Here is a 72,089-nt window from a genome sequence, read left to right as displayed (position 1 = left end):
CCATATAGAGTGGTTCTCCGAGTATGAGAATTACGATGGTGGTGATATCTTCTTAGGGGATGATAGGAAGGCTAGAATCATTGGTCACGGAAAAAGTAAAGTTGAAGTTGCAAGGTGGAAGGGTTAGAACACTTCCGGGCGTTCTGCATATTCCTGCATTGGCCAAAAATCTGATTTCTGTAAGCAAGTTGGATGATGCAGTTGTAAAAACAGTGTTTGTGAAGGATACCTTCAAGATGGCTCGCGGAGCACTGGTATTGATGCGGGGAGTCAGATTGGAACTCTGTACAAGTTGCAAGCTAGTACGGTTGTTGGTGGGTTCAATAGTTCTGTGGTTCCTGAAAGTGGAGCAGAAAATCTAGTGGTCTCTGGAGAGAAGACCATATCATGGCATCAAAGGCTTAGACATATTGGAGAGAAGGACCTTCGAAAACTTCATCATAAAGGTATGGTAGAAGGTATGAGTAAAAGCTCTCTGGATTTTGATTTCTGTGAAAATTGTGTATATGGGAAGCAAAATCGGGTGAGTTTCCCCTCTAGTGGTAAGAGGGCGAAACATATATTAGAGCTTGTGCATAGTGATGTGTTTGGACCTGTGAAGGTTCCATCACTGGTTAAGCCTATGTACTATGTATCATTTATAGATGACTTCTCAAGGAATACATGCATATATTTTCTTAAGAAGAAATCTGAAGTCTTTGAGAGGTTTAAAGAATTCAAGGGTTTGGTGGAAAACCATATAAAGAAGAAGATAAAGGTGTTGAGGATAGATAATGGTGGAGAGTTTTGCAGTAAGGAATTTGAAGAATTCTGTAAGAAGTGTGGTATAGCACGATAGAAGACTACTCCATATACACCTTAGCAAAATGGAGTTGCATAAAGAATGAACAATACGTTGATGGAAAGGGCAAGAAGCATGCTCAGTGGTGCCGGGTTAGGACAACAATTCTGGGTAGAGGTGGTGGAGATAGCATGTTACCTGGTCAATAGATCACCTTCATCAGCGTTGGAGGATAAAAATCCACAAGAGGTATGGACTGGTAAGAAACCCTCTCTTTCACATCTGAGGGTATTTGGATGTGATGCATATGTACATGTTCCAAAGGAGAAACGAACCAAGTTGGATAGTAAATCTAAAAAGTGCATCTTTATTGGGTATAAGGATGGTTTAAAGGGTTATAAGCTTTGGAAACCAGTAACAAGGAACATTGTGTACAGCCGAGATGTGGTGTTCAGAGAGGTGAAAGATATTATTAAACATGAATTCCAACCAAATGAACCTAAGAAGATAGAGTTTGAGCTAAAGGAGGAAGAATTAGACTCTACAGCAGAGGAGGAATCAGAAGATGAAGAGCCATAAACTCCGGGTGTGAGAATATCAGTTTGAGAAAGAAGACAACCAGAAAGGTATAGTCCATCTACTTTCTGTTCAAATTTTTATTTATCTATTACTGATGAGGATCCCAGAACTGTGAAGGAAGCAGTAGATTCAGACGATGGAAAACTCTGGAAAGAGGCCATGGTTGATGAAATGGAATCTTTATACAAAAATGAGGCTTGGGATCTGGTGGAGTTGCCGACTGGAAGGAAACCCATTGGCAATAAATGGGTGTTCAAGAAGAAGATAAATGTAGAAGGAAAAGTGGAGAAATACAAAGCTTGGTTGGTAGAAAAAGGTTATTCCCAGGTGCTGGGAATTGATTTTGGTGATATTTTTTCTCCTGTTGCCAAGGTAGCTTCTATTAGATTACTTTTATCTGATGCTACTGCTTTTGATTTTGAGGTAGAATAGATGGATGTGAAGACAACATTTCTTCATGGGGATCTAGAAGAGGAGATCTACATGAAGCAACCTAAAGGCTTTGCGGTGAAGGGTAAGAAAAAATTGGTATGCAAGTTAAAGAAGTCTCTGTATGGGTTAAAACAGTCACCAAGGATGTGGTATCAAAAATTTGATACATTTATATGGGGGCTTGGCTTCACCAGAACCAAAGTAGATCACTGTTTGTATTTTAAATTAATTGGTGACCGTGTTATTTATTTGGTCTTGTATGTGGATGATATGTTGCTGGTTGGGAATGACAAAGAAATTAGCCAAGATTTGAAGACCCAATTGTCCTCTAAATTCGACATGAAAGATATTGGTGTTGCAAACTATATTTTGGGCATGGAAATTAAAAGAGATCAGGCAAAGAGGAAGCTCTGGTTAAACCAGAGGAAGTATGTCGAGACAATACTGCAGAGATTTAATATGCAGGATAGTAAACCAGTGAAGGTTCCTATTCATGTAGGTGTAAAGTTATCTATTGAACAGTGTCCCAAGACACAAGAAGAGGAAGAGGACATGTCCCGTGTTCCATATGCAAATGCAGTCAATAGCCTAATGTATGCAATGGTATGTACTAGACCAGACATTGCACATGCAGTGGGAGTATTGAGCAGGTTTATGTCAAAACCAGGAAAGGAGCATTGGATAGCAATGAAGCGGGTTTTCAGGTATTTGTGTGGCACTAGCGATTATGGTTTGTGCTACCAAGGAAGACTAGGATTGGACAGAGTGTTGGATATTCGTGGCTTTGTTGATGCAGACTAAGCTGGAGATCTGGATCAGAGAATATCTAAACGTGGGTATGTGTTTAACCTATTTAGAGGTGCAGTCAGTTGGATGAGTAAGAAACAATCTGTAGTGGCACTATCAACTATAGAGGCAGAATGCATGGCAGCCACTCATGCAAGCAAGGAAGCAGTTTGGTTGCAAAGATTGTGTTCAAGTATGGGGTTAGTACAGGGAGCTATAAGGGTAGACTGTGACAGCGAAAGTGCAATTTTCTTGGCAAAGAACCTTGCATATCATTCAAAGACAAAGCACATTGATGTTCAGTATCACTTTGTGAGGGATATGATAGAAGACAAAAAGGTGTTGCTGGTAAAGGTGGACACTTTGAAGAATACTACAGATGCATTGACAAAATCTATAAGCTCTGATAAGTTCTCTTGGTGTAGAGAAACAATGGGTGTTGCAGGGCTAGATAAATGACTAAGCTCTCTTGTGGCCCCTTGTGGAAAGAAAACAACAAGTGGGAGAATGTTGGATTGTGTTATATTCTTTCCAAGACTAGCCCATGTAGTTAACCGGGGGGTTAGAGGGGGGGTGGAGCCCCCCGTTTGTTGTGCTGATTGTGTAGTGGGGGGGTCACAGGGGGTTTGAGGGGTGCGGGTAACCCCACTCTATGGGGTCTGGGGCAGCACCCCAGAAAATTTTGGTTTTGGACCCTATGTTAGGTTGGGCAGACCCACCTATGGTTTTGTGCATGATTTTCACACATGTTTTTTGGACTTGATGGTTTTCGGTCCATGGTATTGGATGCTTTGGCATGTATAAATATGTATTATAACATTGAAAGGAACGTAATGAAAAATCGAGCTGGTAGTCCCAGTTTTGGGATCTAGGGGAAAATTTTTGTGTATATGTGTTTTATGTGTTATGCTCTCGCATTTTTTATTTTATGTGTTTTAGAATTCGTATGCAGGTAATTTCTGTACGGGGTTAAAATCTACAGTGTAATGTAAAGGAGGTTGTCCCCTTGAAGAGGCTGATTTTGAAGTCATTGATCTATATTTTCTTCTATTTTGTGAGTTGGTTACAAAATAGTTTCCAATTTTGAAACATAAGGTATGAGGGGATCATTAATTGATTTTCTAAGAATCATTTGAGCCCTTACTTCCTCTTTCATATACTTAGCTAAAACTTGAGATTCTTCTTTTGGAGGTTTAATGATTGAACCCTTAACATGTTCAACAACTTCGTTTTCTATGAGGATCAAATATCTCATATTCTTCCATGCAAGTAAGTTTGATGACCCAACCAACTTGTTTCTTTCCTTGCAAGAATAAGTCATTTTGATAGAATATTCAGACACAAATATAGAGGTACTTACTTTTCAAGTGAAGATGCTTCTTTGATGATGGTATCTTCAACTTCATGCCTTCGATGATTTTGATGATAGAAGATGTCTTCTTGATGAAGATGTATACCTTCAAAAGCGATGAGAAAAATACTAGGGGGGGTGAATTGGTATTTTTAAGACTTTAGCTTTCAAGTTTCATATACTATATTCTATACACTACTTCTTAAAGCAACCTGCATATGTACACGACTTCAGAGAAAGAAAAAGACTGTTATGTAAATTGGAAACTGTTACATAACAGTTATGTAACCAACAATTTCCAATTGTAATGAAGATTTTTCTTTATAGATAGGAAAGAAAAAAAACATAGAAGCAACGGTGGTTTTCTCCCACACTGGGTTTCCACCTAAAATCTTGGTGTTCTATGTGTGATGCTCATTTGTTGTGATTTATTTATATTCTTTAGTGCATATTAAAAATAATTTAAGTATTGGTTGAAGGTAATCATCTGATAGAACACATGAAAAATCAGTAAATTGGATATAAGTTGTTTTCTTTCTCTAAAGTTGTGTACAAACATAGGTTTCTTTAATAATTAGCATACCGAATTTAGTATATGAAATTTGAAAGATAAAGTTTTAAAAATATTGAGTTACCTCCCCCCGGCCCCCAAAGTATTTTTCTCATCAATTTTGAAGGAAGACATCTTCTAGCATCAACATCATCGAATGCATCAATTTGAATATATCATCATCAAAGAATAAGCTTCACTTGAAAATTAAGTGTACTTACTTGTCAAGTGAAGATGCTTCTTGATGATGATATATTCAACTTGATGCCTTCGATGATGTTGATGCTACAAGATGTATTTTTGATGAAGATGTATTCCTTCAAAAGTGATGAGAAAAATACTGAGGGGCGGGGGGCGGGTGAATCAATATTCTTAAAAATTTAGCTTTCAAATTTCATATAATCAACTCTATACGCTACTTCTTAAATAAAGATGCATATGTATGTGACTTGAGAGAAAGAAAACAATGTATATCTAGTTTATTGATTTTTCATGTGTTTTATCAGATGATTACCTTCAACCAATACTTAAATTATTTTCAATGTGCAATAAATAATATAAATAAATCACAACAAATGATCATCACACATATAACATCAAGATTTTAGGTGGAAACCCAGTGTGGGAGAAAACAATGTTGTTGTTGTCTCTTGCTTGTTTCTTATTTTAAATAAAAACATTCATTAGAGTTTTGTATTGATGCTGGCTCTTATCAGTATGTAGGCCCTCAACTGCAAGAGGCTAGAACCTCCACTCGTTCTCCAGTTCCTATTGGAAAGGAGCTACAACACCCTGAATTTGTTTACCAACTACTACTAGAAGGAAGCTTGTACCCCCTTTCTGAAGGCTGCAACCCTCAGCTCCTTGTGGACCTATTTTCATAATGTTTCAAACTGGATTCACCTATCAAACAATCATCACACATCCTGTAGGCCACCTTTCATCATATTTTCAAACTAGACCCATATCAACAATAAACCCAAACTGACTTAACACTGAAATATTGAATCTGAGTCACTGATCAACTAAGTTACTAAACCATCTAACCACTGAATATAGAACCCAACCATACCAAATAAATATTAGAAAATATATACTATTGTCCTGAACAAAACCCATGTATATACGCACTTCCTCTGTATGACACCTATGTATATATCTTAAATCATAGAAAGTTGAATCATGAAGTGTTGTAATCCTGAACTAATTATTGAATGAAGTATTAAAATATTCACAGATTACTAAACCAATCATAGATCACCAAATTATAGCATCTTTACTAACCAATATTCCAATCATGAACAACAAACTCAATCAACACTGTCAAACAGAGATAAGCATGATCAAGACTTTATTAACAAACAACAACAAATAAACCAGACATCATCAACTATAAACATCAAGCATTAGTTCAAACCTTAGTTTGTATATGCTACTTCCATAAAGCATATCCATGTATTTACGCACTTACCATTCATAACACCCACGTAGATCTTCACATACTGAAAAATATTTCATAGAATATATACATGACCCTACAGAGACAGATCTACATATGTACGTAGTGATTCCCAAACATACGTGCGTATATATCTGAAAATTTTCACTACAAACATAATTTCACTTTCCATAAACTTTACTGTCACTACAACAGACTTTTGAATAATTCATTTAGAGCACAACATCATTATAATTATTGATTCATCATTATTAGCTACTTTGAAAATTAAAATAAGTAAATCAATCAAGCATATATGTCAACATACTTCATATATTTCAAATATGAGCCCTCTCCTTGCTTCCTAGTGCACACCTGTTTTAGATCGGATCACCAATAAAAAAATCACAACTTGCACCACACCCAAGACCTTGATCTCCATCTCCTTATATAGATTTTTCCTTAGCCAATACCTTAGGTAAATACCTTCGTAATTTCATTAGTATTCTTTCATGGGATCAAGTAACCATTGTCACTCCAATTACTATGGGCCAATACCATGGTGAATACCCTTGGTAACTAGTTTACCATGGTTCGGATTATGTACACGACTTTCACGTATAGGATCAACATATGTATGTGACCCTTCTTCATAGGATTTGTGTATACTTTCTCAAACATTAATTTTATTATTCATCTATCTCTGAATTGACATTTCTCCATCCATATCAACTACACCAATTTGCATTAGTTCCATAATCATCATGATAATGTTGAAATATTTATTAAGTAGGTTTCCATCAAGCGAAACACATTAGCCATAATGCAAACAATCTCCCCCTTTGGACTTGATGACAACCACTTTGGTGTTTGGACACCACATGCAAATATGACTGCAATCACCAAGTCTTCTTTCAAACATAAAACACTTCTCTCCAAGAATTCTTTTTCAAAAGCAAGGTTCTCTCTCCCTTTGACATCAAGAGAAAAGGGTCGAACCAGGCTTAATGAAGTATTTTCCTTGTAGTGTTGATTGTTGTAGGTCTGATATGTTGAATGAAATATTTATATAAACCATGCTCCCCCTAAGAATATGATGAACCTTTTGAAGATATTTAATAGAGTACAAGACTTTATGACTCAACAAAATAAGACCTTTTCTATCACCCATGAATTATGAGTTACAACAAAAACCCAACATATTGGGTTGACATATTGACCCAAAACCCAACATATTGGGTTGACATATTGACCCAAAATTTTACATCAGTACCTTAACATAATGGGATTACATAGAAGACATGAATTAATCCCAATAGCCCATTCATGGTTGAATTTTACAATGATTTTAAACATGGGTCTTTTCATGACCTTTACATCAAGAGACATATATGACATACATAATAAAAAACAAGAACCTCAACAAGGAGGTGGAAAGATCATGATAAACATCAGCAATCACCATGCACCATATAGGAAATTGCAACATAATCATCTGATGGTAGGAACATAGACAACAACATGAAAATCATCATCATTAAGAATTTATGTAGGATAAGACAGTGTAGCATCATTCTAGAATATCACCAACCAGTGACCATATATGAAATACTTCCAAGCATCACTAGTAATCAGTAACAGAGTGACAACAACATATGTATATTTAGTAATAGTAACAACCATACATTACAAATGATAAGAATCACCATGCAAAAAGAAATACTCAAAAGTCATATTGTCAACAAAGAACCATAGTAGGTGCTTCCCTTAAACCAAAAGATTGCAGCAAACCAATGTCAAACCCATAATATAAAAAATGAAATGATGAAAGCATATATGAAGCTCCTCTTGAGTCTGTACCACTCCTTTTCAATCACGGAGAGGTATATGCGATTGTCTAACTCAAAACCTACATACATACGTGATTTTCCTTCACATCATATACGTACAGAAGGTAAGTTGTAGTAATTTACAGTCACAACTCCCCTTGAACATGATATATCTGTTAGAGAAATTAGTAGAGAGATGAAGCAGGAGCCATTCCTAATTTCTTTCTAAGATATTCAAAGGAATCACGTGGAAGTGGCTTTGTAAAATTATCTACAACTTTTTCATTTGATGGAGCATACTCCAATTTGACCTTTTATTCAAGCACCTACTCTCTCAAAAAATGATATTTGATTGGAATGTGCTTGGTTTTTGAGTGCATGACAGGGTTCTTAGAGATACTTATGGCACTAGTATTGTCACAGAGAATAGGTATAGGTTGAGGATAAGTGACTTGAATATCTTGCAATGTTTGGATCATCCATAGAAGTTGAGTACAACAAGATGTAGCAACAACATAATATACCTCGACAATAGATAAAGTGATAGATCTTTGTTTCTTACTGAACCATGAGACTAAGCGGGGTCCCAAATAAAATGCTCCTCCACTAGTAATTTTTCGATCATCAACATTTCCTCCCCAATCTACATTTGTGTAAGCATGAAGGGAAAATTTTGTGTTTTTGGGGTACCATAAACCAAAATCTTGAGTTCCTTGCATATACTTGAATATTCTCTTAAATGTTAAGAAATGAGTTTCCTTAGGCTTTTCCTGAAATTGTCCAACAATGCTAACTTCATGCATAATGTATGGTCCTTTACCTGTAAGATAGAGTAAGCTACCAATCATAGATATGTATTCTGGTTGATTTACTGAAGGAGAATAATCATTTTGACTATGAGTGCATCATGTTACCATTAGTGCACATACAGACTTGTAGTCTTCCGTTCCATATTTCTTCAAAATATGTTTGAGGTACTTGTTTTGAGAGAGAAAGATACCATTCTTAGTTTGTTGAAATTGAAGGCCAAGAAAGTATGTTAGTTCACCAAGTAGAGACATTTCAAATTATTTTTGCATAACTGAAGAAAATCCTTGACTCATATATTCTACATTGCTTCCAAATATGATATCACCTAAATAAACAACAATTATCAAAAAAAATTATGTATCAAATTTGATATATATATTGCTATCAGCAGAGCCCTTTTTGAAACCTTCTTGTTGCAGATACCTATCAAGATGATAATACCATGCATGAGGAGCTTGTTTTAACCCATACAATTCCTTTTTAAGTTTGAAAACAAGTTTTTTATCATTTTCAAGAATGAATCCTTCAGGTAGATCAATATAAAATTCTTTTTCTAGACCTCCATTTAAAAATGCATATTTAGAATCCATTTGTTATAATTTAAAGTTATGAAATATTGAAAATGAAAGAAACATTCTTATGGCTTCAAGTCGAGCTACTGGTGAAAATGTTTCTTCAAAGTCTACCCTTTCATGTTGTGCATAGCCTTTGCGTACAAATATTTATTTGTTTCAGATTACTTCTCCATTTTCATTCAGTTTGTTCTTGAATACCCATTTTGTCCCATTTACATTTTTATCATGAGGCCTTGGTACTATTTCCTATGTATGTTTCTTTTCGATTTGATCAAGTTCTTCATTAATTGCCTTAATCCAACATTCATATTTTCTTGCTTGATTCACATTTCGAGGTTCAATTGTGGACAGTAAAGCCAAGTGATTAGAAGCTCCAACAAGAGTTATTCTACCTTTTATTCCTACTTCCTTTTCACCTAGAATTTGAGATTCAAGATGATTTTTCTGAACATACCTTGATGGTGTCTTTTCTACTATATATGTATTTTCATTTCCTTCTATTGTTTGTTATCTATTTCCTTCTCCTACAAACCTTTGGCTTGTAGTAGGTAGAGGTTATTCATCTGCTGGTGCTTCTCTTTTGGTACCTATGGATTCTTCATCAATCCCAAAATCAATGCATTCAACAATCTTTTGAAGCCTTTTATTATAACATTTATATCCCTTTCTTCTAGAAGAATATCCAAGGAGGATTCCTTCATTAGCTCTAGATTCAAACTTTCCAAGCTTATCATCATTTTTCTTTATGTAACATTTTCTTCCAAAATTTTTAAAGTGTTTAATAGTTGCAGGCTTACCAAACCAAAGTTCATGTGGAGTTTTATCATTGTTCACTCGAATATGATATTTGTTAAGTATCGCTTCAATTGTATGTGTTTCTTCTTCCCAGAAGGTGTGAGGTGTTCCTAACTCATCAAGCATGGACCGTGCCATTTGTTGGACAGTCTTAGTCATTATTTCTGGCAATCCATTTTGTTGAGGAGTTTTAGCTATGGAAAATTGTCTTTTAATGCCATGCTATTCATAAAAATTGAATAACTCGTTTGATATAAACTATCCTCCTCTATCAAATCTAAGACATTTGATTTTTATATCTAACCCATTTTCTACCAAAGCCTTGAATTCTTTAAATTTATCAAATGCCTCATATTTATATCTTAGTAAGCATATCTAAGACATTCTAGTAAAATCATCAATGGATAATATGAAGTATTGTTCACCACGAGGAGACTTCTTTCTCGTATGACCACACAAATTAGTACCAATAAGTTCAAGTGGCTTACTTGGAGTACCTTCTTTAGCTATAAACTAAACTCTAATTTTCATACCAAATTGACATGATTTGTAGATGTTATTTCTAGGTGGAGAGATGTTGGGAAAGTCATGAACTTCTCCAATTCTGCTTGATTTTTATAATTGAGAAAACCTAAGGTGCCCCAACCTTTTTGGTCAAAGCCAAATTTCTTCATATTTACTTAAATAATAATGTTCTTGGCTGCCTTCTAAGACATAGACATTGCTTGGAGTTCTTGTTCCCTTTATTATGATCTTACATGTATCCAGATTTCTTACCACACAATTTTTTGATTTGAAAATAACTTCATTCCCTTGGTCACACATTTGACTAACACTTAATAAGTTATGTCTTAACCCATCAACAAATAATACATTTCCATCCTTGACCCTTTTCTTCAACAACATAGTTCCTTTTCCCTTGATAATAGTATAAGAGTTATTACCAAAAGTTACATTCTTTTCTTTCTTTATTTCATTAAAAGAAATAAACTTATATTTTTCACCTATCATGTGCTTTGAACATTTTTTGTCAATATACCATATATTCTCTTGATCCCCTTCATACAAATCTAGAACACAATTTTCAACATCTATAATTTTCGTTTTCCATAACTTGGGTGGTATTTTCTTCTGTTCATCTTGGTAAGATGGTCCCATTCTTCCTCTGCATTCAATTTCTTTATGACCAAAGTTATTGAAAAGAGAAAATTCAATTGCATTCTGAAAGAGGTGAGAAAAAATTACAAGAATATTTATTTTCCCCTATCTCATTCTTTTGTTTTCTTTCTTCTCTAATCATAATACTTTTATAAGCAACACAATTAATAGCTTTCTGGCCAAAACTGTGACAAGTGAAGCATTGACCATTGAAGTAGGAATACGTGGGAGTATAATAGCTTCTTGAGTAGCTTTCCCTTTGATTAAAATAAGGTTGTTTTGCATGAGAATCACTTTATCCTTCATTCTTTTGCTGAGAACTATAATTCTCATGTCTGCTTTCTTTTACTACATTGACATAGCTTCTAGTACCCGTTTCAGAAGTTTTTGATGTTCCACCATTTGAACTATATCCAAGACCTACCTTGATTAGAGGAGAGCATTGTACTTTGATGATTTCTTCTAAAGTCTCGGATCCTTTAGCAAATCTAAAATTTAGAGCCTTTGATTTCTCAAGTTCCTTTGTTAGATCCACTATTTCAAGTTCTAAATTTTCATAGTTCCTTTCCTTTTCTAGAACTTCTTTATTCAAATCTTCTTCAACTAATTTAACTTCTTCTAAATAGATTTTTAGCTGATTTATTTCTTCTACAAGAGTATTTTCCTTATACATACATATTTCCTTTTCTTCTAGAGCATCCATAAAAACATCATCAAATTCATCCACACATTTTTCTTCAAATGCCATAAGCAACTAATAATCTTGATCAGATTCAACATCCTCATTATTGGAAGAATACTCACTATCTTCATGAGTATAAAATATTTTATTTCTATCAAAACTTATTTTAACATTTCCTTTTGGAACATTCTTCCCTTTCTCATGATTTTCTTTATAAAGACATTTAGTATCATAATGACCTACTCTTCCATAGGAAACACATTTGAAAGTAACCGTACCTCTAAAACTACCAACTCCTACCTAAAGTTTCTTCACAAAATTTTCTTCTTCTTTGTATGAAACATAACCTGTTTGCTTAGGATCTTCCTTTTCCTTTCCTTTGTATGTAAATTTGAATGCAACTTCTCTAATATTTGATGGACCCCCTTTTTTCATTTCAAAGGATTTTAAAATCCCATGGAGTTGTTCAATAGTGAGATTCTTCAAATCCTGCATCTCTTCAATAGTAAAGACTTTGGGCTCGAATTTTGAGGTCAAAGATCTTAAATATTTCTCAACAATAGTAGAATCCTTTATTTTGTCACCAAGATTTTTCATTAATTTAACTTTCTCAGCTACCCTAAGAAAAAATCTTGCAATACTTTCATCATCATGCATTCTCAGAGTTTCATATTGAAATCTAAATGTTTGAAGTTTAGCATTTTTTACCTTAGTGTCACCTTCATAGATTTGAACAATCTTGTCCCATATAGCCTTTGTAGTATTCAGCTGCATGACCTTCACAAATTCTGATTCAATCAAGCTTCCTAAAATAACATTGACTACCTTTGCATTTGTCTCATATGGTTTCTTCCCTGCATCATCTGTGGGAATGGAGGCTAGGTATTGATACCCACCTTCTACAATATCCCATACATCAACTCCAAGTTCCTGCAATTATTCTCTCATTCCGAATTTCCAAAATACGAATTTAGTTCCATTAAACAAAGATGGCTTAATATAAAATTCTCCTTCTTGACTACTCATCTTGATAGATCTCCCTTTAAGCCATCAAGCTTCTCTTGAGGGACCTACTATGATACTAATAGTTAAGAAAAACACTGAGAGGAGGGGGGTGAATCAATATTTTTAAAACCTTAACTTTCAAATTTCATATACTAAATTATGTACGCTATTTTTCTTGAAGCAACATGCGTATGTATGCGACTTCAAAGAAATAAAATAGTGTATATCGAGTTCACTGATTTTTCATGTGTTCTATCAGATGATTACCTTCAACCAATACTTAAATTATTTTCAGTATGCACTAAATAATATAAATAAATCACAGCAAATGAGCATCACACATAGAACACCAAGATTTTAGGTGGAAACCCAATGTGGTAGAAAACCACAGTTGTTGTTGTCTTTGTCTTCTTTCTTATTTATAAAGAAAAATATTCAATACAATTTTGTACTGATGCAGGCTCTTATCAGTACGTAGGAACCCACTTGCAGGAGGCTACAACCTCCACTTGTTATCCAACTCCTACTGGAAGGGAGCTACAACCCCCCCAAAAAAATTTATCAGCTACTACTGGAAGGAAGCTCCTACCCCCTTTTTGAGCCCTCAGCTCCAAGTGGACCTACTTTTAGAATGTTTCAAACTAGATCCACCTATCAAACAATCATCACACAACCTATAGGCCACCTTTCATCATATTTTCAAACTAGACCCATTTCAACAATAAACCCAAACTAACTTAACACACTGAAATACTGAATCTGAGTCACTGATCAACTGATTTATAGAAGCATGTAACCACTAAATATAGAACTCAACCACACTAAATAAATATTATAAAATATATTCTATTGTCCTGAATAGAACCCGCGTATATACACGCTTCCTTTGAATCACACCTGTGTACAAATCTTAAATCATAGAAAGTTGAATCATGAAGTTTTGTAATACTAAACCAATTACTGAATCAAGTACTGAACTATTCACAGATCATTGAACCAATCATAGATCACCAAACTGTAGCATCATTACTAACCAATATTTCAATCATGAACAACAAACTCAATCAACATTATCAAATGAAGGTCGACATGATCAAGACTTCATCAAGAGACAACATCAAATAAACCAAACATCATCAACTGTAAACATCAAGCATCAGTTCAAACCTTAGTTTGTATACACTACTTCCACAAGGCATGTTTGCATATGTACTCACTTACCATATACAACACACATGTACATATCTTCACATACTGAAAAATATTTTGTAGAATATATACACGACTCTATAGAGACAAATCTGTGTATGTACGTGGTTATTCCCAAACATACCTGCATATAGATCTAAATTTTTTTGCTGCAAACACAATTTCACTTTCTGCAACCTTTATTGTCAATACTACAGACTTTTGAATAATTCATTTAGATCACAACATCATTATAATTATTGATTCATCATTATTATCTACTTTGACATTTGCAATAAGTAAATCAATCAAGCATATATGTCAACATACTTCAGATCTTTTAGATTTGAGCCTTCTCCTTGCTTCCTGGTGCACACCTATTTTAGATCAGATCACTCATAAACAATTCACAACTTGCACACCCAACATCTTGATCTCCATCTCCTTATATAGATTTTTCCTTAGCCAATACGTTAGGTAAATACCTTGGTAATGTCATTAGTATTATTTGATGGGATCAAATAACCATTGTCGCTCTAGTTACTATGGGCAAATATCATGGTAAAGAAACCTGGTAACCAATTTACCATGGTTCAGATTATGTGCGTGATTTTCACGTATAGGACCAACGTATGTACGTGATCCTTCTTCATAGGATTCATGTATACTTTCTCAAACATTACTTTTATTATTCATTTGTCTCTGAACTGAAATTTCTCTATCCATACCAATTGTACCAATCTACATTAGTTCAATAATCATCATGATAATGTTGACATCTTTATTAAGTAGGTTTCCATCAAGGACAACACATCAACCATAATTCCAACAAAAAGTGATCCTTGACTCAAAAAAGAGGGATATCACCTTTGATTCCTTGATGATGATGGTAGTGCTTCTTCCTACTTCCCTCAAATATATAGACATAAAGATGCTTCAATTTGTAGTTCTTCTTTGAGTGGAGGTAGAATCCTTGAGATATTTTCTTTGTGATGATGTTGTGAGATTATCAAGAATGCCTCAAGTGTAGAACCATTCTTTGGATGAGCTAGGGTTTTTAGGCCTTATTCTCTTTGAGATGTGATGATTCTTGAGATGAATAATCCTTCTTTAGGCTCCTTTGTTCAGTCCTTATGTATCACTTCTTGATGATTAGATGTTCTCTTTAATGCCTTGACCTTTCTTGATATTTTTTTTAATGGTCCTTCTTTAAGTTTCCTTTACTTGATGTATTAACCTTAGCTCTGATATCATGTTCATAAATCTAGGGGCAGCAAGATAGGTGATTTATCTTACTTTGATAAATGTTTTAGATTTATTTTTACTTAACTTAATTAGCTTCTTCTTTCATTTGATTATATTTAGTGTTCTTTTCATCAAAAAACTACCAAACCATAAAGAACAATAAGATAAGAGGACATAAGATGTAGGCGATCAGCCATGGCCAAAACCTCTCCACTTGAGAGAAAACCCACAAGAATTCTTCTCTTCTTGTAGAACTTCAATTGATGAATTACAAGACCTATGATCCTTGACCGAGATCCTCCAAGACCAAGCTAAAATATTTCCTTCTTGATGATCTTTCCTTCTAGCAATTCCTGAACAACGTCTGCAGTGTTTTCCTCCAACAAATTCTTATACAACTTCGACCCCAGGAAAATATTCTACAAATTCAACCCCCAGTAGAATATTATACAACTTTGACCTCTAGTAGATTCTTTTGAAGCAACCATAACCTTAACGCGTGTGGAGATTATGATAGTTTCTTCCTCCTTTCCTCTTTTCTTGAGTTGATTCTCTCGTCTAGAGAACTTAGCTTGCAAGGTGTGCTTCTTGATGTCTTAACTCGACTTTTGCAACTCAACCTTTACTGCTACGATGGGTTCCCTAATTCCTTCACATGTGTGGAGACTAATAGCCCAAAAAATATTACAAATATATATCTCTTTTTTTATCTTCTTCTTGTCCTTCCTTTTCTTACACTTCTTCCTTTTTGAACAAACTTGTGTGTGTGAGTGAGTGCCTTAATTGACGTTGAACTCTCCCTTATATATAGGTCTTTCACTAGGTCGAATTGCTCCTTTTAGGCTGACTTGTCCATTTGTGTAGGCCGACTTGATTTTTGCACCATGACAAGGTCTTGGAGGGTCTTTTGACTCAAATAAATTTTCTTTAGAATATGTGACATGCCCCAATGGGTCTTCAATACATGAAAATGACTCAATTGACTTATAGACTAAATGACAAGCCTTAAAATCACTCAATGGGTTCTTTACTTACAAATAAATTTCCCTTGAGCATGAAACCCATGCTTCAAGAACAATAATAATAAATTTATTTTTCTCTTTTCATCAAATACATAAAATCGTGATTACATATACCATTATGAAGACCAAACCTAGTTACATATTTCAACAAAAGGGACTTCAAATTTCTATGCATGGAAGGAAATAATGGAGGTTGTGTTAGATGATAATGGGGTTTTAGAATACATTAAAATTGATATTGCTAAACCTCCAACATCATAGGCACAACAATTGACTCAATGGAAGAAGGATAATACTAGTAGGATGATCATAGGAAGAGTTAGAGACCATATTGTTCCAAATTTTCATGGGAAGGGAACTCCATTCCATATGTGGAAGACCCCCACTAATCTATTCAAAAGAAACAGTGATGCAAAAATATTTGCTTTGAAGGAAAAATTGAGGAACGTTTGAATGGGTAAAAATGAGACCATACTTACATATCTAACTAGTTTTTCTTAGGTGAGAGATGAGCTTGGAGGTGGTGGAGAGACAGTTCCACCAAAAGAATATGTGAGCCTTGCTCTTCTTGGGCTTCCAAAATCATGGCATAGTTTCTAGGATGTTAGGAATGGTAGAGATAAGCTCCCTAATTGGGAGAATTTGTGGCCAAATCTTGTGTAGGAAGAGATAAGGAAGAACACAAGGGATGCATTCTCATCTAAAACTGATTAGGAGGATAACATTGCTTTAGCTGGAAAAGGAAAGAAGGCCAGGGGAAAGAAGGCCCTAGGAAACTTGAATCTAGTCAGAATATAGGCAAGAAAAAGAAGGATCTTAGCAAGATCAAATGTTTTCATTGCCACGAATTTCGGCACTATGCTACAAAATTTCCAAGCAAGAAATCCAACAAGCATGTAGCAGCAACAACAGGAGGAGAGGTTGTCTCTTCTCAATTCGAATTGGATTTCTCTCTAATAGATTGCATGGAAATCTCAGTTTGAGGTAGTGTGTGGTATATTGACTCAGGGGCTTCATTGCACATGCCATGGAATAAAGAGTTCTTCAGTAGATTGGAGGAGAAATACATGAAACTCCATATTGAGCTTAGAGATGATGGGAGATATATGAGCAAAGGAGTTGGTATAGTAATCTTTAAGAGGGAGTTTGGTTCCCTTCTCCACCTTAATAATGTGATGTATATCCCTAGATTGAAGAAAAAACTTGTCTCAGTAGTAGTCCTTGAAGACAAAGGGTATGATGTAGTGTTCAACAAAGGGAAATCCTACCTTAAGCATTCTACTTTAGGTCAGGTCAAAAAAATTGGTGTCAGGAGCATAAACCTCTACAAGTTAGGGGTGGATGCATGCACAACCTTGAGTAGCAAGGCAAAGTTGGTTCAGGGTCGAGATGTTGGAGAGTTCTAGCACAAGAACATGGGACACCTACATCATGGTGCATTGGAAATACTCAAGTAGATCACCACTGGGACACCTTCAATCACCCTTGAAAACTTTTATGTGTGCAAGGGATGCACTCTTGGTAAATATGCCAAAAATTCCTTTTAGGGCCAAGGTAATAGAGTTGGAGCTATTCTGGAGAGATTTCATTCAGATGTGTGTGGCCCTTTCTCCACAGTTTCACTTGGTAAGAACAAGTATTATGTGATTTTTATTGATGATTTCTCCCGTAAGTGATGGATCTATTTCATGAAGAAAAAATATGAATTCTATTCCAAGTTTGTTAATTTCAAGGCCTTATTGGAGAAAGAGATAGGGAATAAAATCAAGTCTCTGAGGAGTGATAATGGAGGAGAGTATATCTCAAATTCCTTCAAATATTTATGTGCCAAAGAGGGAATTAGGAGGGAGTTGATTACACCCCATAATCCTCAACATAATGGGGTTACAGAGGGGAATAAAAAGAGTATTATTGGGGTTTCTATAGAAATGTTGCATGACCAAGGGTTTCCATTATAACTTTGGGAAAATGCATGCAACACAGTTGTGTACTTGAAGAATAGGAGTCCTCACAGGGTTCTTGGGATGATCACACCTGAAGAGGATTTCACTGGTAGAAATTCAGATGTCTCCCACTTTCACATTTTTGGGTCCATAGTGTATTATCATGTGTCCAAATATTATAGGAAGAAGTGGGATAAATTAAGACAAAACAAATTTACCGGGTGTAAATTCCCTCTCTCAAAAGAACTATTTTGAGAAGGGATGTGAGAATTGATGAGGAGAAATCCATGATGATTTCTCTAGAGTAATAGTTGAGCATGTCACCATATGAGGAGATTCTAGCTCCCAAGGAGGAGCCTTAGTCAGATTCACAAAGTCAGTCCTTACCCAAGGGAAAGAGAGCATTCCAGGAGGATGATGTGGAGCAACCACATGATGAGGAGTAGAGAGCAGGTCGAGTGGAGGCTTCCACTCACCATCAACTCTTGAATAATGGAGGAAGAGGACCAGGATGGTTGATAGATTAGCGCGGGAAGCTTAGGAGTAATTTGGAGCTCCTAGTTCCTCACATAGATAACATAGATCACTAGATAGATACATAGGATACGGGGCACTCATGACCAAATTGATAGATTTTGAGCAATATTCTTTTGAAGAGGCTACTTTCCAGTAGGTGTGGGTAAATTCCATGGTGGAGGAGTATGAATCCATCATGAAGAATGATGCTTTGAAGGTCATGCCTACACCTGAGGCAAAATTTTTTATTGGCTCCTAGTGGTTATATAAGGTGAAAAATGCAGTAGATGGCAATATTGAGAAGTCCAAGGCCAAATTTGTGGCAAAGAGATTCTCTCAAATTGAGGGGATTGATTATGAGGAGACATTTTCCCTAGTGGAAAGGTACTCATGTATAAGGACCATACTCGCATTGGTTGTGTAGATGGGGTGGAGGATCCATAAAATGGATGTCAAGACTGTCTTTCTCAATGGTGTGGTTGAGGATGAGATCTACATTGAGAAACAACAAAGAAACACATGTGTGTAGGCGGAAGAGAGCTTTATATGGGCTCAAGTAGGCTCCCGATCCTCATACACTTGCATAGATAATTATTTCAGAGGATTGGACTTCACCAAGAGTGAAGGAGATGCCAATCTCTACTATATTATGGGAGATGGTAGTCTGCTAATCTTGGCACTCTATGTGGATTGTTTAATTCTGGCAGGAGATGACAATTTAATCCAGTACCTAAAGGAGGACTTTACTAGATAATTTGAGATGAAGGATATGGGTTTGATGCACTATTTCCTTGGCATGGAGGTTTAGCAAGGAGATGGAGATATATTTGTTGGATAGGGGGAGTACACCTCTGATATCCTTCGAGGATTCTGCATGTAGGATTGGAAACCCATGGATACTCCTCTAGGTACTAATAGGAGGAAGGAGGTTGCCTCCACAGTAGATGCAGTAGATGGTACTATCTACAGACAATTGATTTAGCCCTTGATGTATCTGGTGAACACAAGGCCTGATATTTATTTTTTTGTGAGCCAATTGAGTAAACACATGGTGGATACTTCCAAGGTCCACTGAAAATAATTAAAACATGCTTTGAGATACCTTAGTGGCACAACAAACTTTGGATTGTGGTATAGACAGACTAATGGAGTGAATCTTCAAGGCTTCATACATGCAAGCTGGGTAGGGAGTCCCTCAGATAGAAAGAGCACTTCAGGAGAAGTATTTAGTATTGGGTAAACTATAGTTTCTTGGTAGAACAAGAAGGAGAGGTCAGTGGCACTTAGTATAATAGAGGTCGAGTATATGGCTACCAGTCAGGCAGCATGCAAGCCTATTTGGACGAGGAAGTTCCTGGTAGTACTCTTTAGTTAGGGGATGGAGCCTATGTTGATCCATTGTGACAATCAGAGTTGTATAAAACTCTTTGAGAATCTAGTGTTTCATGATAGGTCTAAGCATATAGACATCAAGTATGACCATCTTAGAGATTGTGTCTAGAGGAGGAATGTCATGCTACAATACATTTCTATAGAGGAGCAGGATGAAGATATTTTGACCAAGGACCTATCAAGGGAAAAGTTCAAGTTCCATAGAAGGAGGATTGGGGTTGTCAAAAATCCATTCCTCACTAAGAGGGAGTGTTAAAATTGTAGCAAGGAAGGGATTATTTTGACTTGTGCCTAGTCAACAAAGCAAATTCAAATTTTGTCTTAGTTGTTATTTAACATGTGTGATGTGGCCTATCACTAGTTTATTGTTAGTTAATTCGAGTTAGATGGGTTTCAATGAGTTGTGTGCAATTGATTCCTATAATTTAGAAATATAATTGAGTTAATTACTAGTATCTATCAGTTAACTAATCTCTAATATAGAATATAGATAGTTTAGAGACAAATTTGTGTAGTTAACTAATCTCTAATATAGAATATAGATAGTTTAGAGACAAGTTGAGCAGTTTGACTTTTGTTAACTCAATTGACTCTCAGTGAACTAGTTCCAACTACTAAAATTAGTTCTAGTTCGTCATGCAATTAAAATTTCCTATTGAGACTGGATGGAGGCACAATTGTAATCACTATTATATAACAGGTTTTGTGTAAATGCCTGAGAATTGAGCAAGCCTATTTCTCTTGGGAGTTGCACAAGGAAATAGGAGAATTTCCTATTTTCTAGGGGCTAAATTGCACAAGGAAACACGAGCTTTCTTGGAGTTTGATTTGGCTAAGTGTTGGGCAGTTCTTCAAGAGGAGATGATGAATATTGCAGAGGCTTCAAGATTGAAAAATATTATTTGTAATACATCATATTGTTCAGTTGATAATACAAGCAAGAGGGGTTTTTCCTAGTTGGGTTCCCCAGATAAATTGTGTTTCATGTGTGATTGATACATTGTGATTGTGTGTCTATTCATTTTTTTCATTTCGCAAAATTTTTAGTAAAATAAATATTATATCTTTTGTTATTAGTTTGATTTCATTAACAGTTGCAATATTTTTGGGGATTTCTACAAGTATTACAAGATAAAATTTTATATTCAAAAGATAAATCAGGATAAAGGTCATATGTCCAAATGTTAGAAAATTATATATTACGGAGCAATGGAACACATAAAATATTGCAGAAATATAAACACAGAAAACGCACAAAACAAGAGAGACACAGATATACGTGGTTCACCCAGTTTGGGCTACGTCCACCCCGAACAGCCAGTCCTTCCTTTCTATTATCCAGCAAAATGAAGAGACACAACCTACAGCAAATCCGCTGTAATATCCTCTGTTTTCTCTCACAGTCTCACCTCTCTGTTTCTCGCTCACAGAATACACATCTATTTCACAGCCTCAAATACAATACCCTCATACAAATAGAGGGGTTGCCTTCTAGGGCAAAAAACCCTAAACTAAACATAAGTTCTACCGTCAAATCATCCGCCTAATGAACGGCCCAGATTGACTAGAAATTACTATACTTTTACAAGGCAATTTTACATTTATTTTTGGCTTCGGGGGCGCTGCCCCCGAGCCCCCGCCGGGGGACTGCTGGCCCCCGGACCCCCAGCCGGGGGGATGGGCCCCCCCGGACCCCCGCGGGGGGGACAAGTCCCCCCCCGCGTGGAGGGGTGTACAAAACTTCCTGGGGTATACATCCGGCTGAAACAAGACCTCTGAACAATCATGCTCCACACACAACACCAAATAGTATAGAGTTTAGGGTTTTGAAAGGTACACAACTTAATATTACCAGAACTTTCAATTGGAATATATATTTTTGGTGATTCAAAATTTGTGGTAAATATGAAAAAGAGGACAATTATTAGTTACTCATATGGCTCCTAAGGGTGCTTCAAAAATAACTTCACCATTTAAAACTACAAAAATATCATCCATAACTCAATAGGAAATAAATGATTCCTAGTACCAGGTATCCAAGTTGGAAACTCAATTAGCATAAGTGAAAGGCTTAGTAAAAAAAAAATGGAACAAAATATGGAGGAAGACAAGGAATAAATATAAAAATATATCAAGGAAAAAAATACAAAAATAAATCAAGGAAAAAAATACAAAATAGAAATGAAATAAAAAATCCATGATTTCCATGGAAAACCATTTCTTGGAAATTCTTTGTATAAAACATATGGAGATCCCAAGAAATTATGAAAATAAGGAGAATAGATGTGTTGAACCATAATTACATACAAATATTATGTTACATAATTTGAGAGCACAAATATTGAATCATAAAATAATGATTTTTCATCAACTCTAAGGACCAAGTCATCAAGGATTGAATGTAGCACCAAGGAACTACATCATTTCAAAGATCTATATAAGGAAGTTTAATTTATATAAGTGGAAAGTGGTACACACATATGATATTGAATGATATAAGTCAAGGAGGCACCAAAAATACTATAAATAATTGGCCTCACCTTTCAAAAAGGACATTCCATGTTCCATGATATAGATGTAATAGTGTTTTCATTCCCATATAATAAAGACTCAAAATTTATCATATTGTCTTGTTTTCTCTCTTTATTTTTATTGTTTCTCATTATTTTGTTGGGGATGTATTAATTTAACACAATCTTTAATCACTGTTCTCTTGCTTAGCTTCATGGAAGGCATCTAGGAATTCAAAACTCCTAGATCTTAGCTCCCAAGATCCATATCAATATTGATTAGAATCTTAGGGGGGTTATACCATAAGTTCAAATGTATAAGTCATAAAGTCATAATTTTTTTTATGTAAAATGGTACTTGATCAATATGTAACTGATAAATTTAAACCTAACCAAAGTTGAATCTATCAACAAGACACTTTACAAGAAGGAAATAAGATGATAGTGAAGGTCAAGAAGGAAACATCCCAAAATTGGCCTCACTGAATGTAATGGTTATTTTTAATAGAATCATACTTCTCCAATTATATATATCTCTCTCTCTTTGTGATGTATTCAGTTCCTAAAATTTTACCAATGTTCTTGTTATTAATTTCATGGTAGATCTATATGTTTTCTTTCCTCCTCTCTTGATGTTCAAGCATCCTAGATCTTAACCCCCAATATTTAGATCAGTCAACATCGAAGGCATGAGAGAAGAATGTTGTCTAATCTATATCTTGGAGGATAATATCCAAGAGGATTGGATGATGAGAAGCTTGCCATGAAACTAAGCATGAGAATAGTGATAAAAGTTTGCGTTAACTAAATACATCCCCAACGAAACACTAAACAACACTGAAAATAAAGAGAATAAAACAATATGACAAAAATTTAATTGTTTATTAAATGGGAATGAAAACAATATTACATATACATCATGGAACATTTAATGTACTTTTTGAAAGGTGAGGCCCAATATTTATAGTATTTTTAGTGCCTCCTTCAGTTACATCATTCAATACCATAGGTGATACCATGGGTGGTTACCAGTTTCCACTAATCATTGATGGTAACAATACTATAAAATGGATATTCCAAATGGAGCTATACTTTTAAATGCACCAAGTGGCATCCTTACAAAAGGTAAATATGGTATCCATGTATTTAGAAAAATATCAATTTGGATGGTATCAATAGCTTTGTGAAAGTGAAAAGGATTATATTGTATAATTGTCCATTTTTATAAAGGAATTGATAACACATTATAGGGATAATAAGAGAAATACATTCTTTAGTCAATTGATAAATATTTGGAAAACAAGTCCAATAATAAACCAAGTGAATGCATGAAGATGGGTTGCACTTTTGGGCCAAATGTGGCAATGAAATTTCAAAGTTGTATTCTTTTATTGTTATGAAGCCCTCAGAATTCATACAATCTTTTTGAATTTTGATTCGGAGTGAAAAAACATTTTGTGGAGAATTATGTTTTTGTCCTAATGATATTTTTTGCAAAAAAAATTAGTGTCATATTATCTATCAATTTCCATTAAATGAAATGCTCGTCCTTGCAAATTTTTTCACACTTAAGAGGTATGTGTTTGTTCACATAGCATAACTTAGTCTATATTTTTGGAAGTTGGTAATGTACATTTTCAATTGCATTTTGCAGACACATGTTCACGTAAATATATATATATATATATATATATATATATATATATATATATATATATATATATATATATATATATATATATATATATATATATATATATATATATATATATATATACATATAGATAGATATACAACTATTTAAATAAATTCAAAAACCAAGAGTACCATTTTGAAGACTCATAAAAGAAGATATTTGTATTTTATGAAATATTTTTCGTTTTGTATATTTCATGTTATTATTTTTATTCAATGCCTTTGAAACTATCCAAAAAAAATTCAAGCATTATGTTTAAAAGAAATTACATGAAAAATATCATACGAATTCCAAAAAGTCAAAGGCATATGCCATTGGATAGAGGATTCCTTCACAAATCCAACATGATCAACTCCGCCACTTAAGGACAAATTTTGCATAATGTCCACTAAGGTACAAAATAGTGTTGCAGAGAAATCTATAGAAGGGAACTAAAACGATATTTTTAAGACCCTCAACAGCATGATTAAGCACTTAAAAAGCTTGATCAAATGCTTAAGGTAAAATTTGAAATAGTTCGAATGAGGGTTTCATAAACCCTCGATTGGGCTCTTGACATAGTTAAACAAGGGCTCGATCAAGTGCTTTGAACCATAAACTCCCCGTTGCATTTTCAGCAAGAATTTAAAAAAAATAGTTTGATTGAGCTCATATGCAATTTTGGGTTACATAGGAGTTAGATCAAGGGTTTATTTTTAAGGCCTCAAATAGCTCATTTTATGGCTAAAATATTACTCGAGCAAGCTTCCTTTTACTCCCTCCCAACTTGTGCACTTTCCAAAAAGTGTAACCCATCTTCATGCATTCACCCAAACCACATTCAACAATTCCAAAATTTTAGTCTCAAGGTGAGGAACATTTCAAAGGATAATTTGTTATACTTCATTATCGGAAATTTAATGGAAAGCATCCAACATGAGGTGCATCTCTTTGTACCCATATCCCTGGAGTGTGATTTTAGTATGGAAATCAAAGTTAAAAGTAGAAATATGGCCACTAAAAGAGTGGTAACTCACAACTATAGAGAGCATTAAGCTCCCTATCCTAACCTCACTCAACCGACAAGATTGAATCCTTAGCAAGTGGAGAAAAGAAGAGAAAAAGGGCTATGTTTCAATTGTGATAACAAGTATAGTATGGGGTATAAACACAACAAGGAAAATTTATTCTACTAGATCGGGAACATGAAGAAGATCAAGAATTGGAAATTTCGTAAGATCTAGAGCTAGAAGATATTACTCCAACAATATCATGTCATACATTTTCTAACATGAATACTCCAAAAAACCTCCAGATAGAACGTATATAAAAAGGAAAAAGATAATAGTGTTGATTGTCTTTGGAAATACCCATAACTTCATTAGTTACAAATTTCCAATCAAACATAATAGCTTTGTATTCTCAAAACTAGAATTTCAAGTGATGATTGCAAATGCAGGTACCATAAATTTTTCATGGAAGTGCCATAGTATGAAGTTTAATATGGGGGATTATTTAGTGGATATTCCCATGATTTCAATCCAAATAAGTGGTATTGATTCTTTTCCCCTTGATAAAAAATTTTTGGACCATTTCTCGATTTGTGCATGTCATCCTTGCTTAGGGGCCATGCTAATCTTCTCTGTATTGTTCCAATTTTATCGGATGTCTCCGAAGAGACCAAGTGGTATTGATGTTGTCTTAGGGATCCGATAATTACAATCATTGGGAACAATGGCCCTTAATTTTTAATATCATTAATTTTCATGATATTTTACTTAGAGAGAAAGGAAATTGAATTTAGAGGAGTCCAAGGGAAACCCTATAGAGTGATAAGCTCCAATAGGATGGAAAAAGTACTCAAAAAGGGACACTAGTGTGTAATTACATCATTGTGCTCAGTAGATATTGACACATCTATATCCTCTACTATAGTGGATCTCTGAAAAGTTATCAACAATCATTCCAAGGTATTTGGAGGGATTCCAAAGAGTATTCCACCTGCTCGAGATCATGATTATGTTATTAATTTGAAACCTAGAAATGTACCACTTAATATTATGCCTTATAGGTGTTCATATTCATATATGAGTGAAATTGAGAATATAACTCAAGATATGCGTGAGGATGGCATCATTGGACCAAGCCATAGTGCTTTCTCTTCACCAATGATGACGGTTACAAAAATTGATGGTTTATGGTGTATATGTCTAGATAAATTAAACCAAGTTATTATGGCCTCTATAAGGTATTGCATAAGATTCAAGAATGGCTTAAAAATTGGAGTTGACTCCATATTTCTTACATAAATAAGTTAACTAGTGACAATATCCTAGTCTAAAACATTTTACCAAAGATTAATTAAGAAGGTAAAATCATGCTAGAACTAGAAACTATCTATGAAACAAAGATTAAGTGCCTAAAAAATCATAACCTGCCAGTGGAAAAAGGGGACATGGGAAGATGAGTTATTCATGTAGAAACATCTACAATTAGTCAAGTGTTGAGGATAAGACTTGTTTGATCGGGAGGATCATGTTAAGTCATAAGCATGCATCATATTAACCATAAAACCCCTTTAAGCTCTATATATTGAGTTATTACATTTCTATTGTTATATTGTTATGTAGACTAGAACCTTCATTAATCCCTTTCATTATAATTGCACCCTTTTTCTCTTGTATATATACCAAGGAGACCTAGTGTTAGGATCACCATATCTTATATTATCTTGTATTCATTGTAAAAGGAGGCTCTACCCTCGAAGTATATTATATTGATTTACTTCTTACCATTTTTAAGGCATAAGGCTCATAATAGAGTCATTGGGTATAGAATGCCCCATGGGTCTATCTTGTGATATTGAAAAGCTAGTCGTGGCCCCTAAATAAGTTAGGACAAACAATATTTTTACTTCTCTCTCTCGACCCACTCACTCTTGCTTTATAGAACCTATCTTTCTCATCACCATCCATTTGACTCTTCTTTGAAGAACTTATGGTACATTCATTCAATTTGAGAAACATATTTCTTTCTTAACACCTTTACTTTGATAGGAGTCATTTGTTTTTCAAGAATTCATTCAAAAGAGGCCCTACATTCAATCACCCAACCACATCACATCAACACAACTTTTAGTTGCCTCCACTTCCTATTCCTAATTTTGATCAAGATTATGAACTTCATTTGGATCCTAAATTTGTTTCTTTAATGGTGCATAAATTCTCTTGAATGCTCTTCATAGGTGGGTTCAATGTTCTCTTTTGCATCAAAGTACTTCAAATATGTGGGGGTGTTACACTAAAAAATGTCACCATGACTATTTGCAGTTAGTATGGCTCCATCAACTGTCATACTATCCTCCTTGGCAAGCCTCATGCCTCTGCTCTCCATGTCAAACTCCAAAAAAGAGAGAAAGTCATTAAAAAACTATATATCTCTGGGTACACAGTTTCTCTTAGCCTTACCTGCGTGTATGCACCCCAAGTTCACAATACCTGCGTACATGTACGCTCTGTCTGTAAAGCAATGGGTGCGTACTCCTGTAAAGGTCAAAAGGCGCAAGTTTCACTCCAAAAAAGTTACTTGTGGTCATTTCTAGAGCATTCTAGAAGCTTGTTTGACATGTATGAAGCGCCTCCAGATGGTTCATGTATCCCTACCAAAGAGGAACTTATCCCATCAAGAGGGGAGCTATCCCATCCAAAGAGGGGCTTATCCCATTGATGGTGGACCTGAATAACTTCCTCTAGAGCACTATAAATACAAACATTGGGCCAAATGGAGGGAGGTTGAAAGCTGAACATTCCTAAGGGTAGATGCTGCTGGAATTAGGACTCACTTGTAAAGCTTGAGAGGAGAGATTCCCATCCTTTCCTAGCCTTATTTGAGAGTGGGTGAGCTGATCAAAGTAAAGGAAAACTCTTGCTGGACCCTAGGAGGGACTTGCACAACACCAAGGCTCAGGTTGTAATGGTTCCTTTTGTTACCTTTTAATGCAAATGAACTTATTTTTCTCAACAGATTGTTATTCATGGTTTGTTTCATATACTCCTTGGTTTGTATGATAGATATGTATTGTTTTATGAGTTTATCAGGTGCTATTTAATCTTTTGGCTTGTTAGTGAATGCAGGTTTCGAAGAGAAGGAGGAGCTCATCCGGATCGGCGAGGCTGGACTACTACAAAGCGTTGGACTAAAGGTATGTTAAAGATCCCCTGATTACTTGTATTTGCAATGCATGTTTAAAGAAAGGTAGGATTTATTTGTCTTGTTTGTCACTAGAAAGCGTTTTCTTCTAGGGAGGTCGGTTTGTGTCCGCACTGTCGACTCTTTCCACATGACAAAATGGCGACTCCACTGGGGAATCCATTGATGTGAATGTTTTTTCCTTTGTATCAACTTTTGATCTGAGAAAAGTTATTTGTTTTCTGGTTTTTGGCTGTCTGACTGTGTTTTTGGGTGGGCTAGCTTAGGGTTAAATTAGATTTTAGTTTTTCTTTGTTTTGCTAGAAGTACGCAGCCTCTGAGTTGAGCACAGTGCGTACCTGTACGCACTGTCATTTTGTGCACAGAGTGTACCCACACCTGTGCAAACAGGTCGCCTGCGTACCCTGTCAAAATTAAGAAAATATCAATTTTCTTCTTTTTGCCTTTTAGATTTTGTCTTTAATTTGTTTTTTCTGCCCAGATCCACTGGTTTTCTGCCATAAATCTTCACCTAAGCTTGTTTTGTCAGTGTCGAGGGTTTTAGTGAAATTCATAGGGATTTTGCCTTAGGGTTTGAGTTTTAACTGGTCCTGTAGTGACTTTGGCGTTAGAGGTTGTCAAACTTCGGATCTCCCTGGTTTTGTTCAGTCCTCTTAGGAGTCGGGCCTGTCATAGAATTCACCCTTGTGAGAGACCTACCTTTGTGTCTTCTCTTTGCGAATCTCGAAAAGTTTGTTGTTTGAACTTTGAATTTTATTCTTGAGAAAAGAACAAAAAATTTTGATTTTTGTTGTGACTAGTTTTTGGTTCTGCATTAACTAGTCCTTAGTTGCATTTTGACTGAGTAAAACATCCAGGAATCATCTTTAGTAAGCTTTTGACTCGTTAGATTTACTTTTAGGTGCTTTTCTCTTAGATTTTCTTTTGAGTGAAATTGAGTTGATTTGATTGCCATAGCTTTTTAAACTTTGATTTTTGTTAAAGTAAGTTTTACATGCTTGATTAATTAGGAAAAATACAAAAATATCTTTTGAAGGAAAGTTTGCTTTCGTAGCATTTGTGTCTTTGAAAGAAAAAGGAATTTTAGTGAAGTGATTAGTGGTCATGTCTTGTATGTTTTGAAAAGATAAAGAGTTTGTTTCTTTGTTTTCATTGCCAAGAAAGTTGCTTTTATATCAAGTTTGCATTCTCCAACTCTCTTAGCTAGGGAATTCATTGAAAATGAAAAAATTAGTATAAATCATCCTAAGTGCATCTTTTTAGTGGATTTCGGTCGAGTCTACACACCATCAGTTTCATCTCCACTACCTTTTGTCTTAAAGAAAGCCATAAAATTAACGCTTAAATTAAAATCAACTTAGTAACTTTTTATTTACTAGGGCTCTAAAACACCAATATAGATCAGGCTAGTGTCTTGGAGTAGGAGAGTAATTAACTCTCCAAGACAGCAAAACCAAACAAGTAGCTCATCTTGTGGTAGGATAAATCCAACTGTTTCATTTGTACTCTGGGAAAGCTCCTCTTAAAGGAGAAGCACGAGCTCGTGTCCGAACCAGTGAGGGGATCAATCCTCCCTCGTTGGGAACGACGCCAGACACGCACGTATTACAAACGGTAAACCTCGGATTAACCATTGTCGAGGAGCCAGGGGTCACTTGTCGGTAAACCTTGGATTATTATCAAGGAGCCGGCAAGGGGATTGAGCTTGATACTCTGCCCTTGCGTGCTGTCGGAGTGTAGACTGTTCCCCCAGGTGCATTCGTTGCTGTTGGTAACCTTAGTGACCATTATCTTTAGGATTCTACCGAGGTGACGGTGGAGGGAAGATCCCACTGTACCTGGAGCAGACGTCGACTAGACTCACTTGGATTTTCCGGGGGGTTCACTTCACTCGAGACGGTTAAAGTGGAGGAACTTGTGCCGGTCTATTCATTAAGCAGGTTGCCGGGGTAACTGTTCCACCCTCCACTTCTGTACTGAATTCGGCGATGTTGGGCTTCATCACCAACTAGTGTTTTTGGTTCGGAAGGCTACTGTTTGTGTATGGTTTGACGCCCTAGATTCTTTAGGCGTATGATTCAAATTTGTTTGGTTCTTTAGAGACTTTAGGTGGTTTGCTTTGAGATTTTACTTTGTTTGCGTGTGCAGTAGTTAAAAGTTTTTAACTGTGGCGGAATTACCGAGACAGTCCCGTCGACTTCGGGGCAAGTCTCCTGAGATTGTTACCGTGGCCGAATTGTTGAGGAAGTCCCGTAGACTTCGGGGTGAACCTCCTCAAGACGTCCCGAGTCATTACGAAGGTTTAAAGGTCCTTGTAACTCCTAGTGGCAGTAAAGTAGGTTCACCTGAAGAAGGAGAATCGTCATTGGTAGTCCATCCAGATTACCAAGGTCTAGAAACAGGTTATAATCCCGAAGCAGTTGCAGTTTCCGAGCTTGCTAGTAGTTTTTCATCTACTAGTGATATAGGCGAAGAACCTGAAGTATCTGAACCTGTTACTCCAACTTCTAGTGCACCGGATTCACCTGGGGTAGAAAGAGTCATTACCAAAAATCTTCCTGCTGGTTTGATAGCTATTGAAGAACTTGCTCCAGAGGAAGAATTAGGCGTATCTATCCTTGAAGATCAACCTACTATTGATCTAAGGGAGCGTGAATCCATCTTTTACAGCCCTCCTAGAAGTACTACTTGGTACCTTTCGTTAACCAATTATTTAGACAACTCAGGGATAAGCTTTTCTCCACCTCAAACTCCTTTTCCACCTAGAGGTATTTATACTCCTGTAAATATGTCTGGTCAGTCGTCCGTGTTCACTCAATCTCCTGAATCTTTCTTGTATGGCGGTCCTTCTGTTCCCTCTGGGTATCAGTCATTGTCTGGTACTTTTGCGGGAGCATCTCCTCAACCCATTGAACATGGGTTATTAGCTGGAAACAATGGTAATAGACCGTTGGGAGTAGGAGACATTTATATGATGTCAGGTGATCCAGGTGGATATTGGTGGCCACCTGCCAAGTCCACCTGGACCCCCACCATTGTCTTTCTCAGCATTTTCAGTTTCCTTAATTGTAGCACAACTTACTATTTTTCGCAGTTTTTTGGGTCCTGAACTTCCGGAGCCGTTTTGAGGCCCTAAACGACGTTTTTTGGGGAATCCGATGGCAACACGAGTCCATGGAATGGACTGGTGTTGCCCATTCCAACAATGATAGTGCTCGGATAGATCTTTCTAATGAGCTATTGTACGCGTCAAACGGAGATCATATGCCAAAGTTACGACCCCGGGAAGTTGATGTACCAACTTACCCCCAAACGGGGCCCACAGCTTGGCGTTTCATCTCCTAGGGTTAGGTTTTGGAATGATAAGGGTTTTTTCCATTGTTTCTCAACAATAAATAGGCCTTCAAGCCTCATTGTAACACAGTTCAGAGGCATGTAGCCATCACATCTCTTCTCAGAGATAAGCTACATCGCCCTAGCTAGTTTATTTCCATTTCTGTTTGTAAGCATATTTCAGTATTTTCCATTAATGAAATGAAGTATTATTTCCGCTGCATATTTGTGTATATGGTTATCTCTGTAATTTGTTGCGTTCCTGTTTAAATCCAGATCAGTGGTATCAGAGCGGTCTGCTTTTTCTCTGTTTTTCTTTGCATGTCCCCAACAAGGTCGGGATATAAGGAGTTAGGGCTTGAACTGGTTGAACCTTTGCAAGACTAGCCTCGCAAATCCCGACGGCCTCCCATGGCAGACGAGAAGAAAGACGAGGGGGCAGGAGATCCCATCAAAATCTTGCTCGAAGAAGCGCTCGAGCGACAACGGAACGCGATGATGGACAGCTTTGCGCAGATCCTTCAGCGGCTACCCAGAAGCGGCGCATCGGCTTCCAGCAGCTCCTCTGGAAACGCCACACCCTTTAAGGTACAAGTTAATTTTGAAATCCCCATATTCGAGGGTCAGATAGACGCCGATGCCATAGATAAATGGTTAAATCTGCTAGAGGGTTACTTTTCTGTTCATGAATTTTCGAGTCGGGAAAAGATTGTTTTTGCTCTTCTCAAAGCAGCCCCCCACGTCAAGGACTGGTGGGAAACCTACTGCGAGTAGAAGGATGAAAGTACTGGCTCACTATTTTCAGCCGCACCCACCTGGGATTCGTTCCGGGATGCCATCAAGGAGCAGTACTACCCTGTCAGAAGCTATGAGGATGAATACATAAAGTGGACCACGCTGCGGCAGGGAAGGGACCAAGACGTGCCAGAGTTCACCAATCTTTTCCATACCCTTCGCACAAAGTTGGGTATCAAGGATTCGGAGCAACATTTGATACTCAAATACCGTGGCTGCCTGCAAAAGTACATCCAGGAAGAAATACAGTTCCTAAACATCCCCTCGCTCGGCGCAGCATACCGGTATGCCGTCAAGGTCGAGCAGAAGTTTAAACAAAAGAAGCGAGACTTTGGATCTGCGAATCCAAAGCAGGGGAAAGGTGCCCCTAAACCACAGAACAAAGGACAAAGCCAAGGTGGGACAGCCCAAGACAACCAGCCGAAGCTGCAAGCAAAGAGCAACGCCGCGAAGCCGAGAAAGGACACTGGAAAATGGTGCGAGTTCCATAAGAGCTCCACTCACAACACAAGTGAGTGTCGGGCCAAGCAGTCACTGGTGGCTGAGCTAAAGGTTTCAGAATCAGATGCATGTTCCGACTCTGAGTCAGAACCCGATAAGGGGTATGAAAAAGGGAAGCAGATCATTGATGCGGATCCCAGCGCCACTGTTGCTACCGCAAAGATCCAGAAAAATGAACCCGAAGATCCAGAGGAGGAGGAGCGTCTCTTCCACTCCCAAATGTGGGTAAAGGGCTCCCCGATACAGTTCATTGTTGATAGCGGGAGTCAAAAGAACCTCATTTCGGCAGAGGTCGTGAAGCGGTTGGGCTTACCGACCACAGCACATCCACAACCATACACCATTGGGTGGCTTCACCAAGGGCGAGATCTTCGCGTGAGCCAGCAGTGTCGCCTTCCATACAACATCAAGCCCTTCACGGATGAGGTATTGTGTGACATTGCTCCCCTTGAAGTTTGTGATGTATTACTAGGACAACCATACTTGTGGAAGCGACATGCTGTGTATGAATCAAGGCCCCGTGCTGTTATTATTACATTGGGAAATAAGTTGTTCAGGATACCAGAGGTAGCACCACCTGCCACCATCTCTTTGATTACTGCAAAACAATGCAGTAAGATCATTTCCAAAACCAGGAAATTTGTTTTCCTGATGATACGCCCTCAAGGGAAGAAGAAGACAGTGGCCGCGGCCTCCAAACGGGGTCCCTCTGCACAGCAGCTACAGATGGACAAGATTGTGGAGGAGTACGAAGACATCTTCACCTCCCCGGCAGGGGTTCCTCTGCACTGTCAAGTCAAGCACTCCATCGATCTGACCCCAGGTGCGCCGCTACCCAATGGACCAATTTATCGGCGCTTCGTTCTGGAGAACAATGAAATCAAGAGGCAGATTCAGGAGCTCCTGCAGAAAGGTCACATCCATCTGAGTTCTTTGCCCTGTGGGAGCCCGATAGTGTTGGTACAGAAGAAGGATGGGATGTGGAGACTCTGTATTGACTATCGGGCGCTGAACAAGATCACTGTCCGTAATAGGTACCCGATCCCGCGGATTGATGACCTCCTAGACCAACTAAAGGGGGCGAAATATTTCAGCAAGATCGATCTGAAGTCAGGATATCACCAGGTACCAATTGAACCCTCAGATGTGTGGAAGACTGCCTTCAAATCCAAGGAGGGCCTCTTCGAATGGTTGGTCATGCCTTTCGGATTGACGAATGCTCCTGCAACCTTTATGAGGCTAATGGATGACATCTTGCGGCCATTCACCAACTCCTTTGTAGTAGTATACTTGGATGACATTCTGATCTTCAGCCAGAGTTGGGAAGAGCACCTCCACCACATCCGACAGGTTCTCCAAACACTGCGGCAACACAAGCTATGTGCCAATTTGGAGAAATGCACTTTTGGCATGACCGAGGTTCAGTATCTGGGATACATCATTGATGAACAGGGGGTGCATGTCGATCCAGCCAAGGTCCAAGTCATTCGGGATTGGCCCTCTCCAACCACTCTAACAGAGCTCCGCAGCTTTCTAGGTCTTGCCAACTTCTACCGCAGGTTTGTGTTGGGATTTTCTCATATTTCTTGGCCCTTGAGTCAAGTCACCAAGGGCGGGGCGAAAGCAAAATTCTTTTGGTCTGAATCTCAACAAAAGGCATTCAGGGAGTTGAAGGATCGCCTCTGCACGGCACCAGTGCTCGCGTTACCAGATTTACAACAACCATTTGAGGTCGAGACAGATGCCTCTGACTATGCTATTGGGGCAGTCCTTACTCAACATGGACATCCAGTGGCATATCACAGTGAAACACTTTCAGACACAGTCCGGAAGTACCCCACTTATGATAAAGAGATGTATTCCATTGTACAGGCCTGCCGACAATGGAAGCATTACATTTTGGGGAAGGAAACGGTCATCCACACAGACCACCGACCTCTGCAGTTCATACAGACCCAAGGGAAATTGCAGAATGATCGCCATCAGAAGTGGTCTACATACCTGCAACAGTTTCACTTGAATATCAAGTATAAAAAGGGCAGCACCAATAATGTTGCAGATTGCCTCAGTCGACCACCGATCATGGCGCTAACCACCGTGCTCAACTCTTGCGGGCACGAGACTTCTGATTGGCCACTTCTCTACAAAAGCGACCCAGAATTCGGCCACACATACCAGACACTCTTGGAGGGTCGGCAGGTTGCAGATTTTCACCTCCAGGATGCCCTATTATGCCACCTCGGTCACCTTTGTGTTCCTTCAAGCGAGCGTGCCAAGATGATTTGGGAAGCACACTACAGTCGGGCTGCTGGGCATTTCGGGGTCGAGAAAACAGTGGCAGTACTGCAAAACTATTTCTATTGGCCGAATCTTCGACAGGATGTTGGGAAGTACATCCGATCATGTACTGCCTGTGCCATTGCCAAACCGACCATTAAGAAGCAAGGCCTCTATACCCCGTTGCCTACCCCTAGTCGACCTTGGGAATCCATCTCCATGGATTACATGTCAGGCCTTCCTTCCACTAAGCATGGAAATGACTGTGTTTTTGTGGTCGTCGACAGGTTCTCAAAGATGGCCATTATGATGGCCTGCAAGAAGAATATCACAGCAGAAGCCACTGCTAAACTCTTCTTTGAACGAGTGTGGGTGCACTTTGGGATCCCACAGTCTATCATCTCAGATCGGGACAGTCGGTTTCTCAGCACCTTTTGGTCCAGTCTCTGGTCAATGCTGGACACCAAACTCACGAAGTCCACAGCCTTCCATCCTCAAACTGATGGCCAGACAGAGGTTGTCAATAGGATGATTGTGCACATTCTGCGCATGTATAACTCAAAGCATCCACGCACATGGGACGAGAGCCTCCCCTATGTTCAGCACAGCTACAACCGAGCTCTTCACAGCTCCACTGGCCATAGCCCTTTTCAGGTGGGTTTGGGATTCCAGCCACTATGCCCCATTGATGTGGCCATGCCACTTGCAGCTACTCACATGAATTCAGCTCATGTCCAGTCCAAAACAGATAAGGCCACCAGCTTCATTGAGCGCATCCAACATATTCGCCAGCAGGTCCATGACATTCTTGAGAAATCAAATGCCAAGTACAAGCAGCGACATGATCAACATCGGGTGCCACACAAGTTTCAGGTGGGCGACAAAGTCTGGTTGCATTTGCAAAAGGAACGCCTTACTGGAGCCTATCGGAAATTGAGACCACTCTGATATGGTCCTTACACCATTACTAAGGCTATGGGAGACAATGCATTTGAGCTCAGCATTCCCCCATTCCTTGGCCTGCACCCAGTATTCAATGTGGACCGCCTTCGGCCATACTTTCCACCATTGCTAGACACATCCGACATTGCAGAACAGCTCAAACCCACAGAATTAAATCCAGATTGCATGGAACAAGCTGCAACTGATCGGATCATGGACACACAGATCAAGAACACTCGCCAACAGAATATCCAACTGTATCGAGTTGTCAAAGCGGGCCAACTCCTTCAGCAGGGCAAGTGGCTCACCAGGGAACAAGTTCAGCAGAAGTTTCCTCATCTCATGGAGGAGCTCAACGCAATGGGGACCATTGCTTCCTAAGGGGGGAGGAATGATCCAGGTGGATATTGGTGGCCACCTGCCAAGTCCACCTGGACCCCCACCATTGTCTTTCTCAGCATTTTCAGTTTCCTTAATTGTAGCACAACTTACTATTTTTAGCAGTTTTTCGGGTCCTGAACTTCCGGAGCCGTTTTGAGGCCCTAAACGACGTTTTTTGGGGAATCCGGGGGCAACACGAGTCCATGGAATGGACTGGTGTTGCCTGTTCCAACAATGATAGTGCTCAAATAGATCTTTCTAATGAGCTATTGTACGCGTCAAACGGAGATCATATGCCAAAGTTACGACCCCGGGAAGTTGATGTACCAACTTACCCCCAAACGGGGCCCACAGTTTGGCGTTTCATCTCCTAGGGTTAGGTTTTGGAATGATAAGGGTTTTTTCCATTGTTTCTCAACAATAAATAGGCCTTCGAGCCTCATTGTAACACAGTTCAGAGGCATGTAGCCATCACATCTCTTCTTAGAGATAAGCTACCATCGCCCTAGCTAGTTTATTTCCATTTCTGTTTGTAAGCATATTTCAGTATTTTCCATTAATGAAATGAAGTATTACATCCGCTGCATCTTTGTGTATATGGTTATCTTTGTAATTTGTTGCATTCCTGTTTAAATCCGGATCATCAGGTTCAGTTCCCGGTTCTCAACCTCAAGGTGGCCAATTACCGCCTGGGGGGTAGCCTCAATTAACGCCTGGGGGGCAACCTCAAGGTACACAAGTTGCGTCTGGGGGGCAACCTCAAGGACAGTATGTACCCATAGTACAATACATTCCTCAAGGTCAACCCCAGCCTCAATATGTACCCCAGGGTCAACCTCAGTATCAATATTTACCTCAAGGGTATCAACCTCAAGGTCAAGGTCAACCCCAGTATCAGTATTTAACTCAAGGGTATCAACCTCAAGGTCAATACTCGAGTCAAGGTTATCAACCACCTCAAGGTCAATCATATGTTCAAGGTACGGGAGCTGTGCCTTTTAGTTATCAACCCTACCCTCAATCCAGTTATGGATCTCAATATCCTCAACCTGTTATGGGTCAATACCCCGGAATGAACATAGTGTGGGATCCATCGCAAAGTCAACAAGTGTTGCAGCCAAACGTACAGTTGTCATCTCAAGCTGGACAACCCTTAGTTGCTGGTCCATCCCAGCAACTAGTCCAGTCTAATGTTCAAACTTCTGTACCTTCGGTAGTTACTCAGTCGCCAATTGCACCTAGTACTCCATCTCAAACGACTGCTGCAACTACCGCAACATCTGCTCCTTCCACCACACTTGCTTCTGGAGTATCGACAACTCCAATTTCTACTGTCTCTGCCACTACTCCGCAGACATCTTTACCATTGTCTGGATCCACGATTCAAACTACGGTTCAGATGCCTGTGGGGCAGCCTGGTTTAAGTACGGTTGTCACTAGTCAACCACAATTCGCTTATCAACCGTACCAGGGACAGTACCAATACGGGCCTGCTGTCCAACAGACGGTTTACCAGTATCAACCGTATCCTGGGTACACTTATCAACAACCTCAGCAACCCCAGTACGGTCCGGTTAATCCTGGTTTTCCAGGAGGATATAATATCTCGAATGCGATTCCTATTCCAAGTTATCCTGGATATCCTCCTCCTAGAACTGGTCTTGTGACCCAGAGTTTTAGGGATCCTAATCGGCAGTTACCGTTTATCGCAACTTTGGATTTACCAGACTTGTCGCGCCTAACGAACAATCCAATCCAATATCTTCCATTCTGGCCGCCAATGCCAAATAAGTTGCCCAACGATATACCCAAGTTCGAAGGTAAGTCTGGAGAGGATCGTCCAATCATGTGATGACTTACCACCTCTGGTGTGCTTCAAATTCCATCTCGGATGATTCGATCCACTTACGTCTTTTCCAGCGTACGCTCATTGGTCTCGCGGCCAAGTGGTACATTGAGTTACCACGGGCCTCTTTTTACAATTTTAGTCAGTTAGCTACCTCGTTCCTAACTCATTTTCAGTTGCCGGTCAGATATGATAATGGCACGGAGCTACTAACTTCACTAAAACAGTCGACATCCACTTATATTTCTGATCATATCCATGAATGGAGACGTCGACGGCGATTAGTGAAAGTTTTTATTCTAGACCAAATCTTAGCTGAATGGTTTGTTAAATCATTATTACCAAAGATTACTGAAGATGTAGCTAAGGCCGGAGTAGTTACTGAAGAGCAAGTAATTGCTCAAGCGCAGTACCTTGACTTAGTTTACACTCAGTCAGGTACGTTACATGAAAAGATCCCAGATCTTCCAAAGTCAAATCAAATCGCTGCTACTCCTTCGGGATCTCATGCTGCTGATGGCATGATTGGTACGGTAAATACTAAAAGCAAGAAGAAATCTTCAAAGAATTCTTCGCCCATTATAACCTTACCAGATTCCCCGACAGGAGAGTCTTCTCCTGAAATTTCTGCCGATATTCACACTGTAGAGTCATCTACGGCTAAATCAAAAAACGATGGGAAGAAGAAGGGTAAGAAGAAGGGTAAAGCAGACAAGACTCCAAAGGAGAAAACAGAAAAGTCGGAAACCAATGGCGAAAAGCGCAAACCTCGATATCCTTGTCTAATTTGTGAAGAGGATCATTTTACAAGAGATTGCCCCCATCGGGCTGAAGTTGTGAAAATCATCAAAGGTTCCTCAACTCCTGCTGTTTTGAAAGATCCATTTCCAAAGCAGGAGAGTAAGATGATAGGTTCTTCCTCGAGTGCCACTGAAGAACCCATATTGATGATGTCTCATGTAAGGATTGCGACTCGATCTCACGATTATGGTAGTAAAAGTCCTGTTGATGGATCGAAAGAAGCAGAATCTTCTCAATCAAATCCATCAACCTCAGCTCCCGGTTCTGATCCACTACAGATCGAGAAACCTAACCCTGAATTAGTAATAAAACCGCCCGCCAAGGGTGTACTTCGAAGGTCTGCTTTCAATCCACATGCGAGAGCGGCCCAGAATTACAACATTGTTGAGGATTTAGCTGTTTCACCCTCAGCAATGTCGGCTTTAGAAGTGCTGCAATCATGCCCAGCACAGCGAAAATTACTTTTGTCGGCTATAGGAGCTGTTGATGTTCAGGACCCGAACCTGATATTCTTTGATTTAGAAAATAGTACACCGCATCTCCCTCATCAAATGGCTTTCCAGATTCCAGTGATAGTCAAAAACAGGCCTATTCATCGGACTGTAATTGATGAGGGCGCTTCCACGTGTATTATGTCGATTCAGTGTTGGAGATCACTTGGTTCTCCTTCGCTGAACCAATCCCTGACAATTCCTAAGGCCTTTGATGGCCGTGGGTTCCATCCGTTTGGCATTTTACAGGATTTGCCTATAGGGGTTGAAGGAAAAACCGTTAGTCTAGATGTGGAGGTGGTTGATGCCCCTCTAGACTACAACCTTCTTTTGGGTCGAAGTTGGTCTTACGCTATGACAGCGGTCGTTTCATCGGTCTTCAGAGTCATAAAGTTTCCACATAATGGCAAGATCATGACAATAGACCAGCTGGCTTATTTTTCATCCGACCCAGCCTCTTCAGAGAGTATCCAGCATGTCGGTAAAACGACTATCCCTTATAAGGATGTTGGCGTTGGATTAGTTAAAGATTCTGGTTTACTGGGAACTTTTCCTTTTCCTCCAATCAACGCAGACCCTTCATTCGCATTCATTCATATGATTACGTCAGATACTATAATTTACGATGATCCTTGGATTGTCCCATCTGAATCTGAGATAGACTCGTTCGGTGATGCAATGCCTTTGAGTCCATATGAAATTGCCTATGAAGCCGTGCAGTCTTTTTCCGACCCAAGTTCAACCCAAATCGACCAAATGAATGTGGTCCGTGAGGAATCCCTTTTCGCGTCAACCTCGGAGTTAATAACGTTTCCCGAAGTTGTGTCATCTGACGAACAACTTTGTGAAATCCTGTGTGTAGACGATTTACCATGGGAAGATCTCCATCATAGATCTTCGTTTTTACCTGAGGATGATCGTTTTGAAAACGATTTCTCATCAATTTTTACGGCTGAATATGTCAAGGACGCTCAGAATCCCATGAAACATCCTGATTCAGAGTTGAATTTGGGAAACATTTCCCAAACTATTGCCATTGACATTTCAGTCAAAGCTGGAATTGTTGAGAACATTCATATAGGTGCCTCGTGTTCAGATGACGAAATTCAAATATACAAGGCCCTATTTCAAGAATTCCGCGACGTGTTTGCCTGGTCCTATGAGGAAATGCCAGGAATTGATCTCTCCATTGTTGTTCATGAGATCAAGACTTACCCGGACGCTAAACCTGTTCGGCAACGTCTGCGTTAGATACACCCTCGGAAAGCAGCTGCAATTAAAGCAGAAGTTGAGAAGCTATTGAAAGCAGGTTTCATTTATCCGATCCCGTTAACGGATTGGGTATCGAATATTGTTCCAGTTAACAAAAAGCAGGGAACAATAAGAATATGTATCGACTATAGGGATATCAATCGTGCTTGTCCCAAAGACAACTATCCCACGCCCTATATCGATCAATTAATTGATGATTGTGCCGGCAGTGAAATATTTTCCTTTATGGACGGTTTTTCCGGTTACAACCAAATCAATATTCTACCTGCCGATCAACCAAAAACGGCTTTCATTTGTCCATGGGGGACATTTGCTTATTGAAAATTACCTTTTGGGGTTAAGAATGCCAGAGCCACTTTCCAAAGGGCAATGTCTTATGCATTTCATGACATCAAACACATTGTGCAACCATATCTCGATGATTTTCCCGCTCACTCCTTACGTCGAGCCGATCACCTTGTCCATTTACGAGCAATCTTCATGAGGTGTAGGCATTATCGTATACGTTTGAACCCACACAAATGTGTCTTCTGTATAGAAGTGGGACGATTGCTAGGATTTGTAGTTTCAAAAGCCGGCATTCGCGTCGATCCCTCGAAGGTAGAAGCTATCATCAAATTGCCTCCTCCTTCGAGTCTGCGCCAACTCCAAAGTTTGCAAGGGAAAGAAAACTTTTTACACCGATTCATTCCTAACTACGCCGAGATTACCAAGGGTTTTACCCGGTTGTTGAAACAAAATGCTCAATTCTCTTGGGATGAGATAGCTCAAAAATCTTTTGATGCGCTAAAGCACGTGTTGACCCATGCACCGTTGCTGCATCCTCCCAACTACAACCAAGATTACTTTTTGTACCTCGCCGCCGCTCATTCCACCATTGGAATGGTCTTAGTACAGGAAGATGAATTCGAAACGGAACATGTGATATATTATCTTAGTAGGACGTTAAATCCCACTGAGCTAAAATATTCGCATGTGGAGAAATTGGCCCTGGCAGCTGTTCAGGCTGTCCAACGTTTTCGTCATTCCATTCTTCTCCGCAAAACTACAGTCATTTCAGATTGCAACCCTATGATCTATATTTTGACTAAACAATTGCTAGGGGGCAAGTACTCTAAATGGATCGTTATCCTGCAAGAGTTCGACTTAGAGTTTGAAAAATCTAAGTCTAAGAAATCTTTAGTCTTTGCAGAGTTGATATGTGACTTCCCACGTGCTGACACGGAAACTGTGGCAGAGGAACCCATTGCGGACGAATCTTTGTTTCTCATCAGCACTTTAGATCCGTCGTATGGGGATATAATCATCTATCTCCAAACCCAATCCTTTCGGTCCGAAGCTTCCAAGTCGGAACGTCGGAAAATTCGATTCCAGTCCCAACAGTACAAAATTATTGGAGATACTCTTTATCATCGTGCGACGGACTTGGTTTTTCGTCGTTGCTTAACTCACGAAGAGGCAGAAAGGGTTATGAATGACTGTCATTCTGGAGCATGTGGCGGTCATATGTCTGGGTATGCCACAGCTCAGAAGGTGTTGCGTGCTGGCTACTTCTGGCCGTCCATGTTTAAAGATTGTATCATTGCGGTCCGAAAATGCCACAACTGTCAAGTGTTTGATCGCAAGATGCGCACACCACCTGCTCCTCTCCACCCTATAATTGCCGTTGGTCCTTTTGCCAAATGGGGTATTGACTTTATTACATGTAACCCTCACTCGGCCGGGGGGCATGCGTATATCATCCTTGCGGTTGATTATTTTACTAAGTGGGCCGAGGAGATGCCTACATTCGAGGCAGACGGCAAGACAGCTGCGATTTTCGTATTCAATCATATTATTGCTAGGTTTTGTGTCCCACAAGCGATAATCACTGACCATGGGCGCCATTTTCGAAACATTATGATGACAGAACTTACAAGCCAGCTTGGTTTGCGTCATGATAGTTCTACTCCTTATTATCCCCAAGCAAATGGTTTGGTTGAGTCCATCAACAAAGTTCTAGTTATCATGATCCGACGAATCATTGGTATTCATCGGTCGAATTGGCACAACATGTTATTTTCAGCACTTTGGGTGTACCGAACCTCAGTGAAAACATCAACAGGGTTCACTCCTTTCCAACTAGTTTATGGTTTGGAAGCAGTGTTGCCCATTGAATGCGAAATCCCATCACTTCAAATGGCTATCGAATTACTTCCAGCTACTTCCAAAGAGGAGAAGCGTCTATTATACTTAGCTAAATTAGATGAGACTCGACGTGACGCTGCTTTGGCAATCGAGACTCACACAAAAAGAATGAAAGCTCAGTATGATCGCAACGTGACCCCTCGTAATTTTTCGGAAGGAGACCTAGTGCTATTATATGATCAAGCTAACGATAAATTAGGTGCTGGCAAATTCGTTCCCATGTGGCATGGGCCCTACATTGTTAAGCGAAAGCTAGCAAAAGGGGCCTATGAGCTGGTAGATTTTGATGGGGACTCTTTGGGTAAGCCCAGAAATGGACTTTACCTAAAGAGGTATTATGCTTAAATGATGGGTATGGAGATTTAGTTAGGTTAGTTTTTCTTTCTAGCTGGTGTGTTTGTTAGTATAGACAGTGTGCTTAGCTTAGAGAGTGTGTTTTTCGTCGTTATTCTGGCTTATCTTGGTTTTACTCTTGATATTGCAGATGTCGACGCCTCTCCAAACGTACATTGGATTCACTGATGGTGCTTGTCGTAGTACACGGAATATCTCTTCCGCAGCTTGGGTTATCTATTCGCCCTCTGACGAGTTAGTTTCTATGCATGGGGTGAGCCTCGGTCAAACAACAAACAACATTGCAGAATACAGTGCAGTGATTGAGTTATTATCTGAATCCATTTCATTTGGGATTCAGAGTTTGATAGTGAGGTTAGATTCTGAACTCGTTGTATTACAGCTTAATAGAGTATATGCCATTAGAAATCTAGTGTTATTAAGGTTATTTTTGAGAGTGCGCCTCTTGGAACGTGAATTTGATTACATTGAATATCAACATATTCCAAGGTCATTAAATACATTAGCAGATGCAATTGCTTCTCGAATGTTAGACAGACATTTGCGATAATCATAAATGTAAATTTAAAAGCATTTCATCACACATGTTTAACAAGATAAGCCGGTAATAATGATATATATATAGATAGGAGTATGTCAAAAATATACATTGTCTTCGATCATAGGTTGAAAAACACCTTATGATGATAAGTACAAAAAACCAAAATGTCACATGTGTCTACAAAAAGTGACTAGCCAATCACTGGTGGTGCTCTCTATACGAGACCACTACCCGCGCTACCCTACACAGGAACCTCCTGAAAGGTCTTGGGACTGCGACCACATAGTGCTGAAGTCGGATAGGAATATCGTCTATAGTCGTCTCTAGTATGTCTGCCGTGAGACGCTCTAGGTCCTGTTCCAGCTCGGCTAAGGTCTCTGCGGCCGCATCTTGTGGGGCTGGTGCTGGTGCAACTAGTACTCTTCTCTCGAATGGCCGGAGATTGGCCGGACACTGTGGACCTACATCTGCATTTTGAAATTTGTCACTGTCAGGTTTGAGACGATATAAAAAAACAAAAAAAAGTAAATAATTTAAAAACTTGTGAAGAATGAAGTACCTCTGTCGTCCCATTGTTCTCCCTGTGGAAGAACCATGTCCGGATCACCGCGAAAATCTACTCCGGCATAAGGAAAGTCCTGAATCGCAAAGACCTGGTCCTCTAACCAGTGAAAATAACCCGCAGGAAATCGAACAACTCCCGCTCCCTCATCAGGATGCCGGGCCATCACCGCAACCCATCGCATCAACTTTGGCTCCCGAGGAGGCCCAGCTGGAACAGTGAGATGCTGTGGGATCAGCATCGGAACCCTCTCTAGGGCAAAGCTCACAACTAGAGGCCCATACCCAAAGGTCTTTAATTGCCCGTTCTTTGCCCTAGTCAGTTGGCCCTTCATATTGGCCAACACAGCGTCGCACCAGTTGAAAATGGTGCCTCGGTAGCAATCTATCACCATCCGCATTTGGGACCTGGTGGCAATATGCAAGGCGGCTGCGCCGCAAAGTCTGGTAACTGTAAAGGCAATTACCATAAGTTCAGGCAGGGATATGTATTTGATTTCTATCCCTTTCTCCTAGTTCTGATTGTTGCACCACTCTAGCCGGAGGCTAGCAAGGAATTGGCCACCCGGCCTAGTCCCGGACAGAGTCAGTTGCTCGCCCCTATTAGGCAAACCAGTGAGAAAATATATGTCAGAGGGCTCTATCTCGAGTTGATGCCCTCCGATGTAGAAGCATTGATCCTGAACATTCCACCTTTCAACCAGCCATTCTAAGAGTCGCACTTGGGCCCTCATGCCAGGTATGGCCCAGTATTTGTAGAGGTCGCATGCCTTCAAAGCATCAATGGAGGGTTGATGATCTATTGCGGCCAAATCGACATCTTCGTGTTCTCTTTCGCGCCAATCAAGCATGGTGGGAAATCTACACACCAAAAAACATTCATTAGAATTCATTAAATCAAAAATTGATGGTTTAGTTTTGAGTTTTAGGGTTTTAAATTCACTTTGCCCAGAGTATGCACCCCGCGTTCAGAAAACAGAGCGTGGGTACGCATCTGTTCTGAAGGTAGGCTGCGTACTCCGGCCATTTTCCCATTAACGAAAATGTCAGGGTACGCAGGTCGCCCATGGGGCACCTGCGTACCCCGAAAGGTGGATCCTAAAACCCCAAAGCCCTCAAAAAATCAAACTAGGGCTTAAAATGAAATTCTAAATGGATGAAAACAAAGAGGAGGATGTTGTGAAATACCTGAAAGAGACGACACTCGATTCCGACGGTCGGATTCTCGGCAAAATCCACGGGAAGTTTCTTGCCAAAAGCCCTTTTCTCTCCCTCAACAGTAAAATGGTAAAAATGACATGGTAAAAGGTCTTTTTATAGGTTTTTTGGATAAATGAATGCTAAGTTTGTTTATTTTTCACCATGGAAGGATATTTCTCAATGCATTTTTGCTTATCTTAAACAGGTATGAGTAATGTGTTGTTTTTGTGCAGGACAAAAGGATTTTCAGGGAGAATTATCATTTTTCATGAACCAAAACATCAGAGTCATCTTTTAAGCCCTTTTCTGACTCCTAAAACATGAAAAGATTGCCGAGTGTTTCTTTTACACTCGTTAAAACGGAATTAAAAGACGGTCCCCTTATAGCCCTTTTCTGACCGTAAAAACAGGAAAAGATTGCCGGGTTTTTGTCGTTTCAAACTCGATATTGGAAATAAAACGACGTGTCCTTGATCGCTTTTTACTTTTCAGGTCAAAGGCACTAATCATGAAAGTACTCCTTGGTCGCAAGACTAAGCGGTTCTCTCAGGTATGATTTTATACTTTTTCGGGCTTGGGAGACACAACTTTACGAAAAAGTTCAACCTGGAGTCTTCTTTAGTCTTTTCAGACTCTCTAAAAATGAAAAACGCCGAGTTTCTCCTATACTGGACTCGTTAAAATTTCACAGTAAAGGACCTGTTCGATTACAAAAAGGAACGGACCACTCTTTCTTAGGGTTCGAATCAAAACTAAGTTGGACTCACCCGAAGGATGAGCTTATAATCAAGCATATGTTATCCTCCTCAAGCTTGTAAAAAATAAAGAGGTACTTGCCAGAAATGCTGGGGGAAAAGAGAGAAAAATGAGCCCATTTGTTATCCTTTGTCTCAGAAGAAGCCTTATTACCACTATTGAACATGACACTTTTCATTCACCTGGGTTGGGAAATACTTTGCTTCACAGTTGATCAAACCACATTGAAAGTCTTTAGCCGGGTATTAACTTTGGGTCAAATGTCACCAAGCCATCTGTCGTGTCGTTATGTGTTCAAGAGGTCTCTGCAATAAACATTCATCTGCAAAATACTCGTCATCCATTTTGACCATCCCTGAGTTAGTCCTTACAGTTACATTTCTTCAACTTGATCTATGATTTCGTGTTGTGGGCTTGCCTGCGACGGGTCGCTTTCTATCGACATCAGCACATTATCTAGAAAGATGACCTAGGAATCATCAGCACCTTGAAGTCTGCATGCATCAATGGCAGGTTTCTCGCCTTTGACGACAGTTTACATCATTGACTTTCGATCGAAGGATTCCGTGAAATGTTCGACATCAACTCATTCATTCACATCTCATGGATTGTACTGGGTACTTTGAGAACCATTGACATCACTGGTGGTCTCTCTCACGCTTGTTAACAGTTTACATCATTGACTGGTAATCAAGTGGATTCTACCATGTTCGACATCAACTCATTTATTCGCATGGATAGAATCGTACCAATTCGAGAAATAGAAATGAAGACCCTAGATCTAGTTTCCACCATCCAGGCTGCGAGGAGTTTTGCATTCATTATACAGTAGACTAATCATAAACAGATGGCTGCGTCCATACTGTGTCTACAAAAGTCTATGATTATGATGTATTGCAGAATCATTCCTGTATCAGAGCAGTAGATAGTCAATTAGTTAAAGTTTTCAATCTGAGTATGGGAATGCCTACCTCAGCGATGATATGATCATATATATGTATTTTGTGTTGAATACTTGCAGGTTCTGACTGGGCTCTCCACAAGATAATCCTTGAAATGATAAAGTACTTCACCCTTCCTAGATGATATGAAACCCTAATCTACTACAGGCTTCGCACTTTAGGGGGCAATATGTTACACTAAAAAATGTCACCATGACTATTTGCAATTAGTATGGCTCCATCAACTATCATACTATCCTCCTTGGCAAGCCTCATGCCTCTGCTCTCCATGTCAAACTCCAAAAAAGAGAGAAAGTCATTAAAAAACTATATATCTCTGGGTATGCAGTTTCTCTTAGCCTTACCTGCGTGTACGCACCCCAAGTTCACAATACCTGCGTACATGTACGCTCTGTCTGTAAAGCAATGGGTGCGTACTCCTGTAAAGGTCAAAAGGTGCAAGTTTCACTCCAAAAAAGTTACTTGTGGTCATTTCTAGAGCATTCTAGAAGCTTGTTTGACGTGTATGAAGCGCCTCCAGATGGTTCATGTATCCCTACCAAAGAGGAACTTATCCCATCAAGAGGGGAGCTATCCCATCCAAAGAGGGGCTTATCCCATTGATGGTGGACCTGAATAACTTCCTCTAGAGCACTATAAATACAGGCATTGGGCCAAAGAGAGGGAGGTTGAAAGCTGAACATTCCTAAGGGTAGATGCTGCTGGAATTAGGACTCCCTTGTAAAGCTTGAGAGGAGAGATTCCCATCCGTTCCTAGCCTTATTTGAGAGTGGGTGAGCTGATCAAAGTAAAGGAAAACTCTTGCTGGACCCTAGGAGGGACTTGCACAACACCAAGGCTCAGGTTGCAATGGTTCCTTTTGTTACCTTTTAATGCAAATGAACTTATTTTTCTCAACAGATTGTTATTCATGGTTTGTTTCATATACTCCTTGGTCTGTATGATAGATATGTATTGTTTTATGAGTTTATCAGGTGCTATTTAATCTTTTGGCTTGTTAGTGAATGCAGGTTTCGAAGAGGAGGAGCTCATCCAGATCGGCGAGGCTGGACTACTACAAAGCGTTGGACTAAAGGTATGTTAAAGATCCCCTGATTACTTGTATTTGCAATGCATGTTTAAAGAAAGGTAGGATTTATTTGTCTTGTTTGTCACTAGAAAGCTTTTGCTTCTAGGGAGGTCAGTTTGTGTCTGCACTGTCGACTCTTTCCGCATGACAGGGGGTCTCAATATATATTTCTCTTAGTTCTATTTCTCCATTGTTGGGTTCATCAAATAGTTGTTATCTTGTAACTCTTTAAAAGCTTATTGATAAAAAAGATGCATTTACATATTATTTTCTCAAGAATAACCAATTTATACCTTTCATGACAAAAAATCAAATTACACCACTAGATCTTCTTGTTGCATCCCTCATTAGGATGATGTAGTCATAAATGTTCACTTCTAAGTGAGTGACCCATTTTTCTCCTACACCATAAATACGAGGAATGATCTTGATGGATTGTGGTGATATATTTATGTGATTATCAATAGAAACAAAGTAAACTATCAATCAGGAACTGTAAACTCGAAAGGAGAACTTTAGCTAAAAAACCCCAAAAATCATGAAAAAAACCCAAAAACGAAAAGTGTCTATGCTGAAACAATGTTATTTTAGGGTAATTTTTCAACATTTTTAAAAATGGCAGCAAAAATGAATTTTTTTGTGCAAAATAGATGAAAAACACACTAAAAACAAAAAGTGTTGATGCTAGAATAACATTTTCTTTTGGGGTAAAATTTCACATATTTTAGCAATGGAGTTAAAGATAAAATATTGGGACTCTAGAAAACCTTAAATTCCAACAATTTTTGGGCATGACGTTAATGATAAAATATCATGTCTCTGAAAAGCCTTAAAATTCCAACGATTTTCATCCATGTCGTTAAAGATAAAATATCATGACTCTAAAAAACCCTAAAATTCTAACTGTTTTCAACCATAGCATTAAAGATAAAATATCATAACTTAGAAAAACCAAATTTTCAACCATGGAATTAAAACATTAAGTTTTCAACATATTTCTACCATGACATTATGAACAAATTATATGACTAAAAAAAACTTTACTAATGAACACCTGAATGAAAGTGTCATTATTCCAAGCATAGTTTTTACTTTAAAGGCTAAAAGTATAGCTCTTTTTAAATCTTAGCCTAAGAAAACTTATCCCATTGCAACAAAAACCTAAAAATCAACCATGAAAATGAAGTATCCCCTTTTAATGAGGCATTAAAATTGCAACAATTTTTTAACTATGGTATATCAAATGATAACAATAAATAATATCATGGCAATATCACTGTATAATTTAAAAATTCAAAATTAATTTCTAATATTTTTTATACATTTAAACGAAATATAAATATTAGTAGATTGAATAAAACATAAATTATTTCTCTAAGTTATTACTGGATTCTGGATATTCTAAACAAATGAATTCTCCATAATTAAAACATATAATCCAACAAACATATAAACAACTCATAACTTCATGTAAGATCATATGGAAGTTGAATTATTTATTTCAAGTTACCATGCAAACATCATTTACATAAAATGTCTTAGACAATTATTCAAAATCACTCATATGTTTCGGCACACCATCAAAATCTAAAACATCTTCTGATGAATGACTAGATGCAAATGAAGATGACCCATATTCTTCTTTTTCATCAACTAGTGCCCCATCTGAGTCAACATGCATGCCCACCATTTTAGGTTTTGAGAGTTTTCTAGATCTATGATTGGGTTCAACATATTCCCATCTTAACAATGTTTCGTCTAGTAGCAACCTCTTCAAAATCTCTATGGTCCTGAAGCAAAGAGTTCTTGCCTTTGTTAAATTGAAGCTATAACCAAGTAAGTCAAAATCCTCCAATTTTAAAAGATCAATGCCAAAATGATTTATATTTGTACCCTTTCTTTTTCTCTAGCATACCAATGTCTTCCAATAGCTGTAAAATATTCATTTTCTTTAATGAACTTTATAACCTTGGAAACCAAAATCGATATCCATGTTGATCTCCATCTGCTAACACTACAATCATTCAACCCTATTTAACATCCTATACAAAACCCCAGTAAAGGTATTATATGGCTTCATGTTGTGCACGTGATATTCTAGAACCAATACACTGTTGGAAATAATACTAGGGGGGTGGTGAATCAGTATTAGCAAATCAATAACTTTTTCATTTCCATAATCAGATTCATATACGCTACTTCAGTTAAGGGAACTCGCGTGTACATGCAACTGTGTTTAATGAAACTAGCGTATATCCAGCAAACTTATGATTCAGTTAATTCATCATATGTTGATCTTTAATCAGTGCATCAGAACATCATTAACCATATAAACAGTAACCAGGTGTAATAAAAATAGAATAGATCATCACACATGAACACCATGATTTAGGTGGAAACCCAATGTGGGTGAAAGTCACCTGCTGCAATCGTCTTTATCTTTCTTTTAATAAGAAACTTCTTTTTACAATATTTTGTACTGGTGCAGTATTATACCAATATGTAGGCTTCTACCTACAGAAGGCTACAACCTTCTCTCATTCTCTAGCTTCTCTTGGAAGGGAGCTACAACCCCCTAGCTCTTGTACTAGCCGATATATTTACTAGTACATAGGTGCTGACTTATAGAAGGCTATGACCTTCTTTCTTCCTCCAGGTACCACGTTTCATAAATTTTCAAACTGGATACTCTTGGAACGCAGCACCATTGAAGCTCAAAATCAATCACCATTGTAATACAACTATTGCATTACCCATTCATTGAATATTCAATCATTACTCTCTGAATCACCCAACAACTTAATCATGGAAACCCTATCATCAAAACACAGTCACCAGAACACAGAACAGAACCCAGAACTCTGCAACAATATTTAGAGTCAATTGTATCATCAAAAACCATGCGTCAGAGTGCATACGCTACTTGGAAGAGCCGAAGTAGCGTGTATATGCAACTTCGCCAAAGCGAACCAGCGTATATGTCATCTTACAACTTTGTTGCACTTCCCAACTTCAGACATACCCAGATCATTACATACAAAAGGATAATACATGTGTTAGCAACCAGATCTAGTCCATCAGATCACATAAAGATAAGTCATTATGATCCTGATCCATTATTAAATCTCATCCATCAATACTGAAGCTAATCACAATCAACCAATTTGAATATGCAGAATACTGTCACCAGTAAACAGTCACCGGGACCCAGAACTTTGCATCAACAACCAGAACTACTTATAACTTCAAACATGATAGTTCATATGGTATACGCTACTTAGATGTGTCTAACCTGCGTGTATATGTGCTTTTATCAAAGTCAACCTGCATATACATCTGTAAATATTCATTCATAATTTTGCAGCTATTCTAGACTTCAGTTATCCCCAGATCATAATATTTACAGAACATCACAAGCATCAGTATACAGATCTAGAAAAAGCATGATCAAACCATATAGAGATAATTCATTCTATGCCATAAGATTCGGATCCATCATTAGATCTTGTCCTCCATCAACTGCTAAGATTCCTCCTTGGCTCAGATCAAGCAAAGCAACATAAACCCATAACCTGCATACTGGATCTCACACTACTTCAGATATTCAAGACTTACTAAGTGTCTTTGCCTACTGATCTTCTCCTCCTTTTATAGTCTTAGGCCTTACTCAATACCATGGTCCAAAACCACTTAGAACCAATACCTCGGACCAAATACCTGGGGTCAATACCTCAGACCAAATACCATGGACCAAATACCATAGACCAAAACTTAGTTTTCCAACATGTACACGCCTTTCCTTTTGTGAAAGTGTGTGTGTACGATATACGCGCCTTTGTATATAGAGAACCTGCGTGTATATGCGGCTTGGTATATAGTGAACCTGCGTATACCTTTCTTTCTTCATTCTTGTTATTTACCTACTATGTTGTGATCTTTCATCTGAGAGAGTTGCCTTTTGAAATGATTCCTTGAAGTTGCCCTGCATTTCAATGCATTCTGTCACATCTAATATCTTTTCTGTAGATTCATCTAGTTACCATGTATAAGTGAGTTGTTCTGCTACAAGTGGGTTGCCATCAAGTACAATAGATACATCATAATGCCAACATACACATTTCTCTTTCCTATACCTATGAAGAATTAATAATACCTTTAGATTGTTGTTGTTCAGCAATGTTTCTTTCCTCATGTTCATCTGGCACATTTTGTGGCCAAATAAATGGAGTCTTCAAAATTGTATCTTTATTCCTTGATCTTGAAATCAAATCACTTTGATTATTGAAAAAGGACTCCCACCAAACATAGTTAGCAACATCAAAGTACTCATATGTATCTCTAATATATTTTTTAATTTCTTCCAATTATTCATAATAATTTATATCTCTCTTATGCTTCGTGCATTATTGATTTCAATAACTGATTATAATAACGATATATTTGATGCAAATATTGGATGATCTGCAATGAACTTCAAAAATTCCAAACCTGATGACGACCCCCATTCTACAGTAACTGAATACTTCTTGCCCCATATAAGTGTTTTACCATCATTTTTCTTTGATATGAAGTTGATGTTGGAATCTAATGTCATTAAGTTGTTCAATTTATTTCTCCTCACCATGTTATCCCATAATAAACCTTCGTATGTCAATAGTTTCTTCCAAAACATGAAAAATAGGCTCTGGAATGTATGATTTCTTAATACATTCGATTAATAATGGGAGGATGCCAACATCCTTCCTCCTCAATGTTACTAAAAAATAACTAAACATCTGATCAATATGGTCATGAGTGTACCCAAAAATAAGGAAACCAACCCTTACCTTTGAAAATTTCCCAATTGAACATGCATGTTTAGATATCCAAAAACAATTTGATTTTTGTTTTCATGACTATTGTTGTCTAATTGCAGATACAACACTTTAGGAATATTACTAGACCAATGAGAAATCACATCATGAGTTATGGTTATGTTCATATTCACATCATTATGAATTTTTGGAGCTGTGAAGTAATCCCTTGGCAACATTTTCCCATTAAAATCCATACAACCAACCAAGTGAAATTGAATACAATTTTCCTCCTATAAAGTTTTTGGTGTGCAGACAAAATGTGGTAGAAGTATTTTCTTCTGGTCCATACCATAAATCATCAAACCCAAATATTTATTTGGAGTATCATAACACTTATTTTGATGCTTATACAACTTTTATATTTCACTTGTTTTCTTAATTTTATGCTCTTGAAGTGCTTTGACAATGGAATCTGCACATAACATAAAACAAACCTATTAATAAATACATTTTCATTGTTGGTATATATACAATTTTTAAAAATAATGTTATCAATGCATAGATCCTCTTTTTGCCACTTGAAATATCCCTTTTTTATTTAAGAGAAGAACATGTACTGCAAAACCCCATCTGTTCCTTCTTAGGGATACAAACATTGTTAGATCTTAGACTTTTCTGATCCATATTGATAATAAGTTTGTATTTCGGATTAATCACATTGTAGATATTTGGTTGAAGTTTTGAACCAACTAATGTGGTTCATCCTCAGGACAAATGGTGAAAAAATCATTCTTCACAAAGGTTTAAATAGCAGAGAAGCATCCTTGCCAGAAATTAGCCATTAGGAGCTAGCCGTTATAAACTAACCGTTAGGAAAAGGTTGTTAAGAATTAGTTAAGGAAATATAATATTAAATTATTTATTAATTGTTTAGTTACAATTTCAAGATTCATAGGTACTAAATAAGTGTTTATAATGATACAATATATTACTAAATTAATGGGATATAAATTTATTTATTAATAATTTATTTTTAATAACAATGTTAAAGCTAAATAATAGAAGAGTTTATTACTAGCTATAAATTAGTAAACAAGGAATAACGAAAACAAAAAGAAGGGAAGCAGAGAGAATTATATTAATAAAGTAATTATTAATGATTATATTTTAATCATTAATAATTACTTTATTAATATAATTCTCTCTGCTTCCCTTCTTTTTGTTTTCGTTATTCCTTGTTTACTAATTTATAGCTAGTAATAAACTCTTCTATTATTTAGCTTTAATATTGTTATTAAAAATAATTTATTAATAAATAAATTTGTATGCCATTAATTTAGTAATATATTGTATCATTATAAACACTTATTTAGTACATATGAACCTTGAAATTGTAATTAAACAATTAATAATTTAATATTATATTCCCTTAACTAATTCTTAACAACCTTTTCTTAATGGCTAGTTTATAATGGCTAGTTCCTAATGGCTAATTCCAGGAAAGGATGCTTCTCTGCTATTTAAACCTTTGTGAAGATTGATTTTTTCACCATTTGTCCCGAGGATGAACCACATTAGGTGGTTTGAAATGTCAACCAAATCTCTACAATCTGATTAATCCAAAAGACAAACTTATTATGAATATAAACATTGTTGAATTATTTCCTCCATATCTTCACAGAATATTGATATGTCATAAAATTACCATCTCCTTTAGCACCTTTTGCATATTCTTTATATAAGTTGTAGATTTATTGTCTTGAGAAATTATCTGGTATATGTATTGTGCCTTTATTTGGCATACAATGTCCATGCTTTGAAAAGAAGTCTTGTATCCATGACATTACAGTGTTTGGTAATGGCCTAAACTCTCATCTATGACGTAGTTATGAACAAAATGTGTGATATTTTTCCATTTTTTCTTTGATTCTTGAGAAATGAAAATTACCAATTGAATGAAACATTTTGAAAGCCTTTATAAAAAGAAATAATGTCCCAATATCATAATCATAACCTGCCAATGTAGATTGCATGCACCCCACTAAATATGAAGTTTGCATTCTTTTATTCATTGACAAATATCTCCTCCTTTCCTCCAATGCAAACTTGAAATCCATATGTTTCAAGCAATCCTTTTGACAACATTACCTTGAAATCTAATCATTGGTAGAACGTATTCTCATGAGATATTATGCCCTACCCCTTGTATGACTATAATATCTTAGATTCATATGAAAAGGTCTACTCCTACTCCTAGATACAATATTTGTTGGAAACATATCCATCATTTCATCCTCCTCTCTATAATAATTTTCATCATCATTAGGTGGAATATTGTCCTCACTTTTATCATTTTGAATATTGTTAGGAAATTCATCACCACCATTGCTTGGAAAATATTCATTACCATCCTCACTTGTAGGAAATTCTTCACTGCCATCATTTGTGCTTTTAAATATTGACTCGGAGGATATTCTTCACCATCTTCATCCATGCTTTTGAAATCCTCGCTTGGAGGAATTTCATCATCATTGTTTCTTCCTTTCAAATCATTGCTTGGAGGAAATTATTCACCATCCTCATCTCTACTTTTGAAATCCTCGCTTGGAGGAAATTCATCATCACCATGAGTGCCTTTGAAATCCTGACTCAAAGAAAATGCATTATTCACATATGTGCCTCTAAAATTATCATTTGGAAGAAATTATTCATCCTCCCCTTTGTCAATGGTGTTCTCATAATCCTTAGGATTAGGACTAAGGGGAACATTTAACTCTCTAATCATAGTAAAATTATCATTTACAAAAAATTGTTCATCCTCGCCTTCGTAAGTGGTGCTTTCATAATCCTTAGGATCAAGACTAAGTGGAAAATGTCACTCTCTATTCACTGGAAATTCTCCATCCTCCCCTTCACCAGTGGTGTTGTCATAATTATTAGGATTAGGACTAAGTGGAAAATTGACTCTATTTATTTGAAATTATTCATCCTTCCCTTTGTCATTGTTTCACTCATAAGCCTTAAGATTAGGAATAAGTGAAAAACTTGACTCTAATTATTGGAATTTCTTCTTCCTACCCTTCCTTGGTACTTCTCTCATAGTCCTTAGGATTAGGACTAAGTGGAAAATTTGAATCTCTATTTACTAGAAATTCTTCATCCTTCCCTTGATCAATGCTACTCTCATAGTCCATAGGATTAGGACTAAGTGGAAAATTTGACTCTTTATTTACAAGAAATTATTTGTTCTGCCCTTCAATAGTGTTGCTCTAATAGTCCTTAGCATTAGAACTAAGTGGAAAATTTGACTCTCTATTTACAAGAAATTATTCATCCTTCCCTTTGTTAGTGCTACTCTCATAGTCCTTAGGATTAGGACTAAGTGGAAAATTTGAATCTCTTTTCATAGTTAAATAATTCTTATTATATTCATAAATATAAATAGAGTTGTTATGTGAGGAACATGTTGATATTCCAAAAAGAGAAACTTCACTATCACAAGAATCCATGATGTTCAAACAAAAGGTGTTAAATGATAAAAGTGCACTCTCTCCCAATGATGATTTATAGCTTAGAGAATGAAAATTTCCCTCCAAATTCCCCCATCCCCCAAAATATTTCGCTGAAAATTTTCCCTTTAAAAACTTCATTTGAAATATTTCCCTCCAAATTTTCCCTCTAAAATTTATTTGAAAACATTCTACTAAAATTTTGTCTTGAAAATTTTGACCCTACTTTCTATTCAAATTTTCCACACAAATTTTCCTTTAATGCATTCCTTCAAAATTAAAATAAATCTTTTACTTAAATTATTTAACATTAACTAGGTAATTAAGTTAATTTTTATAATTTATATTTTATTTTTTATCCCACATTTAACAAAAGTTAGTGTAAACCTATAATATTAACTATATATTAATTTTTCTTAATTTTAATTTTAATCCCACATTCAAGAAATGATAAAGTAATCCCATAATCTTTGCTATATAATAACTTTCATTGTTTCTATTCCTTACATCACATCAAGTCTTATAGCAGGTTCGTTAAAAAACTTGGAAAAAATTTGCAGAGGAGCTACATTGTCATCGACAAGGTATTTAACAGGAGATTTCTACATTTCAAAGGTTAGTTTTCCCTCTATTTTGAACATTTAGAGAGGAATTTGGGAAAATAAGTTGTTTTATTGTTTTTATGCTTAAAAACTATTTTTTTTTTCTTTTTCTTCGAAGGTTTTGTTTTATCATATTGTAGGGGAAAATCCACATAAAAAAAAAAAAATTATTAGATTTTTATAAGGAAAAATACAAAAAGAAACTCATATTTGTAGGAGTTTTAGGAGAAAAAAAAATGAAAAAACATATTTTTTAGGATTTTGAAATGGAAAAACAAGTGTTCAACCTTTTTTTTTGGAAAAAAGTCATTTTACTTATTTATTTTTATTTTATTTGTCTTGGGGGTTAGCTCAACTCATTAATTTGAAATTTAGGAAATCGTTAAAACAAGATAAACCCAGGTTCAAATCCCCATGAGGTGACACATTTACGGTAAGGAGGCCATATCGTAAACCCCTAGAGATTTGCTAGTAGTTACGTGCCAGGCGGGTTGCTAGGTTCCTCCGGGATACCAAATTAAAAACTATTTGATCAATATATATACATATATTAAAAAAAGTAGATTTTTTCAAAATAAAAATGTTGCGCACAGGGGCACTCGGGCTAGCCTCACCCCCTGCTCAGCGAGGGGCCGACAGGTAGTGGGTGTACCCACCCAATGCAATTTTTTTTAACTTTTTTGTCTTAAATATTTTTTATTGAATTTTTTTTTCATTTTAAAAAATTAAAATTAAATTTTAGTTGTCTTTTTAAATTTTTTATTTCAAAATTTTAAAAGTAAATTTCAATTCTTTTTCAATAAAATAATTTTAATTTTTATATTTGTTTTATTGATTTATTTTTACATTTAGAGATTTTTATTTTATGTTTTTTTGGTTAAATTATAATGAATATATTTAATTTTTTGTTTTTTTAATTAAGATATGGTTTTTTTTAATTAACTTATTTATGTATATAATTTTTTTTTAATAGGAAAATGGCATCAAGGAGGGTCTCTGTGAATGTTTTTGGAACAAGGGCAACAATTACATCATTTAAAATTGCAGTTGGATCCTCTATGAATATTGTTGAACGAAACCGAACTGAGACATATGGTAAAATTCAAACAACTGGCCCCACAAATGAATTTAAGATTATTTCAGAGTGGGAGACAACACAAGAAATAAATAAAACAAATTTTACATGACAGGTTAAAGATAGAGAAAGTGACAAAAGTGTGTCAATATATGGTGGTATGATATATAATGGTGGAAGTTATGAGGTGATGGGAAAAGTATGAGACATATGTTTAGTGTGAATACATATATTGTTTATGTTCTTAGAAAAATGACCAAGTCACTTGATAATGTTAGATATCATTTCTTAATGATCGAATATGACATAGATGAATATCCTACAAAGATGTGTAAAGAAATCATAAACAACATTGCACATAACATTCTAAGTTTGCTTATTTATATTTATGTGTTTTGCATTATTGTAAGTATCATTATATTTTTTATAACTTGTTTTATTATTTACATATTATATTTTGTTTGATAGGATTTTGCTGAGAATCTTTATATTATGTTGGGGGGATTTATTATGTAGAGCGAGATATTATGAATGTGATCAGTTGTTTCCACACAGAGACAAAAGAAGATAGGAGAAAGAAGAAAAGAATGATACTTCATGAAACTACAAGAGTACATACAGGGGATCAACAAAGAATGCATATAGTGGATCAATCTAGTAAAGTTAACATGTTATTTTTGAAGATGTGGAAGTTGACACTGAAGAATATGTCGCCATTACTCAGAAGGAGATTAAAACTACTATTGAAAATGAGAAAATCCATAAAGTACCAAAAAGAAAAATTCCCAGGAATGTCTCTCTTCTAGTTAATGATGAAGTGATTTCTTATCTAGAAGAAAATATGATAACCAAGAGGAGGAAGAAATAAAAAGTTGGTCATTCTGAAAAATCATGGGCAACAATAAAAATCATAGTGAAAGATCAAAAGGCAACAGGGAAATCGTAACACAAGGAGTTGATTTAGAGGATGACATTATTAAAATAAAACAAAATTCCATTCAAAATCAATTGATAAAGACAAACTTGATTGATAAAGGTCATACATTTCAACTTAATGTCAGTCAATTCTACAATCCAAATGAATGAAATTATAAATATCAAATTAGAAAGTCACAACATCTGCATGTTCATAACTTTAAAACATTGATCAGGTACAATCCATCTGCACATGTGGTTGATTATGTGCTTCTTGTTGATCCAATTCAAGTTCCTAACAAAGAGGTATTTGACAGGTCAAGATGTTTTGAATACAAATATTATGGAATTGGGGGAAACCATCCTACAAAGGCTAGAAGACAATTAATGGAGGAATATCCCAATAACTGGATTTCTGCAACAATGAAATGTATCATTTATGTTGTTTTAACAAATATAAGAGAAAATTTATTGGCATGGGATCATAATACAGATAATGAGTATAGGATTTCTGTGAATTTCATCTAAAGGGTTACATTTATTCATAGTAGATTTGAAAAAAATGTGGTGGGGGTAAGACAAGGGTTATTCTAAAATTTCAGAAGGAATGTTGTATGGAAATAGGTTATCAAATTGAGGGAAAAATCAATTCAAAAGGTGGAAAAATAAATTCATATATATTCAGAGGTATGGATAACATTTTTCAGTTGGAAATTAGAACTAAAAAGATATGAGAATTGATTAATGAGATTTTTGACATGTGGGATAATATTGCCATAAAAAAACCAGAAGGTTAAAAAGTCTAAACAATTAATATGTACCAAAAGTAAGATAGGTTCTCAAATCAAGCCTCTTCCAAATGATATGTCTATCACACCTTGGAGAACAATGTGAGTGAGGGATGAAAAACTTGTCAAATCAATATTATATCATGTGAAGATAGGTGAATTATCATTAGATGAAATGTGTGATAAATTTCAAAATTAAGTTTGTTGAATTATTTTTACTTATTATTGGATTATAATTTTCCTTTAAATATAACATATTGTTGTTGGTAGTATTTGTTATACATATCACTATATTAACATTTTTTAATTTATTTATTCAATCATAAGATTTATATGAAAATAAAAGAATAAATGGTTAAGCTGTTGAATGAAGATAGCCAGGATGAAGTTGTACACAACTACCCAGATTCAAGTTTTACATAAACACTAAAATATTTTTTTATTGCATTCAAAAAGGTATGTTGATTTATACATTAATTTTTATTCATATGTATACTATTTTTAGTTTATTACTAATACATATATTTTTTATTTCATTAATGATGTCAAACAAGGATGCAAATGGAGTACCAGATAGTTTGAAAACCTTTATTGGAAAAATTAAGTTGGAAAGGCTAAGAAAGTGGCATTTTAAGAATGTTGAACTTGATCCTAGCCTTAATAATTTCATTTGGAATGGACTCTAGACTGTCCAATATCAAATAATACGAGATGATTATGAAGACATTCCAAAACTCATACCTAAAAGGGAGTATTCCCTAGTTATTGTAGATATTCCTCATGTTTTCAATTTCCCAAACATTGGATATGATAGTGAGTCTTATAGTTATCAAGCTTTTAGTAATTTGGTTATGGGGTTTCAACAAGTCGCAACATCACCATTTTGGATATTTGTGACATTTCATTATGACACGCAATTTGCAATGTTATTATCAAGCTTAAAGGGAAAAGAAAACTCAAGGATGTAACTTACATGGTAAGATTGAAATTATATGTTTGATTAATGTTAAAAAAATTTATTTATGTACAATTTAATTGAATTTTTATTATTTCATGGTATAAGAAAAAGTCAAATCTTATTGGTTGTGGAGATCAACCAATTATAAGTGATTGTGAGTTCATCCATGTTGAATTTTGGACAAAAAATGATAGCTATAAGTCTATTCTTCTAAATCTAGTAGATCGAAAGAGTCATCCAAGTACTGGTTCATGATATTGTTGTAAGAAAACTAACATATGAATATAAATATGCAAAAGGAGAAATAGTTAACATTTATAAAAAACCACAAACATTAATTAATTATCTTATAGATTTATGTTCCAATGAAGGATATTAGGTCTTGGATTTATTCTTAGGTTCGGGTAAGTTTTTTAATATAAAATTGAATTTGAATATATTCTTTTTTAATTTTTATGTGTTTATACTAATTTACTTAATTATTTATTTTGTACTGGATGATTAGGTACAACTCAAACATGTTACCTGCAAAAAGAAAGAAATTGCATTGTCATTGAAAAAGATTCACTACAATGAAATTTTATTTAGCAAAGAATTAATGTTATTCAATTTCTTCCTAATGCAATGCAAGAAGTTGGTTTGGGGCGGGGGATTTTAATGAATCATGTGTGGAAAAAAAGGCAAAGAAACCTCAACTAACATTATATGGAATGATTAGAAAGGGATACTTGGGAGATTTGTAGACATCAAAGATCTGTCAGAAGAGGAAAATTGCCAAACAAAAATGCAAAATACTATGGAAGAAGACAATAATGAAGCTCTAGAAGATGATGAGCATGGAGTATATGATATTATTGCTTAAATTTAAGTTATGCTTACAAAGCAAGCTCAATTTTGACAATTTTTCATTAATTATACTTGTAATGTTTTGACTTTGAGATTCTATGAGAAGAATAAGTATTCAATTACTGTTGTTATATGTTTAATATTTGTATTATCTGATTTTCAATTTAATTTTTATGTGAATCATTATTTTTTGAAAAAAACTATGAATATTATTATTATCTGACATAAAGTTCATAAAAAATGTTATTTTTAATTTATTTATTTTTTGTTAAAATTTCCCCATAAAATCGTTTATTTGACATGTCATTTTTAGCAAAAAGGTCTCAAAAAGTGTATTTTTTTGTTATATCGATATTCATAAATTTGCATTATTTTGTCAAATGTTTAAAATTATTGCTTTTTTAGTGACAATTATCTGATGTACATTGAAATATTAATTAATGATACATAAACATATAGAAAATGATAACTTTAAAATATTGACCATTTTTTAACTATGTGAAAGAACAAAGATTTAATTACAAAAATAAAATGAAAAGAAAAAAATATATATACAGGCCTAGAAAGCACTTAAAAATAAATATCTCACGGAAGAAGAAGAACGTGAAGAGGATGACTACTTCAAAAATTGTTAAATTTAGAAAATAATTATCTACACTTGATACATTAGAAAAATTAAAGTGTCAAAAATAAACCCTCTAAAAAAGGGCGCTGATGTTGCATCAACACTTTTTAAAATCAACATGAAAATCACAAACATTTAAAAAAAAATCATACTTGATACATAAGAAAATTTAAAGTATCAAAATTATCCTCCAAAAAAACAGGTTTATTCTAAATAAACACTTTTCAAAACTTTTGCTACCACAAAAAAATGAGAACTCGGTACAATTCTCGTTTGATAGTTTACTTTGTTTAAATGAAAGCTCACCATTTAGCCAATCTTTTAGTTTTTATAATAATTGATAATAGACAAATTTAATGGGTTTCAAAGGAAGATGGGAAGAATTATATGATAATATGAAATTAAAGGAACCTAATTCATTACCAAATTTGCAAGCATATCTATATTGGAGAAGAATCTATTTTAATTTTATTAGAATCTTAGACTTTAGTGGATAGGCTTATGATTTAAGCATCCACTAATTTTTATCTAATTCAACATTATAGAGGAGCCTTAGGGGAATTTTGAGCTAAAAAATGGGCCTCAAAACAAAAAAGTACTAACAAAATCAACTTTAAGAGAACTAAAAGGATTCAATATGATGATGTCATCCCCAAGGGTAAATATTATTCGAGGGAAAAGAAGAAACTACTTTTTTTTATTGTATTTTCAGTTTATCTCCTTATAGATTTACTCAAATGTCAAGTGTAGACACTCGTTGGATGTGGAATAAAATTTCTCATTTTTTATTTCCGAGTACCCACTCTGCATACCTATGAATAGACCCACATTAAAAAAAATTGGAAATACATAAAAAAAGTGTGTTGAACACATTTTTTTCATGTATTTGCAATTTTTTCAATGTGGGTCTACTGAGAGGTATTCAGAGTGGGTACTTATTAGATTTAGAATTAAATTCTGAATCCAATGGGAGTGTACACTTGAAATTTGAGTAAACCTATTAGGAGACAAACCAAAAATACAATTAAAAAGAAGTTCTTTCTTTCTTTCTTTCAAAATTCATAACTATTATTTTATTATTTTCTTTAGGAGGCTCATTTTAGAACTCAAAATTCCCTAAATGACTTGCTTATCGATAAGCCAGTGAGAAAATTGGTGGAATATGATTGATATGCTAAAGGGATTTCATCCAGAGGAAATAATAACTGAGTTGGTTCCATATGAATGTCAAATACTTTGCATAAATTAGCATAAACAATTTATCCCATCAAAGTCTGACTAGTTGCATACGGGACATTTAAGAGGATTGGTTTGGGGGTGATGATGAGGTATGTAATTTTCCTTTTCAATCATACATTACGATATATTCTTTCCTATACCTTAATGTGTTTCTTCTGTTATTTTTCAATTTTAACTCATTTTACCATTCTTTAAACACTATATTCATTATGGTCAGACTCTCATGTGAAATGAATGGGTTTTGTTTGAAAATTAACAAGATTACATGATTTAGGTGTTGGAATGGTTAAATATGTCAATTGTGGGACCCAACAAGATAGGTCAACTAGTTATACTATTGAGTGGATGTTGCAAAATTCTTCATCAACAATAATTACTGCATAAATTTCAACAACAATAGTTTATTTTACTAAATTATTAGTCGCTATAAAGTTAGTTTGCAATGGAAGTACCATCACGAGAAATATCTAGTTCCTATAAAGAAAATCTATAACAATGGATTTGTTTAAACTTGTAAATAATGTTTTTACTATTTTACCTCAAGAACTTGTTGGAATGCCACATAATCCATATTATGTATTCAAAATTATACATTTAGCTATAAAACTTCAACATGAATTATGGGTTTTATATTTCATATGGTGGTTAAGGTAATTAGTACAATATTGTATCTTTATAAGTAGTTACCTTGTTTTTCTCCCCTATTGGAGTATAAGTAATTACAATCAATTTTTCAGTTAAGATCAGTTCCTAAATTCAAGCAATCATTTTTGAAAAGGGTTGTCTAGATTGTACAAAGGATAGAGAAAACAAATTGATGATGATTCACACTTTTGATATATTTTGAATACAAGAACATCCATTCAAAAATGTGGATGCTAGTGGTGGTAAATGATTGAATTTTTTCTAGAGTATCACAAACTATAGAGCAAATGTCACAACTATAGTAATATTCTTCCTCATCATATTACCATTCTGTGTTACTTTTGTATAGGTGATTGTTAATTTAATTTTTGTTTTATTTTTTATTTCCTGTAATCAATTCATAATCTTTATTTTAAATTTATACTCTATATTTAATCACATAATAATTGAAGCCATATTTCATTCCCAAACTAATTACAACTAGTTAAGCTAATCCTATATACCATAATTGTACTAATACATTTCATTGAATAAGCTTAATTAGTTGTTGCTATACTTAATTTTTGTGTTCTATTTATTGTAGTTAATTTAATTTAATTTATGTGTTTAATTTCTATAAGTTAATTAGAATGATCAAATGGAATAATGTTATAACTAATTATATAAAATAGGAAAGCATTGTATATATTTATTCCCCACAAAGTTAATCTTTGTAGAAAATTCTTAGCACGGGAATCTAAGGCTCAAAAAGTGCATATCTACTTCATAATGTTTTCAAAAGTTATACATTCCTAAATTAATAAATAATTAGGTTTCGTTGATTGATGGAATGTTTCATTTCATACATTATTTGAAATTGTCATGCTCCATGGATGTTCTCATGCCTATAAATGAAGTTTCTCTACCATGGTTGGTTTCATGAGACAAATAAAAGGAATAATTTTTATAAATAAAATATTTCATATACATTAAAAATGGATGGTTATTAAAAAAGAAGAAGTTATATATAAATGAAAACCAATAAATTGTAATATGAGTTTATTTAATACTTTGGCTTTGGTTAATAATACAATTATATGATATGAACACATTTTAATTTAATTGGAGAGAATAATTAAACAATACTAATACATTTCAAGTATCTTATAGTGCATAAGCCTTCCCCTTATGTAGTTGATATGTAATATCTACTTGAAAGCTACCTTGATTGTAGTAGTTTGATAAATTAAGGATTTTTGTGTTGGAAAGTAAGAAAGGCAATAAAGATTTTCTCGATATTGATAATTCCTTGTGATGTTACTTGTTACTACGATTATTTATATCTTCTTTCTTTAGTTCATCAAGCAATTACACAAAGCAGTAGCACATAAAACAATGAACACAAGATATAAGCACTTGCCAGGAAAAAAAACCCTCGAAGGGAAAACCCAGTCAAAGTAATTATTCCTTTCAACAGTATTCTTTAAGACTCTTCACCCTAGACCTTGACCAAACCTTCACTCCACACCAAGTTAGCCTCCAGAAGATTGATCTCTTTCCAATAAATTTGACTATGCGAAAACTTGCGGCAGCTAACGGCTTCTCACAGCAGTCCAACTTGGGAGATTTTGTTCTCCCAACCCAAAACATGAAACAGAGAGAGACCACCACCAAAATTTTTATTTTCCTCGATTCCATAGACTCCCCCAAACTCGCATTCACTTCGGCTTCCCAGCAGCAGACTTTTCCTAACTTCCTACTGGGCATTTTTGCTCGGTAAACAGATTTTCGCACTTCTGCACCGAAGAGAGAGAATGAGAAGTGATGATCCAAATGAACTTGTAGTCCTTCCTTTTATAGGCTTCTTGTGGGGTAGAATGGCTCCTTAGGATGACTTCATCTTCTCTTAGGACGACATGGTGTGGAGGTTACATAATTTAGATTTGACTCAATACTTAACCGATTTACATGATTCAAAAGCCCAAGAAGGGTATCTTTAAAGGTACAATAATTTCATAGAACCAAAATAAATCGTAGAAGTCCTTAATGGGGACATTGACCTAAAACATGGTGACCCAAGCATGAAACCCATGACTTAATAAGTCACAATAATAATAATAATAATTCTTTTCTTTATTCTTTTGACAAGTACATTACATAAGTACATTATTGAAGACCGAACATAGTTGCTTTTACCAACACTCCCTGTTAACTAGGGAGGTATTCATAATGTACATATACAATGGAATATCTCAAACTATATGAACCATGAAGAACCTTATGCACTGCAATGCCATGGACTAGATTCCTGACCAGGGAAATCTCTCTAAATAGTTACTCAATAATTTAGGGACCGCAATGCCATGGACTAGATTCATGACCAGGGCAATCTATCTAGGTGGGACTAAGATGGACTCAAGCTTTCAACCCCTCTAGGTACCATCAGGCTTACTTGCTAACCACCAACCCAAAATTCAAGTGCGTGTCAGATCTCAATGACCAATTCCACCTTTTCAACTTTGGGGAATTGTACATCAACACAAAGTGTCATCCAGATGTCTCCCCAAGAAATGCTTCACTTGGAAAGCCTCAGAAGCCCTTGATCCAATCTCTCCCTATCAAACTGATTGGTAACCAACATTCTTTCCTTCAAGAGACTCATCTTTACAAACACAACCCCAATCAATAACATAATTTCACATGTACATAATCAAATACAAGCCTACGGGGTCTTATAGACAACAAATGTTGCTTCTCATATTTTCATAAGAGATTTATGAACCAAATCTTTGACAGAAGATTCCTTGATCATATGATTTCCTTCCTACTTCAAATGCAACAACATATTCTTCAATCAGATCATGCTTTCATTTTTTTAGTAGTACTTCAAAATGCATTCTCCAATTTCCTTTTCCTATTCATGGCCTTCATTCTGACTTACGAATGTTAGTCCTGGTCTACTGCATGACACATGAAGCAGAAAGACATATCTGTCACTCCCTCTCAACCAAGAAACACCTTTTTATCTAGACTCCCTCTTAATCTTAGGGAGATATCTTCTATTCATTCTTCCTCCGAAAAATAAACTTATTCTTTTCAACATCAGAGAATCTTTCGTGGCTTCCAACCATTTCATCAGAGTTATCATCATCCCCATCATGCTCATCGCATCTTCACCAAGTTGAAGATTGTGTACCAGTGCAACTTGTGTGTTACATCGAGCATCTTCACCAAGTCAAAGATTGTGTACCTTCAGAATTTGATTTTCACATCGTGCATCTTCACCAAGTTGAAGATTGTGTACCTGCACAGCTTAAATAACAAGTACAACCAAAACTATAGAAGCATGATGTTAGCCATATCAGAATTATGGAAGCATTTCAACTTTATTCATATCAGATACCCAGACTTAATTATAAACAAGAGACATATGCTCTTCAACATCTTGCTAGGGACTTTATACACCCTATACTCCTTCATAAGATCATTCATTCCATATAGGGTTTCAATATGTCTTCCAAAGGTATAACATACCTTACTACAACATATAGAAAACCCTAGAAACAACTCAAGACAAATATAGATCTCCAAAGAATCTAACATCCTTTCAAAATATATATGTTAGATTTCTCACTAGGGATTCATATAAATCCTATATTTCATACAAACAAATCAATCAAAGTCAATCACAACTTAGTCATCAACCTGACCAGCTTCCACTAGGGTTAGTTCCAAGCCCCTATAATTTCAATCAACCATCAATGAGTCACTAACATGACCAAATACTAATAAGGTTACTTGCAAACCCTAGATTTCCATTTTCACAAATACAACAATCTTATACAAATCTCAAATATTCATCAGATATTTCTAATTCGACTAAGGTTCAATTCCAAAACCTTATATTTCCAATCTCAACAATCATTTCATACATAAATCTCATATTGTTATATTTCACACATACTAAACAACTTTTAACTTCACTAGGGTTTAGTTATAACACCCTATATTTCCAAACATCAGCATCCTAGAATCTCAAACAAGGATTTCATTAAATCCTAAGACTCGTGACCATCAATGAGTAGGTTATCACACATATCCAGGAATTCATAACCATGCATAAGCATATCATATGTCTAATAACATAAATACTTCTAACCTAGACCAAGCTAGAGATTCAACCACAAAGGACATATGTATATATGCCTAGATTTCATTATCATGTAAAGACATTTCATATCATGTGCTAGTCTGATATGAAATTAATCAATGGATGATCGAGGATCTAGAAAAGGCCAAAAAATAAAAGTTGTTGGATTTGAGCGAAGGTAGTACCATCGCATAGAGCTCACAGAAATTATTCCAACGCGGCTTGAAGAGGAGAAAACTGACTTCATATGAAGAAGTTATTCAAAGTCAAAGTGTTTAGGGAAAACTCCAAAAATTCAAAGTCAAAGTCAAAGTCAATGGTCAATGGGAAGTCAAAGGTCAAGGTTTGACCACCACATAGCATAACGAAAAGGTGATAAGCGGCAAGTTATGATTGGCGCATATGGACCAATGTTGCATCGACAAGTGGCAGACTATGGTTGGGTGCATTCAGACCAATCCCAAGGTGACATGTGGCCCTATCAGAGGGTGACACGTGGCCTCATTGGATTCATCTAAAAGCTGTTAAGGGTTCCGACAAATTGGATGGAATTTGATCCCACAACCTTTTGGCTACAAAACCGATGCCTTATTGTTGATCTATGCATGCACCTTATGGATAAAGCCTCTACCGCATATATTTAAAGGATATTTGTTGAATGTTTAACCAAAAAATAGGCAAGAGCCCACCATTAATGATGGCCCCACCACACCTCCGCCATAACTATTGGACTACTCCGCCAACAAGACCTCCACCAACCTTATCATAACCAACTCTGCCATAATTCGTTCTACCTTATCCATCCATCAATGGGTTAACAAATATAATTTAGTATTTAATATGGTTGCAATGTATATGGTTGGGGAGGAGTAGGTCTGAGGGACCCCACCCCCTCATTATTGTTTAAAAATATATATTTATATAGTTGCGAATCGAAACCACCGGAGGTGAGGTCAAGATTTGATCCACCAACCTCCTACCTATAAATTAATATTTTCACCAATGCACCAAAGGGAGGAGAACTGAGATTTCATGCAGCAGAGAAGTATTTGTGAAGGTATAGGCAGCGAGACTTAAAACTTTGAAGGCACTTTTTTGGAGATCCAAGAAGCCTTTTTGAGAACCGAAAGTTGCTATAAGTTCCTGAGATAGAGCAGACTCCAAAAGGATTATTCAGGATTATATCTTAAGTAATTTTCTCTTATGCATTTATGGTTTTGAAGATTTAATATAAAGGCCTCCCCACTGAAGACCAGGGCTCGAAGATGTAGGCTTGAAGTGTTGGGTTGTGTTATATTCTTTCCACGACTAGCCCACATAGTTAACCAGGGGGTTAGAAGCGGGGCGGAGCCCCCCCTTCGTTGCGCCGATCGCGTAGCGATGGGATTCACAAGGGGTTTGAGGGGTGCATGTAACCCCACTCTATGGGGTCTAGGGCAGTGGCCCGAATTTTTTTTTTTTGGACCCTATATTAGGTTGGGTGGACCTACCTATGGTTTTGTGCATGATTTTTCGCACATGGTTTTGGACGTGATGGTTTTTGGTCCATGGTTTTGGATGCGATGGTTTTCAGTCCATGGTATTGGATGCTTCGCCATGTATAAATATGTATTGTAACATTGAAAGGAATATAATGAAAAATCAAGCTAGGAGTCCCGGTTTTGGGATCCAGGGGAAAATCTCTGTGTATATGTGGTATGCTCTCGCATTGTTTATTTTTTGTGTTTTAGAATTCGTATGCAGGTAATTTCTATACGGGGCTAAAACCTACATGAAGATAGTCAAACTCTATTATCTAACTTTTTGTGCTATTATGTTAATGTGCTTACTGTTATATTTTCTTAATTATTATAATTTCCATTTTCATGTTCTTATTCTCAATTTCAAGTTTGAAAGTAATTTAAATGGTGTTTTAAGAAGTCATGCATTAACACTTTTTAGAAGATAATAAATCACATTTCAATAAAAGATCAGATCTGGGATCATTGGTATCAAATCTTAATTGATAATTGTGATTTATAAGTGTGCATGATCACCAGGAGAAAAATAAAACTTGGTGAAGGAGAACTTTTTGAAGGAGATGCAGAAGTTGGCTCGAGAAGAAGGACAACTCGATGAGAAGAGATGGTTGAAGAAGGAAGCGTGATCATCCTTTTGGATCTGATGCAGGCCTTGTGGATGCTTTCATGACCTTGGAAGCCATGGTCGAAGAAATGTATTGAAATTTTAAGAAAGAAAAATATGAAGACACAAAATCTAAAGATGAAGAGGGACAACCATCACAATCTAGAAAAGAAGATGAAAGTGATCAAAAACATCCTATCACTTCTCTCTCAGCTCCATTAGAAACTTCGAAACCGTTGTTGAAGCTCGATGTTAAGTTCAAGTTACCCATCTACAATGGAGCAGTGGATGCTAAGAAGCTTGACAACTGGGTCAGGCAAATGGAGGTTTATTGTAGCGTGCATTGGATCAGTGATGATGAAGTCAAAATTAGGCTAGCATCATTTCATTTAGAAGGCATAACATTGATCTAGTGGCAGAGTAAGTTACAAAAAGGCACTCAGCATATCGGTAATATTTTTCCATCATGGTGTGATTTTTTTACTGCACTTAGAAAGAAATTCTATCCATTGGGCTATAAGGAAAAATATTTAATAGAAAGGACTAAAAGTTAGGAAATGTCATTCAGTGGAGGAATATACAGATGAGTTTCATAAGAAGGCATTGATGCTAGATATTCCTTTGTATACTCAAGAAACTCTAACGAAATCCATAGGAGGATTACCTAAGTGTATTCGTAATATTGTATTTACGTTTAGTCCTACTAACCTGGATGAAGTGGTAGTACAAGCAACTTAAATTGAAGTAGGTAAATTAGGAGTTGGAGTAAAAGTGAAGAAAGCAAACTACACTAAGATGGAGGTTGAAAATCTCTCTTGTAAACATTGCAAGAAAGAGGGCCATGACGAAGACCATTGTTGGAAATTTCATCCTGAAATGAAACTGAAGTGGATCAGAAAAGGGAAGTGAAAGGTTGCAGCAACAGTGAAACCAATGGACTTAGGGTCAAATTCAGGCGATGAGGCGCAAATCACATCATTGATGATGAAAAATAAATCTGATGAAGTTAATGAGTCTAAGAGTTGTAGACGCAAGTTTTTTCATATAAGGGTTGTTATGAAACATATAAATATTGACACATTACTAGATAGTGGATCT

General features: G+C 36.5%; 1 non-coding gene across 1 annotated transcript; it reads right to left on the bottom strand.

Moving 5' to 3' along the window:
- Positions 1-25,840: 25,840 nt before the first annotated feature.
- On the bottom strand, positions 25,841-25,943 carry LOC149144104 (U6 spliceosomal RNA). The gene has a single exon (XR_016265418.1). It is a non-coding gene; the product is annotated as a U6 spliceosomal RNA (small nuclear RNA).
- Between the last annotated feature and the right edge of the window lie 46,146 nt (positions 25,944-72,089).

This window comes from Pinus tabuliformis, chromosome X (genome assembly GCF_031772625.1).
Source record: "Pinus tabuliformis cultivar Carrire ecotype Pingquan chromosome X, CPIR1, whole genome shotgun sequence".
Taxonomy (NCBI): Eukaryota; Viridiplantae; Streptophyta; class Pinopsida; order Pinales; family Pinaceae; genus Pinus; species Pinus tabuliformis.
This window is presented reverse-complemented; position numbering and strand designations above follow the sequence as displayed.